Here is a 72,089-nt window from a genome sequence, read left to right as displayed (position 1 = left end):
CAACTTCTGGGCACCTGTCAGAGCCTAGCAGCTTTCAAGACCGGGAATACGTAAGTGGCAAAGCGGCTCCACACACCAGAGCATACGGCCGCGCGGACACATCCAGGGTGCCTGCCGGAACCGCCTCTGCCCTCAAAGATGAGCGGTACCGCCACTGCCGTCCACTCACCTGGGTCCGGTGGGTCGGCGCCGCCATGATGGGAGCTGTGGTCCAGGCCGCCTGGGAGAGGCGAGCCCGGGGCGGCCCGCTGACCCTCGTCTCCGCCCGCCTGGGCCGGGCGACCTCGGCTGACCGCCGGCCTCCGCGAACAAGCCGCCCCAGAGCCGGGCGCCGCCCTCGTGAACGCGGAGACCAGGGCTGCTCCTGAGGCCCGCAGAGGCCGCGGGCCGGCGGGCGACCAGGGCACGCCACCGTCTAGGGACTCACGACCCGTTCAAAGGCTCGAAAGGGATCCGCACCCCTCCGCTCGGGCCCCACGAAAGGCCAAGGGAGCCGCGCGAGCCCAGGACTCCGCCCGTCGAACCCCGCCGGGAGCGAACCCTGTAGGCAAATGGCGTCCGCAGAGAGAAACCGGAAGCCCCGCCCACGCCTCAGGAAACGCCCCTACGTCATTGGCCAGCGCCCACCTCAGGCGCATTGCCTCTGGGTAAGATAGTCTCCGCTAGATCCGCGAAGGCGGGGAGCCGGGTAACCAGCTGCGTATTTCTCCACACGAGAGGCTGAGGCCAGCCTAGACATGCTTCTTCATACTGGATTCAAGTCGGGTGGACGAGGGGCCGGGGCCGAGAGAGTCCGTGCAGTGACCCAGGGAAACTGAGGCTCGGAGTGCTGGGACATTCGCCCCCAGTGGGGCCAAGTGCAAAGGGTGTGGGGCTGTGACCTGGGCTTGCAGCTGGCCCAGTGGTTTTCCTTACCCCGCTGCTCCTTCCTGGATCCTCTCCCTCTCCCTCTCCCTCTCCCTCTCTCGTTTTTGTTACCCAGGGAGGCTTGTGGGCTCTTAGTTTCCCGACCAGGGATGGAACCCGCATCCCTGCAGTGGAAACTCGGGGTCCTAATTGAGGTAGAAGTTAGAGGGGCTAAAGCTTAGACGTTTACAACTAGCCTCCTGTTTGCATTTCCAGAGACAAGATGTAGGTGGACTCCAGTCAAGGCATCTAAAATCAGCCCCCTGTTTGTCCTTCAAAAATGGAAGCAACAGAAACAGGGTAAATAGCCAGTCTTTGTGTCTTGTACACTGTGTTTAGTTCTGTCCAACTGTGCGACCCCATGGACTGTAGCCCTGCAGGCTTGTCTGTCCATGGGATTTTCCCCAAACAAGAATACCGCGGTGGGTTGCAGGACTCAGCCCTTGTCTCTGGCGTCTCCAGCATTGCAGGCAGATTCTTTACCACCTGGGAAGCTCTTGTAAATGCCTTAAGATAATAGTCATGGCAAAGACAAAGGGGCAAAACCCTGTTTGGGTCAAGTGTCCTCTTTTGGGACAAAGGAGACACTGCACATGAGCAGAAAGGCTCCTTGGGGTCAAAAGTCAGGGGATAACACCAGGCCATAATGAGTCTCCTTCCAGAAGCCTTCACTTCAAGATCCATCTTGGCTGAGGTGTATGTGTGTGTGTGTGCACCCAGGGAAGGGTCCTGAGACAATTTAGCCAGGAGTGGGGTACAAAGCAAGATGATTGGCCAGAAGGAAGACAAAGACCCAGAAAGCTGCCCCCTTGTAAAGGATTTAAACTTCCCAAAGTCATGACTCTTAAGTTTTCCCATGCACCTTTCTGAATGTATTTTTCAATAAACTTTTACACTTTACTTTCTGCCTCCTTGTCTGAATTCATTCTTGACTAGGCAGGCAAGGACTAGGGACTCAAGCCCTAACTGCTGGCCCCCGTGGTCCAGTGGTTAGGACTCCTGGTCCAGAAAACTAAGACCTTGCTTCCAGCTACTATTCACTGCCACTTACTACTGTGTGCGTCCAAAATCATAACCACTGGACCACCAGCGAATTCCCAAGAGCCTCTTCTCAAAACCTAGAGGGACCATGTGGAGCCTCTTCCACCACCACACCTCTCTGTGTCCTTACTTCTTGTTTGTGGCAACAGCTTTAGTTGACTTGGCCTCCCTGATTTCCAAACGGTGGGCTCCAACAGTTAATCATTTTAAGAGGCAGCAACTGGAACAAAGAAGAGGCAGTCAAACAGAGAAGGAGAAAATAAGCAATACGTCAATCTGTAGGATGGGGTCATAAGAGCTTAGCTCTCCTCGAGGAAGACAGTTACTGTCTGAAGCACATTTTCAGTTGTGTTTTTTATAGAAAACCAAATTCCCACCAGGTGGAAACTGCTGACCTCAAACACATAGACCACAGACTGGACTCAGAAGATTGATGGTAAGATTCCGGAAACACCACCCTGCTACCTCAGCATCAATCAGTCAGAAACTTCTCCATGAGCTGATCCTGTATCCTAGGACCCTCTCCCCTAGCACTGTCTTTAAACCCTTGCCTGGGGGCTTGCCCTGGTGGCCCAGGGGTTAGGAATCTGCCTGCCAGAGCAGTGGACATGGGGTCGATCCCCTGGTCTGAGAAGTGAGATCCCACATGCTGCAGGGCAGCTAAGCCCACGCACCACAAGTACTGAAGCCCTCGTGCTCTAGAGCCTGTGGTCAGCAACAAGAGAAGCCACCACAACTCAAGAGTAGCCCGCAGTCTCTGCAACTAGAGAAAGCCTGAGTGTAGCCGTGAAGAGCCTGTGTGCCATAGAAAGACCCAGTGCAGCCATATACTAATTAACTAATTAGCAATAAATACGTGTTTTAATAAAAACCCTCGCCTGAAGTCATCAAGGTGTTCAGGTCTTTTGAGTGTGAGCTCCCCATTCTCCTTGGTTGGCACCCTGCGATAAACACTGTACTTTCACCACAAACCAGTGTCAGGTTGGCTTTGCTGTGCATGGAGTGAGTGGACCCGAGTTTGGCTTGGTAGCATTCTGAGGGAACAGCTATTTTTAAAGTAGCTTAAAAACTACCTTGACAAGGAAACCAGAAGTCCCATCTTGATGCACTGCACACATGCCTTACTGCACTCCCCTGAGTCATCTTCTACCCTGAGTCTCCTTCATATATAGTTGACCTAGATCGCCTGAAGAATGGATTTTCCATCCCCTGAAAGCCACAAGTTGAAGAGACCTGGGGGGAAAATGAAGACTCCATGTTTGGTTTCTTTGGCTGCCCTGGGTCTCTGCTGCTGTGCGGGGTTTTCCTCTAGTCGTGGCAAGTGGGGGCTCCTCTCTATCTGTAGTATGCGAGCTTCTCGTTGCAGTGGCTTCTCTTATTGTGGAGCAGAGCACACGGGCTTCGTCACCGCACGTAGACTCAATAGTTGCAGCTCCCAGCTCTAGAGCACAGGCTCAGTAGTTGTGGCTGACGGGCTTAGTTGCTCCTCAGCATATGGGATCTTCCCAGACCAGGGATTGAACCCATGTCTCCTGCATTGGCAGGTGGATTCTTTACCACTGAGCCACCAGGGAAGACAAACACTCCAGTTTTTAACATGATCAATTTGAAATGTTTATGAGATGACAAAGTATGTGTCACTTAGGCATTTCAACCTATGATTGAACATTAAGAGAGAGTTCAAGCCTGCATATATAAATTTCAAAGTTGTTACCTTACCCTATCATTTCAAGTCATGGTTAGATGAGACTGTCAAGGGAATGAGTGAAGACAGAAGAAAATGATCAGAGTGTGAACACGAGACCCAAGCAATCGATGACAGGAAACTAACAAGCTCGTCTTAGAGCTTCCAGTGTCCACCAAGAGGTGGACTAAGCAATCTGAGAAGTCAGCATTGCTGATTTTTCTTATGCCCAGCGTCCGAGTCCCCAAAACTGAGAGAATAAGATGTCCACAGCAATGCAAAAGCATAAAGGGGTTTACCGCTAGCTCGAGCCAGGGCTCCCGTCACATCCAACACAGTGAAGTAGAGCAAGAGCCCCGAGCCAGATTTACAGCAGGATTTATAAGTTTAGAACGAAGACAGGGAGTCGGCAAGGGCTGATTGGCTGCAGAGGTGTCCTGGTATTTACTGATTGGCCAGTCATCATCCCTCTGATTGGGCAGAGTTATCATCCCCGGAAGCCCCGGAAGCATGACTCAGGGATTATTTTTGGCCTAGTGCACCTCTCTGAGCCTGTCATGGCTCTGGTGAGGTTGTAACAATTTTCCCCGCATAAATGTGGAGCTGAAAGAATAAAGTACAGTTTTCATGATTTGAGGGTGCATAAGGCTATGGTTTTTCCAGTGGTCATGTATGGATGTGAGAGTTGGACTGTGAAGAAGGCTGAGCGCCAAAGAATTGATGCTTTTGAATTGTGGTGTTGGAAAAGACTCTTGAGAGTCCCCTGGACTGCAAGGAGATCCAACCAGTCCATTCTGAAGGAGATCAGCCCTGGGATTTCTTTGGAAGGAATGATGCTGAAGCTGAAGCCCCAGTACTTTGGCCACCTCATGCGAAGAGTTGACTCATTGGAAAAGTCTCTGATGCTGGGAGGGACTGGGGGCAGGAGGAGGAGGGGACGACAGAGGATGAGATGGCTGGATGGCATCACGGACTCGATGGACATGAGTCTGAGTGAACTCCGGGAAATGGTGATGGACAGGGAGGCCTGGTGTGCTGCAATTCATGGGGTCACAAAGAGTCGGACACGACTGAGCGACTGAACTGAACTGAACTGAACAGATGGAGAAATGGAATCAGAGAGTGCATGAAATGCCCCTAACGGATTTAATTTTTTTTTTTTTTAAGAAGAGAGAAGTGGAAGCAGTGACAGGTTTTATTTTCTTGGGCTCCAAAATCACTGTAGGTGGTGACTGCCACCATGAAACTAAACACACTTGCTCCTTGGGAGGAAAGCTATGGCAAACCCAGACAGTGCATTAAAAAACAGAGACAGCACTTTGCCAACAAAGGTCCAGATAGTCAAAGCTATGGTTTTTCCAGTAGTCATGAAGGGATATGAGAGTTGGACCACAAAGAAAGCTGAGTGTGAAATAGCTGATGCTCTTGAATTGTGGTGCTACAGAAGACTCTTGAGAGTCCCTTGAACAGCAAGGAGATCAAACCGGTCAATCCAAAAGGAAATCGACCTTGAATATTCATTGGAAGGACTGATGCTGAAGCTGCAGCTGCAATACTTTGGCCACCTGATACAAAGAGCTGACTCATTGGAAAAGATTGTGATTCTGGGAAAGATTGAGGGCACGAGGAGAAGTAGGTGGCAGAGAATGAAATAGTTAGGTAACATAACTGACTCAATGGACATGAGCTTGAACAAACTCTGGGAGATAGTGAAGGACAGGGAGGCGTGGCATGCTGCAGTCCATGGGACTGCAGAGAGTCAAACGCGACTTAGCAACTGAACAACATGAGATTTATTTCAAGGAACTGGGTTATGCAGTTGTGGGGCCTGGCAAGTCCAAAATCCACTGGGTAGAGAACAGATTGGAAACTGCAGTCGGAACTAATGCTGCAGGCTTGAAGCTGAATTTTTTCCTCAGGGAAACCTTACTTTTCCTCTCAAGCCCTTACAACTGATTAGATAAGGAAGACTCAATCAAAATAAAATCTTTAAAAGATTGGATAATCAGTTGACTGATTGCAGATGCTGAGCACATCAACAAAATACCTTCGCAGCAACACCCAGATTAGTATTGGGTCCAAAACTGAGTAGCATAACCCAGTCCAGTTTACACAGAAAACAAGCAATCATATCCCACCCCTTCTCAATTTGGCACTCATACATATTACCTAAGACCATACTTAAATCCCCAAAGGAAACAAACTTCTGCCTAACCAGATCAAATCTGGTACTGATCCATTGTTTGATAGATGATATTACATTTGAGAGATAGCATCACTGACTCAATGAACATGAATTTGAGAAAACTCTGGGAGGTAGTGGGGGACAGGGGAGCCCGGCGTGCTGCAGTCCATGGGGTCACAAAGAGTCAGACACAACTTAGCAACTGAACAGCAACAACAGCAACACTGCATATGATGGATTATATATGATGAATGTAACATGAGCCGTATGTATCTATTGATTTAATGTTCAATTCCCCGACACTGGAAACTTCCCTCTGGCTGTGTGAGATAATGCTTTGCTTCCCCCGCCTCAAAAAAACACAAACAAACATTTAAGAAGAAAGAGACAGTAAGTGTAATGTTCTCGAATGGTTTAGGCAAATACTAACTGATGGATAATGGGAAGGAAAGAGAGAATGAGAATGCTCCAGCAAATGTCACAAAATATTAGTGGATAAATCTACATTACGGCTCTATGGAGTTTCTCTGTGCTGTTCTTAAAAATGTCCTGGACTTCACTGATAGTTCAATGGTTAAGAATCTGCCTGCCAACTCGGGGACATGGGTTCAATCCCTGGTCCGGGAAGATCCCACATGCTGCGGGCCAACCAAGCCTGTGTGCCACGACTACTGAACCTGGAGCCTGTGCACCGCAAGAAGAGAAGCCCGTATACTGCAATGAAGGCTAGCCCCGCTCCCCGCAACAGGAGAGAACCACACGCAGCGGTGAAGACCCAGTGTGGTCAAAAATAAAAGAAAATAATTTTTTTTAATATCCTGTAATTTTTAAATCATTCAGTTCAGTTCAGTTCAGTTCAGTCGCTCAGTCGTGTCCGACTCTTTGCGACCCCATGAATCGCAGCACGCCAGGCCTCCCTGTCCAGCACCAACTCCCGGAGTTCACTCAGACTCACGTCCATCGAGTCCGTGATGCCATCCAGCCATCTCATCCTCGGTCGTCCCCTTTTCCTGCTGCCCCTAATCCCTCCCAGCATCAGAGTCTTTTCCAATGAGTCAACTCTTCCCATGAGATGGCCGAAGTACTGGAGTTTCAGCTTTAGCATCATTCCCTCCAAAGAAATCCCAGGGCTGATCTCCTTTAGAATGGACTGGTTGGATCTCCTTGCAGTCCATTTAAATCATTACATACACAAATATATCTATACCTATATAGATATCTATACAGATATATGTATGTATATAACGAGTGTGGGACTCAAAATCCTTGCCTCTTGATGTTCTAGCCTTTGTACGACCTCTCTCCTCAATTTGGGGCCACATCTGTAACTTGCTTCTAGACATACAGAGTACACCAAAGGTCGTGGGATATGTGTGATTATGTGTACAGGGTTAGACTTATCTTTCTGGATTCTGTCTCTCCTTCGCAGGCTTGAGGAAGCAAGTGACCATGTTGGCAGGCTCACAAGATAAGAAAGCGCAGGCAGCTTGTATGAGCTGAGGGTGACCTTCACCAACAGACAACAAGAAGCTAAAGCCTTCAGTCCTACAACCACAAGAAAATACATTCTAGCCATAACTCGAATGAGTTTTGAAGTGTCTTGTTTCTCAATCCAGTCTTCATTGAGACTTTGGTCCTCACTATGACTTGAGCACAATCTCGTAAGACCTTGAAGCAGACAACTCAGCTAAACCATGACCAAACTCCTGATCCACTAAAAGTGTGAAATAATTGGTGTGCATTGTTTTAAGCCACACATGTATGAAAACATTTACACAGCAACAGAAAAGTGATACACAATGGAAGTAATATACAACATAAGAGGATGCCTTCTCTACAAAAAAATCTGACTGCGTTGGCCCCATGGTCTCAAAAGTCCTCATGATCTTTTCCTGCTTTCTGCTTTATTCCACCGCAGTTTCCTGCTCCATGCACCGGCTGGACTCACACTTGCTTTAAATCCTATGCCAAGGGGACTTCCAATGCAGGGGAAGCAGGTTCCGTCCCTGCTGGGGGATCGAGGAGCCCACACACCACAGGGCAGCTAAGACCTCACGCCTCTGCTAGAGGAGCCTGCAAGGCAGCAAAGAGCCCACACAGCCAAAAAAAAAAAAAAAGGAAAGAAAGAAAAAAATCGGATTTTTCTTAGATCACATGAACCTGAAATTCATTTTAGCCAGCTTCTTTCACATTTAAAAAATATTTAATTTTAAGCATTGACCTTTTAAGTCAATTAAATAGAGCTCTTCTCTAAATTTAATTTTGATAAACCTTATCTAGAGGTAGAGACTTTTATCAGAGGTATAATGTGTACACACACAGACATAAACAGGCAAAACTAGAGATCTCATGGCTTTGACACTTGGGTGTGAATCAGGTATTACAATGTAAACTTACTAGTTTATAAAGAACTGTTGGAGTAAGTTAAATCTGCTTGCTCAGATGACTAAAGCTTTCTTATTTGTGGGAAAGACTTTAAAGATTTGTATTTATCCTTGACAAACCCTAGAAGAGGCTTAAAGAGATGATGAGGGCTTCTTTGGTGGCTCAGTGGTAAAGAATTCACCTGCCAATGCAGGAGACACAGGTTTGATCCCTGATCTGGGAAGGTCCCATATGCTGCGGAGCTTCTAAGCCTGTGAGCCACAGCTACTGAGACTGTGCCCTAGAGTCCACACGCCTCTGCACATGCTACTGAAGCCTGCCGGCCTGGAGCCTGTGCTCTGTGAGAAGAGACGCCTGCACACCACGGCTAGAGAGCAGCCCCCGCTCAGGGCAGCTGAGAAAAGCCCTCCCAGCAACGAAGACCCAGCACGGCCAAAAATAAATAAATAAATAGTTAGGTTTTTTTTTTTTTTTAATGAGGCAATGAATTAGATTTTGGGTTAGGGAGATTTTCCAGCAAGGCTTCCCAGTCTTTCAATTTACCATAACCCAGGTACCTCTTCTTAAAACTAAGTTTCAAGGATAATCTACTCTTCCAGAGAGAAGTTTAGCACCGCCCAACATAACTTAGGTTCATCGGCCAATAAGAGGAGATCTGAGAACCAGGGAAGAATGCCTGGCTATTGTAAACAGTGCTGCTATGAACATTGGGGTGCATGTAATTTTTGAATTATGACTCTCTGCGTATATGCCCAGGAATGGGATTTCTAGGTCATAAGGTAACTTAATTTCATGGTGACTGCAGCCATGAAATTAAAAGACTCTTACACCTTGGAAAAGAGGCGATGACAAACCTGGACAGGATATTCAAAAGCAAAGACATCTCTTTGCTGACACAGGCCTGTATAGTCAAAGCTACGGTTTTTCCAGTAATCATGCACGAATGTGAGACGTAGACTGTAGAGAAGGCTGAGCACCGAAGAATTGATGCTTTCGAACTGTGTTGCTGGCGGAGACTCTTGAGAATCCCTTAGACTGAAAGGAGATCAAACCAGTCAGTCCTGAAGGAAGTCAACTGAATATTCATTGGAAGTACTGACAATAAAGCTGAAGTTCCAATACCGTGGCCGCTCATTGGGAAAGACCCTGATGCTGGAAAGATTGAGAGCAGGAGGAGAAGGGGGGCGACAAAGGATGAGATAGTTGGATGGCATCATTGACTCAATGGATATGAGTCTGAGCAAACTCCAGGAGATAGTGATGGACAGGGAAGCCTGGTGTGCTACAGTCCATGGGGTCACCAAGAGTCACACACAGCTGAGTGACCGAGCAACAACAATGGTAACTCTATTTCTGGTTTTTTAAGGAACCTCCATGCTGTTTTCCACAGTGGCTGTGCCAACTTACAGTCCCACCAACAGCGTGGGAGGGCTCCCCAACGCGCTCCTTAGAGCAGCGGTCCTCCTCAGTGCTGTCACCTGACACTTTGACTCCTCCTGAATCACACAAACATATATGAGTAATAAAAGTTTCTCCATTTTGCATTACGGTGGATGAAAACTATGAAAAATTAAAAGGACTTGTCAGCTTCCCTCAAAACTGACCAATGACCTAGAGAAGAAATTGCCAAGGAGAGCTCCTTTCAGCCACAGCACATGTGCCCTCGGATGCACAACTCCTGACACTACTGGAGAGGATCCTGTTTTTATTGACAGTTTGTTTTTTTTGCCACACCCAGGGGCATGTGGGATCTTAGTTCGCTGATCAGGGCTGGAACCCATGCCCTCTGCACTGCAAGGTGAGGTCTTAACCACTGGACCTCCAGGGAAGTCCTTATCTACAATTCTTACATTTTGAAAACATGGACTTTTTACAATTACTTTTAATTTTTTAAGTACTGCATCCAAATATCATTTGTCTTGACCACAGAACAAATCTAGCATCCTCCCCTTAAATATTGCTCCCTAGAAATGAGAACCTCATTTGCCTCACCCTAATCCTGCTGCTTGACTTCCCTAGATGGTAAAGCGTCGCCTACAATGTGGGAGAGAGACCTGGGTTCAATCCCTGGGTCGGGAAGATCCCCTGGAGAAGGAAAGAGCGACCCACTCCAGTGAAGAGAGTCAGATACAACTTAGTGACTTTACCTCACTTCAATTCTGCTGCTAGTTATTAATTAAATTTAAAAAGGCTACCACTTCAAAAGATAAGTGAAGAATATGAGAAAGCAATTTCAAAGTGAATAATATGTACATAACAAACATTGGGGGAAAATGCGTACGTGCAATACTACTCAAAAATGCACTTGTTCAGGTATAGATGTTGGTATAAGTGGTCCAGTGGTTCAAACACCTTGCTCCAAATGCAGGGGGCATGGGTCTGACTCCCATTCGGGCAGCTAAGATCCCACATGTCAAGAGGCACAGTCAAAAAATAAAAATAAGTAAATAAATAATTCATTCAAAGGAAGAAAAGATCCTATCTAGTCCTTGCTGGATTAGATGGGTTTATACTTAAGTAAGTGGGTGGGGCCAAATAGACTGCTCATATAAAAGGCGACCTAGCCAGTGCCGCTTACCTGCCTTCTGCTGGAAACAGACTTTGGAGCTCTCTTGCAGATGGGTCAAGACAGTCCTTCAGACAGTAAGTTCCTCACACTTCAGACTGCTGTGCTCTTTTCCTTGGTTAGTGGGGAGGAGGAGGAGAATTGGACTGAAAACATACTGAGCTTATGAGAAGGTATGGGAGTCCCATTTTTCAAGCGTTTCAATAACTGTGCTAGGTAAGAGAAAATTGACCCCTCGTGTAATATGAAAGCATGCTGTTTTCTCTGCATCTGAGCATTGGGAATTTCAAAAAGATGGAGGCACGCAAGACCCAGGCAATACAGGAGGAGGGTGAAAACGACTGAACAATACGAAGTTGTTTTGAGAAGGGAGATGGAAGGGAAAAGTGATGGGAAGGAAGGGAAACTACCTGCTGTGCTGTGCTAAGTTGCTGCAGGCGTGTCTGACTATTTGCAACCACCTGGGCTGCAGCTCGCCAGGCTCCTCTGTCCGTGGGATTCTCCAGGCAAGAATACTGGAGCGGGTTGCCATTTCCTTCTCCAGAGGATCTTCCCTACCCAGGCACGGAACCCGCATCCCTTATTGGCAGTCAGGTTCTTTACCATTAGCGCCACCTGGGAAACCCAAGGAAATGATAGGGGTCATCACAAAGTCCTGAGACCAGTAAGTTTTTGGAATCGAAGTAGCTTTCAGATTTCTCTCTCCAGACTGAACTTGTCTCCTGAACTTCAGCTCTGTGCATCTAACTGCCTGCTTGTCTGTAATAGGTATCTCAAAACCAACATGTCCCAGAGAGAACTCCTTATGTTCAGACCCAAATTCTCCCTCCTCCTGTTCTCCTTGCTCACCAAATATCAAACATTTGTGCCCAAAACCTCGACATTCTTGTCTTTCTCTCATACAGCTTCCCCTGGCGGCTCAGATGGTAAGGAGTTTGCCTGCAAGGCAGGAGACCTGGGTTTGATCCCTGGGTAGGGAAGATCCCCTGGAGGAAGGAATGGCCACCCGCTCCAGTGTTCTTGCCGGGGAATTCATAAGCTACACCTAACCAGGCTGAGAATTCTGTTGGCTTTAACAAAACCCTTAAACATAAACCATCGTCGCTAGATTATGGCAAGAATCGATCTCTCTGCTCCCATCCTGGCCCTGATTCAATCTGTTTTCAACTCTGTAGCCTGTGTGATCTTGTCAAACTGTCTGATCAACTCTTCTAACTATTGGCCAGCCAAGATCGCTCAGTCGTGTCCCACTCTGTGACCCCACGACTGTAGCCTGCCAGCCTCCTCTGTGCATGGGATTTCCCAGGCAAGAATACTGGAGTGGGTCACCATTCCTTTCTCCATGGGATCTTCCCGACCCAGGGATTGCACCTGGGTCTACCTGGAAAGCCTCACCATACTAAGAGGCAAAGGCACATGGCCTCAAGAGGTCCCATATAATCTGCCCACTTGGAGGTCTAAGACCTCCTCTGCTTCTGGTTCATTTTCTCTCCTCCACCCCTCCTGCTCTACCTAGCTTATTTCTCCGTCATTTTTTCCCCTCATTACTTCGTCTTATGTGTAAAATTCCATTATCGGAATATACCAGGTTTTACTTATCCATTCTCCCAGCAATGGGTGTTCAGTTGCTTCAGCTTACTACAAAATAGCATTCTGGAAAATGTCATGGAGATGTACTGGGGGTTAGAATTACAAATTATTCTTTGTAATCCATTACAAGGAAATGGATTTGGGGTTAAACCTACCTACTGTTGTTGTTTAGCCACTCAATTGTGTCCGACTCTTTGCGACCCCATGGATTGTAGTGCACCAGGCTCCTCTGTGGAATTTTTCAGGCAAGAAATACTGGAGAGGGTTGCCATTTCCTTCTCCAGGGGATCTTGACCCTGGGGTGGAGCCCTTGCGTCTCCTGCGTTGGCAGGCGGGTTCTTTACCACTAGCGCCACCTAGGAGACCAGTGTGGAGGCTCCTTAAAAAAGAAAAATACAACTGCCATATGATCTAGCATGTTCTTTTCTGTGAGGTATCAACCAAAGCAACTCAGAATCTCTAGGTTTCCTCTTTGTATGAGTCCAGCTCCAAATGAACCCCTAGCATTCAGTAACTTTCTTTTTCATCTTATTTAGTTTACCAAGCCTAATTCATTCATGTTCCAAAACGAAAGCCCAGGTTTTCCAGATTTGGCTATTTGAATGAGCTGTGTCATATCTAAAATCATGCCGCATGGCATGTATTCCCTATCTGAAGGTTCTACTGAATGTATGAATTGTGTTCGCCCCATGGTGTTTAGAAAAGTATTTGTAGGGGGATTCCCCCGGTGGTCCAGCAGGGAAGAGTCGGTGCTTCCATTGCAGGGGGTACAGGCTCAAGCACTGGGCGGGGAACTGAGACCCTGCACGCTATGCGGTGAGGCCAAGAAAAAAAAAATTGAAAACTGACCCTATTTGTTGAGGGCAATGAACTTCAAAATGAGTCAGTTTGTACCTAGGAATTCTAACCAGAAAACCTGAAAGGAGCTCAGCAATACCTGTAACAGGCGCTCTTTGTGAGTTCAAGTGTCCATCACTGTCATGACGACACCAGCGTCTTCCTGACTCATATTGTTCTTGATCCATAGGATTGGGACACATCAGTTTTTTATGTTTTTTTTTTTTCTTTTTTTAAACAGAAGACGTTATGTCCCTAGTCATGGCCTCCAGGTCAACTAAGGAAGCTTCAAGAATCACCACCCTTGTGCACCCAAGGGCTTTATAATCGAGGGTTCTTTCCATCTGGGTTCTAGTGGATTCAAAATGAAAAGAGGAAATGAAAGACAAGCTCCAAGCTGAAGCATGAATACATACAATGGCCCATTTAATGCTTCTCTCCTCCAATTTATCGGTCTCTCTTTCCCCAGAGACCATGGCGACAAAGTGTAGGCGCAGCCGTACCTTGTTCACAGAAGAGCAGTTGGAGATCCTCGTCCAGGCATTCAGCCAAAACCCTTACCCTGGCTATACCGCCAAACAGAGGCTTGCTGTGGAAATCAACGCTGAGGAGTCTAGGATCCAGGTACATTCCAGGTTCCAGATCTCCAGGACGAGAAGCAGAAACTCAGGGTGGGAACGGGGGGCTGGGGACTTATCTGGTGGCCCAGTAGCTAAGACTCCCAGCTAGATGTAGCGAGACATAGATAGCTACAGGTGTTTGTGTCGACTTAAAAAAACAGTCAGAGCCTAAAAGTTGCGAGTTAGGTTTTTACTCAGTGGAAATTTTTAGGACTTCAAGCCCGGGAGGCAGCATCTCAAGCAACCCTGAGAGAACTGCTCCAAGGAGGCTGTAGGGGAAGAGGGAGGAGCCGGGTTATATTTGTGCGGTGTCACGTCCGACCCTTTGTGAGAATACTGGAGTGGGTTGCCATTTCCTTCTCCAGGGGATCTTCCTGACTCAGGAAACTCTTGTGTCTCCTGCGTGGGCCGGCGGATTCGTTACCAGTAGCACCACCTAGGAAGCCCCATGTTAAAAAGAAGTTGCAACAAACGGCGAGTAGTCCGAACATCCAAAGGACTTATGTGATTAAAAAAAAACACAGATATCTCAAGTGAAGGAATTTAGTGCTTTTCTATGTAAGAGAAAGCGCAAGAGTCTGGGCTCACTGAAATCGTTTCTTTCATACACACCTCAGCTGTGTGACCAATATCCTGTGTTTTTTCACACCCTGAGCTCCGTTGGGGCTGATCCTAAGGAGTGGCGGGATCTGATGGCTGTTAGATTCCAGGTATTTTCTCCTTTCTGAGTGCCCTGGAGGGCTGGAATCAGCGATGGCTGTGACATCCTTGTTTACTGATATGGCCGGAGATACTCCATTTGCATAATTTTTTGAGAATGCACACCTCAAAATTCAAGGAGAGTGAAAATCTTTTTCCCCCAAAATCTTAGTAATTGCAAAAGTTATTAACTGAAATTGGTGCAATGTTTCTGGAGGACAATCTGTTAATATGTATTAAACCTGAATGTTCATGACATTTGATAGCATATCATTTTAAGGATTTTTTTTTTGCCAAGAAGATAACTTAGGATGTTTGCAATAATGTAATTGTGAGAATATTCATAGCGTTTTGTGCTTCTTTTTTAATTAGGTTTTTGGCCATGCTGCCTGGCATGCGGGATCTTGGTCCCTCAACCAGGGATCAAACCTGGGCTCCCTGCAGTGGAAGTGCAGAGTCTTAACCGCAGGATCACCAGGGAAGTCTTAGCATTTCGTGCTTCTCACAGAGAGCTGTTGGAGAGAAACCTCTATTCAAGAATAAGAGGAGGGACTTTCCTGGTAGTCCAGTGAATAGGAATCCATGTTCCCAATGCAGGGGCCCTGGGTCTGATCCCCAGTCAGGGAACTAGATTCCACATGCCACAACTAAAGATCCCATGTGCCACAACTAAGACCTGGCACAGTCAAGTAAATAAAAAATAAAATATAAAAAAAGAAAGAGGGTGGGACCATTCACTGAACACGCATCATGAGCCTGTGTGATAAGGGCGTTGCGTGGAGTGCTTTGCTTGACCCTCAGAATGAACTCCCAAGAATGTTGCTCATAGCCTCCCGTCCAAATGTGGGCACTGAGAGTGAAGGAGTTTCCAGGAGTGGGCAGGAAACGTGCAGACACACCTCCAGAAAAGAGGGATGGCGTGGTGGCTGGAAGACACACTTATTCCAGGGTGTAAAAGCCAAGTGGGTCGTCTAGGTGATGTGGTCACAGACATCAGCAAGTGTCTGATGACGCGGTAGCTGCCCGAGGAATGCTGGATGGTGTGAGGGTGAACCTTCTCCTTCCAGTGGATTCTATAAGGCCAGGGAATAGCAGACTGGTGTGCGTGCGCTCCATTGTGTCCTGCTCTTTGCACCCCATGGACTGTAGCCCTCCAGGCTCCCCTCTCTATGGGATTTCTCAGGCAAGAATACTGGAGTCGGTTGTCATTCCCTTCTCTAGGGGATCTTCCCAACCTAGGGATGGAACCCATGTCTCGTGGATTGGCAGGTAGATTCTTTACCACTGTACCAGTTGGGAAGCCCAGGTGTAGAGTTGCAGATTCAGGCTTGACAGAGACCTTGCAAGCAGAATAATTACAGCATCCATTTACTAACTTGAAAAGAGTATTACAGGGGACTTCCCTGGTGGTGCAGTGGTTAAGACATTGCCTTCCAATGAAGGGGTGCAGGTTTAACTCCTCATTGCGGAGCTAGGGTCCCACGTGCCTCATGGCTAAAAACCAGAAGGTAAACAACAGATACAATATTGTAACACATTCAATAAAGACTTTAAACATGGTCCATGTGAAAAATCTTTTAAAAAAGAGATTATTATAGCAAATTGTGTTGGGACCAGGTCATGAAGATGCTGAATGCCAAGCCTTTATCTAAGGTTTAGTTGAATGTAACCAGATCAGTGATAATCCTGAGTTTAAGGTTCATAAGAATCACTGCCCACCCCTCTTTTGGGGGCCATGTCATGGCATGTGGAATTTTAGTTCCAGGTTCAAGCTGGTTTTAGAAAAGGCAGAGGAACCAGAGATCAAATTGCCAACATCCGCTGGATCATGGACAAAGCAAGAGAGTTCCAGAAAAACATCTATTTGTGCTTTATTGACTATGCCAAAGCCTTTGACTGTGTGGATCACAATAAACTGTGGAAAATTCTGAAAGAGATGGGAATATGAGGCCACCTGACCTGCCTCTTGAGAAATCTGTATGCAGGTCAGGAAGCAACAGTTAGAACTGGACATGGAACAACAGACTGGTTCCAAATAGGAAAAGGAGTACGACAAGGCTGTATATTGTCACCCTGCTTATTTCACTTCTATGCAGAGTACATCATGGGAAACGCTGGGCTGGAAGAAACACAAGCTGGAATCAAGATTGCTGGGAGAAATATCAATAACGTCAGATATGCAGATGACACTACCCTTATGGCAGAAAGTGAAGAGAAACTAAAAAGCCTCTTGATGAAAGTGAAAGAGGAGAGTGAAAAAGTTGGCTTAAAGCTCAACATTCAGAAAACGAAGATCATGGCATCTGGTCCTATCGCTTCATGGGAAATAGATGGGGAAACAGTGGAAACAGTGTCAGACTTTATTTTTTTGGGCTCCAAAATCACTGCAGATGGTGACTGCAGCCATGAAATTAAAAGACGCTTACTCCTTGGAAGAAAAGTTATGACCAACCTAGATAGTATATTCAAAAGCAGAGACATTACTTTGCCGACTGAGGTCCATCTAGTCAAGGCTATGGTTTTTCCTGTGGTCATGTATGGATGTGAGAGTTGGACTGTGAAGAAGGCTGAGCGCCGAAGAATTGATGCTCTTGAACTGTGGTGTTGGAGAAGACTCTTGAGAGTCCCTTGGACTGCAAGGAGATCAGCCCTGGGATTTCTTTGGAAGGAATGATGCTAAAGCTGAAGCTCCAGTACTTTGGCCACCTCATGTGAAGAGTTGACGCATTGGAAAAGACTCTGATGCTGGGAGGGATTGGGGGCAGGAGAAGGGGACGACTGAGTATGAGATGGCTGGATGGCATCACGGACTCAATGGACGTGAGTCTGAGTGAACTCCAGGAGTTGGTGATGGACAGCAAGGCCTGGCGTGCTGCAATTCCTGGGGTCGCAAAGAGTTGGACACGGCTGAGCGACTGTACTGAACTGGCTGAACTGACCAGGGACTGAACTCGCGCCGCCTGCGGTGGAAGCACACAGCCCTAACCACCGGCCCGCCAGGGCAGTCCCAGAATCACTCCCTTTGGAGAAGAGCAGCAGTGGAGCCGAGACGACATAAACATATTTAATTCTCTTGTTTTCTTTTCCTCTCTTAGATATGGTTTCAGAATCGAAGAGCGAGGCATGGATTCCTGAAGAGACCCAAGAAGAACTTGGACCCAAGCAAAGACCACGCCTCCCCCAAAGAGAAGATTCAAGGTAAACAGCCTGCTCCAGCCCTGCTCCCCTCCAGAGCCTCCTGGGACGCAAGTGCCTCTTGAGCGTGGCACCACTTACAAGAAAGCATCTCTTCCCCTCTCCAGCTTGTAAAAGGAGAGTGGGAGAGGGATGTTTCCTCCTTCAGGGTCTCCTGGTCAAGGCATCCCAGGAGCACAGGGTTCAGTAAGGCCCCTGGAAAGTCCCCCCACAAGGTCCAGATATTCTGAGTCTTAGCTTATTTGTGCTGGAGTCTAGCAATCCAGCCAAATGCTGCTGCTTCTCAAAGAGACGTGGGTTCGATCGCTGGGTCGGGATGATTCCCTGGAGGAGGAAATGGCAACCCACTCCAGTAGTCCTGCCTGGGAAATCCCACGGACAGAACAGCCTGGCGCCCTATAGTCCGTGGAGAGTAGGACACGACTGAGTACACACTCTTCTAGAACCCTCCACGTTGAATCACCTTCTCAAGGAGTGGTGACAGGTTCCAAGTTAGACGGTGAGAACATGTTTGGGTTCCTCATCTGAATATGTAAGCTGATCCCAAATGTTTCTCTACCTTCAATCCTACCCCTGCTCCAGATGGAAGAGACAGACGGTGTCGTACCAGCTACACTTCTTCTCAGTTACAAACTCTCAAGAACGCCTTCACAGAAAACCCTTATCCTGGGATTGACTCCAGAGAGCAACTTGCTGAAGAAATTGGGGTTCCAGAGTCAAGAGTCCAGGTAATCGAAAAGGGACTTGATATTGTGTGTACATAATGAGACATCTCTGAGTGATTTCTCCATCAGGGACTTGTTCTCATAGACATCGTAAGCAGGACAGTTGGGGACTTCCCTGGTGGTTCAGTGGCTAAGACTTCATACTCCCAATACCTGGGGTGCAGTTCAATCCTTGGTCAGGGAACTAGATCCCACATGCCACAGGCAAGAATTTGCATGCTGCGATGATAAAAACCCCAACCACGTGCTGCAACTAAGATCTGGTGCAGCCAAATAAATAAAATAAATATTAAGAAAAACAAACAGCATAGTATGTTGTAAATGAAAAGAAGATAAGCAGGACAGATGAAAAGTGGGATTTCTGGCTTGAATAGTTCTTCGCCAGTGGCTCAGTAGGTGAAGAATCTGCCTTCAGCGCAGGAGACACTGGAGACCGTGTTCAGTCCCTGGGTGGGGAGGATCCCCTGGAGGAGAAAATGGCAACCCACTGCAGCATTCTTGCCTGGAGAATCCCATGGACAGAGAAGCCTGGTGGGCTACAGTCCACGGGGGTTCCGAAGAGCTGGATACGACTGAGCATGCGTGCACCCGTGGGATAACAATGTCTTCCTAGAAGACATTACCCTCTTCTGGGTCGCAGAGTAAAATCGGGCATTTTTGAGAGGAAGGAGAGAAGTGGGAAGAGAATTCCAGGCAGAGGGAAAAGCTGAAATACAGGTATGGCCCTTTAGGAAAGACTAATACTTATAATGAGGGAATTGTGGGGACTTTCAGGATATGAAACCTATCAGTAAATCATTAAGGTATTTGTACAAGATTCAGAATTTTGAGGGGACATCTCTGGTGGTCCAGGAGTTAGGACTCCATGCTTCCACTGCAGGGACACGGGTTCGATCCCTGGGTGGGGAACTAAGATCCCCGTAAGCCACAGACACAACAACAACCCCCCACCCCCCCAAAAAAACTCAGAATTCTGAACTTTATCTTGAGATATGATAGACTTTCCCAGAGGTCATATGGAATGTCAGCGGCTTGAGAATTATGCCTAAAAGAAACCGTCTCTTCCTCTCCTTTGCCTTATAAGACGAGCCATGGTGAGACTAGCTGGCATCAATTTGTTTTTTCACTAAATCTCTTTGTTTTACCTACCTAGATTTGGTTCCAAAACCGAAGATCTAGACTCCGTATCCAGAGAAAAAGAGACCTTGAAGAAGCTTTAGACCGAAGACAAAACCAGGGACAGGATCTCTGATATGGGAGTGTTCAAGGTACTAGCCTGTTGATCCCAATGTGACTCACAATCAGAGTCTCCTGAGTGCCAGCTATTACACACGGTGGAGTCGGCTCCAGCTTCCTCTGGGGCAGTGGATGAGCTTTCCACTCACGTGTGCCTCCGCGGGGTCAAGGGGTGGTCACAGCCCCCAAGGCTCTTCCCAAGTCCGTGGTCCTCCCGAGGAATTCCACTGCCCACTTTTCAAGCTCTGAACTGGAACCCAGAAACCCTTTGTTTATTAATATTTTCCCTCATCCTGGCACATGGTAAACAATCAGATTTTGTGGAAGGTATGACTGAGTTACTGGCAGAATGAATCCTCAGGTGTGTTCTGCCAGGGGCTGGCTAATGCACGGCTTTCCCAAGGGGTAGGAGGTTCCATATTTGACTGGAACGTGGGAAAGAATTGACCTCCATTTTGGTATGTATAAACTGGTTTCTTCCATTTTTCTTTTCCCTTTCCGCTTTAGGTATACAGAACAGCACTCCATAGTGACGGTTTTCTCTGGAGCCAGAAGAACAAAGTGAACAGGGAGACGGATTCGGTGTATTTGATGTCATCAGCCTGGACTCCACATTAATTATCTTCCTTAACATATCCCTCTAAACATACCTTCAGCTTCAGCTTCTGGAGATGGTACAGATGACACAAACAACCACGCAGCCCTAGTGACCAAATCCAGATTCAGAGTTCAACAAATCTTGAGGACAATGAAATAATTATAAATAGGATCAGTTTTTTTCAGTCATAAGAATACTACTGGTTCAAGCAAAAATCATCAAAATGTGTGGTATCGTGATTTTAATCAAACTGCTGCTGCTAAGGTGCTTCAGTCGTGTCCGACTCTGTGCAACCCCATAGACAGCAGCCCACCAGGCTCCCCCATCCTGGGATTCTCCAGGCAAGAACACTGGAGTGGGGTGCCATTTCCTTCTCCAATGCAGGAAAGTGAAAATTGAAAGGGAAGCCGCTCAGTGGTGTCCGACTCTAGTGAACCCCTAAAAGGATGGGCTCAGAGCAAACATGGGGAGGAGGAGACTGATGCACTGAAGACATGGAAGCTCTGAGCCCCTTGTCACATACCTCACCAACCCTATGTGGCCAAGGCAACGGCACCCACTCCAGTGCTCTTGCCTGGAAACTCCCATGGACGGAGGAGCCTGGTGGGCTGCATTCCGTGGGGTCGCACAGAGTCGGACACGACTGAGCGACTTCACTTTCACTTTTCACTTTCATGCATTGGAGAAGGAAATGGCGACCCACTCCAGTGTTCTTGCCTGGAGAATCCCAGGGATGGGGGAGCCTGGTGGGCTGCAGTCCATGGCGTCGCACAGAGTCAGACACGACTGAAGCGACTTAGCAGCAGCAGCAGCAGCAGTTGACTTATATCCTTTAATAGCCTTTGTAATAAATCTGTCATCTAGTGACTTTCCTGAGTTCTGTGAGCCTCTGTGACCCAAGGAGAAGGGTTTCTGGGAACCTCTGATTTACAGCCTATCGGTCAGAAGTACATACAAGTAACCCTGTGAACTTGAGATTGGTTGGAGGCCTTTGTAGTCAAAGAATAGATTTAATCAGAGAAATGAGAAAAATGCAGCAACAAAGGAAAACAGTCAAACAAGATGAGATTTTGTTTGGGAAGGTCTTGTACACACTGCTGTATTTAAAACGGATAACAGCAAGACCTGCTGTAAGCACAGGACCCGCTTGCTCAGTGGTAGGTGGCAGCCTAGATGGGAGGGGATGTGGAGAAGAATGGATACACGTATATGTACGGCTAGGTCCCCTCACTGGTCCCCCGAAACTACCACTACATTGTTGATTGGCTATAGTGCAATACAAAATAAAAAGTTTAAGTTTTGAAAAAAAAGATGAAATACTTCAGCCATGAAAGTCAAGGGTCTTTAGTTCCTTCACAAGCGTTATCTCAGGCTTCCCAGGAGGCGCTAGTGGTAAAGGAGCTGCCTGTGAACGCAGGAGTCTTAAGAGATGAGGGTTTGATCCCCAGGGAAGGGCACGGCCACCCACTCCAATATTCTTGCCTGGAGGATCCCTCGGACCGAGGAACCTGGCAGGCTATAGTTCATGAGGTCAGAAAGAGTCCAACAAAAGAAGCGACTTAGCACGCAAGGGCTCTAGATCATTTTCTAAGCCATGTCCTTTAATGCCGGAGCCCCCGTCAGTTGGAAGAAGTTGATCACATCATGACCAGACTAGAGCCACAAGATAAGCTGCTCCATCTTATGCAATTCTGAGAGTTCATCTCAAGGAAATAGGAACAAATTGACCCTGGAACTGAAGATTAACTGTACTTAAAACAACCTAGATGACACTGGTCAGACCACCCATGAAAAATTTCAAGCTGACTGTCAGAGATGACTGTACTCTGCATGCAGCCACCCCTAACACCCACTGTGTATTCTTGAAATTCTTCTTTAAAATCTCTTGCCCTCTGATCAGCAATGGGGATTTGGTTTTTTGGAACATGAGTCCAGCTTCTTCCCAGGATTGTCAGCTTTGCCAATAAAGCTATCTTTGCTTTTACCCAACACGTGTCTCTAACTATTGGATTCCTGAGCAATAAGCAGCGGAACTTGAGTTTTGTAGCAGAGTCTTAGGACTGAGCCCCTAACGCTTGGAATACGGCACTATCTCCAAGTCAATAGAGTCAGAATTGGGTTGAATTGTAGGTGTCTCCAGCATTGGTTGGCTGGAACTGGGTCCAGAACCCAAATGTATGTCTGATATAGTACACAAAAAACAACATAGTCACACACACACACACAACACCCCGAAACAACATAGTAGTCACACACACACCCCGAAACAACATAGTAGTCACACACACACCCCCCGAAACAACATAGTGGTCACACACACACACACCCCCCGAAACAACATAGTAGTCACACACGCACCCCCCGAAACAACATAGTAGTCACACACACACACACACACCCCGAAACAACATAGTAGTCACACACACACACATACCCCGAAACAACATAGTACTCACACACACACACACACACACACCCCGAAACAACATAGTACTCACACACGCACACACAACACCCCGAAACAATATAGTAGTCACACACACACACACCCCAAAACAACATAGTAGTCACACACACAAAAAAACACCCCGAAACAATATAGTAGTCACACACACACACAACACCCCGAAACAACAGTAGTCACACACACACACCCCCCGAAACAACATAGTAGTCACACACACAAAAAAAACACCCCGAAACAATATAGTAGTCACACACACACACAACACCCCGAAACAACAGTAGTCACACACACACACACCCCGAAACAACATAGTAGTCACACACACAAAAAAAACACCCCGAAACAACATAGTAGTCACACACACACACCCCGAAACAATATAGTAGCCACAAGTCACAGTGGACCACTGGGTACTAGAAATGATGAGTGTGACAGAAAGTGAATAACTGCTTCATTCAACAGTGCATGAACAGGGAATCCCTGGTGCTCCAGCGGTTGAGTTATGTGCTTTCACTGCAGGGAGCAGAGGGTTTGATCCCTGATCAGGGAACAGGATCCTGCATGTCACGAAGTGTGACCAAAAAAAAGAAGTAACATTGTCTTTCTGATTTAATAAACGTGCACTTCAAACACTGACGCCTACTTATATGACGGCATTAATAAGCTTGAAAGCATAATTTAAATTTATATCGTAATCACAACAGAACTGAAACTATAAGGATATATTTCACGAGAATATATATCCATGGCGTAGAAGAAAAAACTTAAAACTAATTGCACTGAAGCACTTAACATGGGTCTTCCCTTCTGGCTCAGGGGTGAAGAATCTACCTGCCTGGATCAATCCCCGGTCCAGAAGGATCTCACACGCCAAGGAGAAACTAAGCCCGTAAGCCACAACTATTGAGACTCTGCTCTGGAGTCCAGGAGCTGCATCTCCTGAGCCTGTGTGCTGCAGTCACTGAAGCCGGCCCGCCCTAGAGCCCACGCTCTGCAACGAGAGAAGCCGCCCCAGTGAGAAGCCCACACGCTGCAGCAGAGTGGCCCGTGCGCGCCTCAACCAGAGAGAGCCCACGAGCAGCAATGAAGACCCAGTATAACAAAAATTAAAAAAAAATTATAAGCACTTAATATGAGTATTAATGAGTCCTCAGGTAGGAGAGAAACAAAATATCCATGTACCAGAAGAAAGATTGTCTGATCTGATGTTTAGGAGAAAGTTAATTCTAAGTAACGGGTGGCCAAAGAGGCAGCCCTTATAGGAATTCGAGATCTAACAGAAAGGGAAAACGTTGAGCTGTTCAAGGGTTTATAATCAGCGTTAGTTCCAGAAAAACATCTACTTCAGCTTTATTGACTATCCCAAAGCCTTTGACTGTGTGGATCACAAAACCTGTGGAAAATTCTTAAAGAGATAGGAATACCAGACCACCTGACGTGCCTCCTCAGAAATCTGTATGCAGGTCAAGAAGCAACAGTTAGAACTGGACATGGAACAACAGACTGGTTCCAAATAGGAAAAGGAGTCTGTCAAGGCTGTATACTGTCACCGTGCTTATTTAACTTACATGCAGAGTACATCATGAGAAATGCTGGACTGGATGAAGCAAAAGCTGGAATCAAGATTGGCGGGAGAAATATCAATAACCTCAGATATGCAGATGACACCACCCTTATGGCAGAAAGCAAAGAGGAACAAAAGAGCGTCTTGATGAAAGTGAAGACAGAAAAAGTTGGCTTAAAGCTCAACATTCAGAAAACTAACAGCATGGCATCTGGTCCTATCATTTCATAGCAAATAGATGGGGAAACAGTGGAAACAGGGACAGACTTTATTTTGGGGGGCTCCAAAATCACTGCAGATGGTGACTGCAGCCATGATATTAAAAGATGCTTGGCTCCTTGGAAGAAAAGTTATGACCAACCTAGACAGCATAGTATAAAGCAGAGACGTTACTTTGCCAACAAAGGTCCGTCTAGTCAAGGCTATGGTTTTTCCAATAGTCATGTATGGACGTGAGAGTTGGACTGTGAAGAAGGCTGAGCACCGAGAATTGATGCTTTTGAACTGTGGTGTTGGAGAAGACTCTTGAGAGTCCCTCGGACTGCAAGGAGCTCCAACCAGTCCATCCTAAAGGAGATCAGTCCTGGGTGTTCATTGGAAAGACTGATGCTGAAGCTGAAACTCCAATACTCTGGCCACCTCATGCGAAAAACTGACTCATTGGAAAAGATCTAGGAAAGATTGAAGGCGGGAGGAGGAGGGGACGACAGAAGATGAGATGGTTGGATGGCATCACCGACTCAATGGACATGACTTTGAGTAAACTCCGGGAGTTGTTGATGGACAGGGAAGCCTGGCATGCTGCGAATGAACTGAACTGAACTGAACTTATGCTTAAAAGGGCATCCATTGGGAGAATAAAGAGGGCAAGTAAGAGTTGAGAGCCAGTGGAAGAGAAGCCACAGCTGTGAGTTAGAGCGTAATATCAGACAGGGTTAAGATGAAAGTCAAATGTCCCGTCCACCTGGTTTGCTGGTCGTTGTTCAGTTGCTCAGTCATGTCTGACCCTTTGTGACCTCATGGTTTACTTCGAAACCCCTGAATCTGTCTGAGGAATGGCAACTCTCAAGGTAAAGATATTAGTAATAATGAACACAAACAATTAACTCTGTGCTGGGCATCCTTCTGAGTTCTTTACATGCATTACATCATCTAATGCTCACAGCCTCTCCACCCTCATCATGTTGTCACTGACGGGGCAACTGAGGTCTGGAGTCCGGACAGTGGCTATGGCAAAGCGGGGCCGGAGTGTGCCTTGTTTAACCACTAAATCCCCAGCCTCTCCCAGTGTGGGGAGATTGTCAGAGGACACGGCTTCAGTTCAGAGGAGGGTCAGTGCTGGAAGAATGTCCACTGGAGAGCCATAAGCTTCCACTGATGCTTTCGAACTGTGGTGCTGGAGAAGACTCTGGAGAGTCCCTTGGAATACAAGGAGATCAAACCAGTCAATCCTAAAGGAAATCAACCCTGAATATTCATCAGAAGGACTGATGCTGAAACTGAAACGTCGATACTTTGGCCACCTGATGCGAAGAGCTGACTCATTGGAAAAGACCCTGATGCTGGGAAAGATTGAGGGCAGGAGGAGAAGGGGCGACAGAGGATGAGCTGGTTGGATGGCATCACTGACTCAATGGATATGAATCTGAGCAAACTTGGGGAAATAGTGAAGGACAGGCAAGCCTGATGTGCTGCTGTCCACGGGGTCCAAAGACTCGGACATGACTTAGCAATTGAACAGCAACAAGCTTCCATGTGTTGCAAACTATAGCAGAATAGGGTAAGGTATTACAATAGAAGGAAGGTTCCTAGATCACATTTATAACATGTTAGGTTATAATTACTTATCAAAAACTTAAATTTTAATTAAAAAAATTTTTTTTGGCTGCACTGAGAGGCAGGTGAGGTCTCAGTTCCCCCACCAGGGATTGAACCCGTTTCCCCTACAGTGGAAGCATGGATCCTTAATCAGTGGACCACCAGGGAATTCCCCTTCAAATTATATTTATTTAAGAAACATGCTTTTGTCCCTGGACTCCAGTTCTGAGTCTGGGGACAGTGCCTACCATTGGAAACCTCATGTTCACTTAAAAAAAAAATCTCAGTCACATTGAGGCTTGTGGGCCCTCAGTTCCCCAAACAGGGGTTCTAACCACTAGACATCCAGGAAACTTCCCAGGGAATAGACTGGAGGTAGGGAAAGATTCAGGTGAATTTCCATAGAGACAGTAAACCAGCTTGTGATGTTCTCATGTGCTGGGGATAAACCCAATTCTATCAAATCTCTGACCATCTACACCACTCTGAAATTCTTGTTGTGACTCTGTGGAGATTAACAGTCATATTGTCAAATAAGACTTTGAGACTCCAGACTGGAATATCCCTATGGGCTCTCCCACCATTTATCTCTGAATCTGAGAGGCTGAGACCTGGGACCAGCCACTGGAGCACGTGCAACCAGACAGAGGCCTCCTCCAGCAGCAGATTCAAAAGATCTAACATCCATGTGCACTCAACTCGGTTATGCAGTAAGGTACAAAAAGGCCACAGACCAACTGCCGACTCTGGGATGCCTGGAGCAAAAGCTTCTGCTGCATAGGATCCCAACACACGGTACCACCAGAGAGTGTGCGGACCGCCCAGGCCACCACTCTGGTGACCCATGACCTCTGGGTCCTCGCCCGCCCTCCCCCCATTTAAGGAACCAGCCCGCTGTCCTCCAGAAGGAGCCAGGGCACCTGTCACTGGTCCTTGCTCCCTTGTGCTGCAGTCAGAGTCCCAGAAAAGCCTTGCCTGAATTTCTCATCTCACCTCTGATCAGTTTCTGTTCATCAAGGAATCTGAGGGCCTGGGTTGGGAAATAAATACGCTTTCTTTGGGAAAGGGATTAAATACATACATATATATATATGTATATATATATATAGCACCATTACAGTCAGCTTACAGGTCACTAAAAATTAAGTTGTCAAAAAACAATCAAGCAGCACTTGTAACAGTGACAGGACAGGACACGCGTGTGCTCAGGCCTCCTGGACTCTTTGCAACCTCGCGGATTGTGACCTACCAGGCTCCTTTGCCCGTGGGACTTCCCAGGCAAGAAATACTGGAGTGAGCTGCCATTTCCTTCTCCAAAAAAATCTTCAAAAACATTTTTTTAAGTTTGTACTGGAGTGGAGCCAATTAACAGTATTGCGATAGTTTCGAGTGAAAAGCAAAGAGACTCAGCCATACATACACATGTATCCATTCTCCCCCAAAGCCCCCTCCCACCCAGGCTGCCACATTAAGCCTGAGCAGAGTTCCCTGTCTCTACAGTAGGTCCTTGTTGGTTATCCTTTTTTTTTTTTTTTTTTGGTTATCCATTTTGAATATAGCAGTGTGTGTACGTCCATCCTAAACTCCCTATCTCTAGCTCCCATCTTTCCCCACCTAACCCACAACCATAAATGCATTCTCCAAGACTGTGAGTCAAAACCATCTGAAGAAACCCTCTCCATGAACACGAACAATAATTCTGAGTCCTAACACTTTTGAGGGATAATAAAGGAACTTTCTCATAGAAATTCTGGCCTTTGCCACCATTAGGGAAAGAAAAAAAAAAAAAGAGTGATGTAAAACATTCCTTTCGTTTTTTTCCCTGAATTTTGGGCTTCCCTGATGGTTCAGATGGTAAAGAAGTTGCCTGCAATGCAGGAGACCTGGGTTCGATTCCTGGGTTGGGAAGAGTCCCTGGAGAAGGGAACGGCAACACACTCCAGTATTCTTGCCTGGAGAATTCCATGGACAGAGGGCCCTGGCAGCCACAGTCCACCGGTTGCAAAGAGTTGGACACAGTGGAGCCACTATCACTTTTGGCCTTGCCAGGCAGCTTGCAGGATCTTGGTTCCACAACCAGGACTGAACTAGCCCCCACAGTGAAACGACTGAGTCTGAACCACTGGACCACCAGGGATTTCCCCCAAGTCCCTTTCATTTTACCACCCTCCCCTACCAGGGGCTGGCTGGTAGAATCAGGTCATTTTCCCAAAAAGACATTTTTTATAGAAAGATTTTAGGTTCACAACAGAATTGAGAGAAAGGTATCGAGTTCTCATATGCCCCCTGCCCCCCACCACGCACACCCTTCCCCTCTTATCCACATCCCCCAGCAGAGAAGCACATTTGCTGTTAATACGATTTACCAAAAATCCTTTGTGTTTTGCATTTTCATCTCTCCCCTTTCCAGTCAGGTCATTTAAAACATGGTTTCCCAGGTGGTGTTAGTGGTAAAGAGCCTGCCTGCCAACGTAGGAGACACAGGTTCTATCCAAGAACCAGGAAGATCTCCTGGAGGAGGGCATGGCAATCCTCTCCCGTATTCTTGCCTGGGAAATCCCAATGTCACAGGAGCCGGGCTGGCTACAATCCGTGGGGCCACAGAGAGTTGGACACGACGGAGCACACACGTATTTTTAAAGTATCCATCTTCAGATATGTTTGAGAGGAGACCACATCTCTTGCAGCCTACCTCATGGAGTCTGCGGTAATCTTTCAGAATTGATCAGGCCATTTCGTTTTGGAGTGTCGCTATGTCTAGGCAGGGGATCATGAAACAAGTATTTAAATTCAAGACCCAGATGAGGCTAGGACCTGCCTGGCACGTTGGTCTCATTTTGGCAGCATCAGAATGGCTGAAGCGCTCTTGCTGTTGGAGCGCAAGGGGCTTCCCAGATGGCTCAGTGAAGAATCCACCTGCCCAGTGCAGGAGAGGCAAGTTCGATCTTTAGCTGGGGAAGATCCCCTGGAGGAGGAAATGACAACCCACTCCAGTATTCTTGCCTGCGGAATCCCGTGGACAGAGGAGCCTGGTGGGCTGCACTCATGGGATCGCAAAAGATGAGAGCGAGCACGCAGGAAACGGAGCGCAGCCCCTTGAGGCAGAGGGGCTTCTTCCTCTGTGAGAACAATTCCATATCAGTGTAGTCAGCTGATTAAAGCAAGCCGTTTTCACTTTGCTAGCTGTTTGCAACCGGAAACAAATTTATGAAGATGAAAAGGCATTTTTAACTTTTATTTTTACATCGAAGTTTCTGATAGTTTAATCCAAAAATATTCAACCTTTTTAAAAAAAAAAAACATTGAAAACCATTGTCGGGGAGCTCAAAGAATAAACTAATAAGTAAAATGTTCTTGTTTATTTCATGGGGCTTTCATTCATTTGGATAAATATTCGTGTTTTTCTTTATTTTTTCAATTTAGGATGAAAGACTTCACTTGAATGGGATTTTTAAACTTTCCACTGGAAATACACTGGCCTGTTTTAATAGAAAATCTTGCTGTTTAGTTGCTAAGTCATGTTCGACTCTTTGTGACCCCACGGACTGCAGCACAGCAGCCTTCCCTGTCCTTCACTGTCTCCTAGAGCTTGCTCAAACCCAAGTCCACTGAGCGTGATGCCATCCAACCACCTCATCCTCTGTCATCCCCTTCTTCTCCTGCCTTTCACAACATTTATTCATGAGGTTTTATGGAAGTTGTAGCTGAAGATGTTTGATAGGATTAGAATAGGCGGGGCTTCCTGTTTCTGACCAGATAGTCTTTGTTTCCTGACTAGATTAGGATCTTAAGATGAGAGGGGTGGGGCTGATTACATTTATTTGCTGGTTCATTTAGCTTTTAAATACACACATTTTTTCATTTCCAGTCCACCCAAGGAGAAGAAACAACCACAGGCGCTGGGAATCAACTTAGAGAGTTCATACCAGACTTTGCTGGAGGTAGGCTGTTCTTTCCCCTTCCTTGAAAGTCAAACATATCACGTTTGTACGTAGGAGATCTGAATTTCCGTGTTAGAAAGTGGTGCTCCCAGGATGTCCGCAGTACTTTCAGTGGCCTTGAATCCTCAGCACCACGGCCTGTGGTTCGGTTCTGACTTCACTGTTTTCTCTGCTCAGCTTGCTTGTCTGTTCTCTGCTGGAGCCCGTCTGGGCCCCACGGTCCTGGCACGGGCTCATTGCAAAAGTGCAGCTGAATTTCTGCTCCTTTTTCCCTCCGTTTATCTGTTTTATATGGCAGTGTCGTACCCGTACCCGTTCCCTTCGTCTTGTTCCGTCGCTCAGTCGTATCTGACTCTGCGACCCCGTGGACTGGGGCCCGCCAGGCTCCTCTGTCCCTGGGATTCTGTAGGCAAGAATACTGCAGTGGGTTGTCATTTCCTCCTCCTCCGGGGGATTCTCCCAACCCAGGGATCGAACCTGTGTCTCCTGCATTGGCAGGCAGATTCTTCACCGCTCAGCCACCAGCGAAGCCCCCGGGATTGTTTTCGATAATTTTGTTTTTCAATTTCTGGGGGGTAGAGGGTCTTTTGTTTCCTTTTTTTTTTTTTTGGTCTGCACCATGAACACCACGTGGAATCTTAGCTCCCTGACCAGACTGAATCCTCACCCTCTGCACTGGGAGTATGGAGTCTTAACCCCTGAACTGTCAGAGACGTCCTTGATGTTTTTTTAAGATGATTTTTTTTTTTTTTGGCTAGGGGGCATGCGGGATCTTAGTCCTCCAAAGTGAAAGAAGGTGAAGTCGCTCAGTCGTGTCCAACTCTTTGTGACCCCATGGACTGTAGCCCACCAAGCTCCTCCATCCAAGGAATTTTCTAGGCAAGAGTACTGGAGTGGGCTGCCATTTCCTTCTCCAGGGGATCTTCCCGACCCAAGGATCGCATCTGGGTCTCCCACACTGCAGGCAGACGCTTTACCATCTGAGCCACCAGGGAAACAGTCCTCCAGCCAGGCATCAAACCTGCACTCCTGCAGTGGAAGCATGGAGCTCTAACCACTGAACAACCAGGGAATTCCCAATGATTTAGTTTTTTTAGAGCAGTTTTAGTTTTATAATACAATTAAGAAGAAAGTACAGAAATTCCCCATATGCTTCCTACCTTATCCACATATAATCCCTCCCCCATCAACATATATTAACCAATCATTACCAACGAAGTCCATGGTTTTCCTAAGGGTCCACTCTTTTCTTGTTCATTTGGGTTTTTTCCTCCCTTGTTACTTATTTTTAAGGGTTCACTCTTGTTATTGAACATTCTTCAGGTTCAAATACACATGTAATGACATAAAACCATTAACATAGTATCATACAGAGTATTTTTCACTGCCCTACAGACCCTTAGTGCTCTCCTGCTCTGCCTGTTTATCTCTCCCTTCCCCCACCCCCTGGCAACTAATCTTTATTTATTCGGCTGAGCCAGGTCTGAGTTGCCGCTGAATCTTTAATTAAGGCACAGGAGACCTCTTGGTTGCAGCATATGGGATCTTAGTTCTCTGACCAGGGACTGAACCCAGGTCCCCAACATTGGGAGTGCGAATCACTGGGACACCGGGGAGTCCTGAAACTAATCCCATTATTGTCCTCATAATTCCCCTTGTTCCAGAATGTCATGCAGTTGGAATCATGTAGTATGCAGCTTTTTCAGATTGGTTTCTTTCCTTAGTAATATGCATTTAATTTTCCTCCACATGTCTTTCTATGATGATAGCTTACTTCTTTTTTGCTCTGAATAATATGCCATTGTCTGGATATATCAGTTTATTTACCCACTTACCTATTGAAGGACATCTTGGTTGCTTCCAAGTTTTTCAATTATGAATAAAGCTGCTGTAAACATCTGGTCCAAATGACAATGGTGCTGAGGTTGAGAAATCCTTGTTTATATGAATAGGTAACATCTACTCTCTGTATCTCCAAATTATGAATTTGTCTCCTTTTTTGTTTCTGTTTAAAAAATGAATGAATGAGAATGTAGGGTTTTACTTCTTTATTCAGTTTAGAACAGATTTTTAGCAAAAAAAAAAGAATTTTTTTTTAATTATCTTGCATGACTTTTGCCCACTATTAAAGAATATTCTAAAACACGTACAATAGGGATTTTATACGTTTTTGTTTTAAAAAGAGGAACATGCCAATGTTTAATTTTGAAACTACAAATTGTATAGAAACTGTATTCTTAAAAAATATGTTTTCCCTCTTACTTGTTTCTCTAATCCTTATAACCGATATATTATTTCTACTAATTGTCCTTCAAGAGAGCAAAGTTACCTAAAAAGGGAGCAATAAGGAAACACAAGCGTTAGAAAAACTGAAAAAGAGACCAGAAGGCAATTATTACTTGTGATAAAAAAAATATCCATTGAGCAGAAGTTGTACAAATGACTCCAAAATCTGTGAAAGTAGGAAAATGTTCACTGGTAGCAACTCAGAAAAGATGGATAAATCAGTAACTTGGAAGAAAAAGTGAAGTTACAAAAAAGCCTTTGAACCATACTTTTGAGATATTAATTTTTTTTTTTTTAATAAATAAACTGGGAGGGAATTCCTTGGTGGTCCAGCGGTTAGGATGCTGCACTTTCACTGCCATGGACCCAAGTCCAATCCCTAGTTGGGAAATTCCCTGCCATGTAATACGTTCTTTTTAAAAGTCAGAGAAGAATGAAAGCTGAAACTAAGATGTCTTCACAAAGAAAGACAAATCCTGTACAGTATTGCTTATATGTGGAACCTAAAAAGTACAGCAAATTAGTGAATGTAGTGAAAAGAAGCAGATTCACAGATACAGAGAGCACACTAGGGATTAACAGTGGGGGGAGGGAGGCAAGGGGGGCGAGATGAAGAGGGAAAAACGAGTAGGTGCGGGATAAGCTACAAAGATATACTGTGCCACGTGGAGAATGCGGCCAGGGCTTTCTAACGACTATGATGGGTGCAGCCTGTAAAACTCGCGGCTCACGATGCGGCACACCAGTACGGCTTCCCAGGCAGCGCTAGCGCCAGTGCAGGAGGCAGAAGAGGCCTGGGTTCCATCTCTGGACGGGGAAGACCCCCTGGAGGAGGGCGCAGCTACCCACCCCAGAATTCCTGCCTGGAGAATCCCATGCACAGAGGAGCCTGGCGGGCTACAGTCCCTGGGGCTGCGAAGAGTCGTTCACCACTGAAGCACCTTAGCATGTACATATTATACACCTGTCGCTTATGTAATACTGTACAACTATAGTGCAATTTAAAAAAATGAAAATCTGGGACTTCCCTGGTGGTTCTGTGGTTAGGACTCCATGTTTCCACTGCAGGGGGCTCAGGTTGGGTCCTGGGTTGGGGAACTAAGATCCCACATGCCACCTGGGTCAGCAAAAAAAGAAAGAAAGAAAAGTAGCCATTTATTATTTTTAATTAATATGCATATTTTACTGAAGCACAGCTGACTTAGTGTTTCAGGTGCACAGCGAGGTACTTCAGGCATATACACACATGTATATTATTTTGTTATTATAAGATAATGACTATCGTTCCCTGTGGTATACAGTAAACCTCTGTCGCTTGCTGTGTATCTATGTTTTTAAAATTAGAAATCTAGCTTTCTATTCATACTAAGTCAAACAAGTAGAATCAAAATGTCTTAAATTTTTTAGCTAGGCAAATATATATATTATATTTTACTTACTATTTATATATATGTATATGAAAGCCTTTCTACTGCACTTGATAAAAGCTTGAGAAAGAACATCAAATAAAAGAGATGAAGAAAAAGTAGCTATTATTAGAAAGAGAAAAGAAGATGTCCTCAGAATTGAAACTATTAAGGCCAACCAGTCCATCCTAAAGGAAACCAGTCCTGAATGTTCATTGGAAGGACTGATGCTGAAGCTGAAACTCCAATACTTTGGCCACCTGATGCGAAGAGCTGACTCATTGGAAAAGACCCTGATGCTGGGAAAGACTGAAGGTGGGAGGAGAAGGGGACAACAGAGGATGAGATGGTTGGACGGAATCACCGACTCGATGGACATGAGTCTGAGTAAACTCTGGGAGTTGGTGATGGACAGGGAGGCCTGGCGTGCTGCGATTCATGGGGTCGCAAAGTGTCATACACGACTGAGTGACTGAGCTGCAGTGAACTGAACTGAGGGCAAAGGGCGTGTACTGCTCCGCCCAGGCTGCTCCTGCCTGGATTCCGCCCTCCTGGGAAAGGGACCTGCTTGCGGGTGACGGGGCCTGTTTCCTGCCTTGCTTCCCCGTGAGAGGGAAGACTGCGGTTTGGAAGACTTCAGAGCAGTTCGAGGAGATAGAGGGACCCTGCCTTCTCTGATGAGGCAGAAAATCCAGAAAGACGCCTCTCAGGACCTTTTCTTGTTTTGTTCTGGGTCTCAGGCTGGGTTCTGAGAAACGTGGCTGTCCTTCCTGCACCCGTTTGGCAAGTTTATGCGTGTGCACACCCGCTTAGTTGTGTCCTGTAGCCCGCCAGGCTCCCCTGTCCGTGGGATTTCCCAGGCAAGAAGACTGGAATGGGTTGCCATTTCCTCCTCCAGGGGATCTTCCCCACCCAGGGATCGAACCCAAGTCTTCTGTATTGGCAGGTGGGTTCTTTACCCCTGAGCCATCTGGCAAGTTTATGGACCACTGCAAATCAGGCTGAACTGACTCAGAGACGACCGTGCCTTTGAAAACTCTCACGGGTGAGAGGCATGAAGGCAGGTTCCTGGAGGGGTGTGCAGGTGGCTGACCTGACGACTCTGCTTGTACACAATAGAGCCTGCACCGTTGGGTCCTTAAGAAACCTTTGATTGTAGCACCTGGGCTTGCCTGATGCCTTAGTGGTAAAGAATCCGTCCGCCAAAGCGGGAGACATGGGTTCAATCCGTGGTGCGGGAAGATCCTCCATGCCCAGGAGCAGCTAAGCTCCACACCTCCCTCCCTCCAACTAAGCACAACTGCTGAGTCTGCTCGAGGGCCGGAAGCCACAGCTGCTGAAGTCCTCGAGCCGTAGAGCCCCAGCTCCACAAAATGAGAAGCCTCCACAGTGAGAAGCTTGCTCACGACTAGAGAGCAGCCCCCGCTCCCCGCAAGCAGAGAAGCAGCCTGCGCAGCATAGAAGACCCGGCACAGCCAAAAATAAAGAAGTCAATAAAAGCATTATTTTTTAATTATTAAAAAAAGAAAGAAAACTTTGATTACTGTACCTGCAAGGTGCTTCCACTCGTCTGATGAGGAAAATAAGCCGACGGTGAGATGTCTTGTCCTCGATCCTGTTTTTGCACTTTCATAGTTATTTGCGCCACCCTAAGTCTCCTCTGTGGTATCTGACTCTCGTGCACGTGAGGCTCCTTTGTTCAGGGGGTTATTCAGGCAAGAATATTGGAGTGGGTTGCCATGCCCTCCTCCAGGGGATCTTCTGACCCAGGGGTCAAAAATGCATCTCCTGCAAGACCTGCATTGTAGGCAGATTCTTTACCGCTGAGGGACCGGAAAAGGCCCCGTAGTTATTTACTTGAAGGCAGAGGATCACTAGTAGAATCACAGGATCGGGGAGATGTAAGTCGTGAGAGGTCAAGGCAATTCTATGGGTTGATGCCACCCGGAGGGGTCGCCCGACAGGGACCCTTGAGGACAAGTGAGGGCTTTTCTGAAGGGTCCGGGCAGTGCTGCCTGTACTGGAGGACTGGGCAGCTCCGGACATTCTGTTTGTCATGGCTTTTTTCTGTTTTCCCTCAGCTCTTCCTTCCCGAGACCGGCATGACTCAAAAGGAACAGGAAATGAAAAATATCCAGGTGAGTGTTTCTTTTTTAAATCCAATCATCTCAGACAAGCAAACATGCCATCTGTATTCCCATTCCTCAGAATTAACCTCTGCTAGCCTCTTTGGCAGTCTTTCCTCCGCTCCTCCATCCCCTCTCCCTCCCTCCTTCTTTGATAGGCTCCACACTCCTCTGGGGCAGCGTCCTGTGTTTTCACACCCTGAATTCCCTTGGGTCTCACCAGCTTCCCTTAATCACTGATGCCTGTGACATCCTTTGCTCACTGATCTGGGAGACACTATCTTATTTCTCGCATGTCTAAAGGAGGGGTGCCCTTTCCCCCTAGTAGCTCAGCTGGTAAAGAATCCGCCTGCAATGTGGGAGACCTGGGTTCGACCCTTGGGTTGGGAAGATGCCCTGCAGAAGGGAAAGGCTACCCACTCCAGCATTCTGGCCTGGAGAATTCCATGGACTGTATAGCCCATGGGGTCACAAAGAAACAGGCACGACTGAGCAACTTTCACTTTTCACCATTTCCCCAAACCAAGGAAAGCCGCTAAACGGGGGTGTGTCGCCATCCAATTTCCACGCCCTGTGAAAAACAGATTGGAAGGCGTCAGTTTAGGAGCAGTGAAAGAGTAAGAGTGTTGCTGTTTAGTCGTCAAGTCATGTCCAATCATTGGGACCCCGTGGACTACAGCACGCCAGGCTTCCCTGTTCTTCACTGTCTCCCGGAATTGGCTCAAACTCAATATCCGTTGACCCCGTTATGTCATCCAACCGTCTCATCCTCCGTCGTCCCCTTTTCCTCCTAGAGTTAGGATGCTAATGCCTTGTTCTAAATAAAGGAACAGAGTTATTTGACGCAGTTCTAGTGAGGTGGGTGAGCCTAGAACCTGTTGTACAGAGTGAAGTGAGTCAGAAGGAGAAGAAGAAATTTTGTATATAAATGCACATTAAAAACAATTAATAAACGCACATACATGGAATCTAGAAAGACGGTACTGATGAACCTGTTTGCAAAGCAGAAATAGAGACACAAACATAGAGGAGAGACTTGTGGACACAGCAGGGAGAAGCGAGGGTGGGATGAACTGAGAGAGTAGCATTGAAATATGTACCCATTTTACCATATGAAAAACAGATAGTTGGTGGGAATTTGCTCTGTGCTCTGTGACAACCTGAAGGGGTGGGAAGGGGGGCTTCTAGAGGGAGGGGACACCTGTGGCTGGTATATGTTGACGTTTGGCAGAAACTGACAAGATTGTAAAGCAATTGCCCTCTAATTTAAAAAAATTAAGAATGGGTAAAAAAAAAAAAAAAAGATCATAGGTACTTCTCTGGCGGCCCAGGGGTTAAGACTCTGAGCCTCCACTGCAGAGGGCACAGGTTCGATCTCTTATTGGTGAACTAAGATCCTATATGCCTTGTGGCACAGCCAAGAAAACTGCAAAGAGTTTAGCATGTAATAAATCATAATTATATTAAAAAAAAAAGATATTGTGGATCAGTGGGGGAAATGGAGACCACCAAATAGAGCTGAGAGAGGTTTAGAAAGTAAAATCGATGGAACTGGATAGGGTTTGTAGAAATGTAACCCTGAGGCTACGGCTCATTGGCAAGATATCTCAGGTACAATTAATTTTCTCCCAGACACAGCAATCATAGAGAGGCTTCCCAGGTGGCTCTGTGGTGAAGAACCCATCTATTAATATAGGAGCCATGGGTTCCACCCCTGGGTTCGGAAGATCCTGTGGAAAAAGAAATGGCAAGCCACTCCAGCAGTTTCTTTTTTAGTCTGTTTTTTTTATTGAGGGATAATTGCTTTACATCGCTCTCAGCATCCTTGCCTCGGAAGCCCTCTGGACAGAGGAGCCTGGCAGGCTACAGTCCATGGGGCCGTGGAGAGTTGGACACAACTTAGTAAGTGAGCACACGTAACACGTAACACTCGGTGAATAAGATGCGCAATTCCATCTTGGCTCAGTGGGAATAAATCCCTGTTCACCAGGCCTCTGGGGCTGGGGGTATTTTTCTGCAGGTCAGGAACTTGCTACAGGGAGGCGTGACCTTTGAGGATGTCTCCGTGGACTTCACACAGGAGGAGTGGCAGCAGCTGAGTCCTGAGCAGAGGGGCCTGTACCGGGATGTGACCTTGGAGAACTACAGGAACCTGGTCTCCATGGGTAAGCATGGCTCCTGGGGGAGTGTCACTCAAGACCTGAAGCCTGAACCTCGTGGCACTCACCCCGAGTAGCTTACCAGTTTTGGCTGTTAGATGCTATTTGCTTTGGATATGTTCATGGCAGGACAGAGATTAGGGCATGTGAGGTGCACGTGGGCTAAATTTAAGGAACCCTCCATCTCAGGTTGTGTGAGTACCCTGAGGATGAGGGCCTCTTTCAGTTTTGTGGGTGGGGGCCTCTCTCTCCACCCCAGTTCTGGACCTGATTTTGGGGGAAACATCATCCTCCAAAAAAAAAGCATTTTAAAATTGTATTTGGATTGACAGCCCCCAGGCACTCCTAGCTGTATCTCCCCATCTGTTCCCTCCACCAAAGGTTGACACACAACACTCACACCAACACATACACACACAGACACACATTCCAACACGTTTGAACACCCTCAGACACATAGCACTCACACAAACACAGAAACACACACCCAAGCACACAAACATTCCAACACAGATGAATGCCGTCAGGCATGGTACTCACACAAACACTCCGACACATAGGAACACCCTCAGACACACGGAACTCACACAAACACACTCATGGAAAGACACACAAACACACACCACGTTCCCACAAAAACTCAGACACCCAACTGCAAACTCTGTATTTCCCATGGACAGGAGGAGAGGACTCCGCCAAACCGGAAGTGATCTTGCGGTTGGAAAATGGTGAGGAGCCGTGGATGGTAGAAACGCAGGTGCTGAGGAGTTGCGGTCCAGCAGGTACATAACCAGGAAAGGGAGGGCTAAAGTCACGTGGATGGAAGTCATCCTTTTTATTTTGGCCGCACCGCGCCCCTTGTGGGATCTTAGTTCCCTGATCAGGAATTGAACCCGTTCTCTCTGCACTGATTCCTAACCATAGGAAGGCCAGGGAATTCCCCCCACCCCAGCTGACCTTTTAGAAAAATCACTAAGTCCTTTAGCCTGAGTGGACCAAAGTCACATGGAAGCTACTGACTTTTTTTTTGTAACGAGAGAATCTCCAGGCATTTTTCTCCACACAGCCATGTCCCTTAATTGTAACCTGAATTTTCCTTTTCGAGTAAACTCTGTTTCTCCTCTCTTCGGGCTCTTCTCTGCCCCCCTGCGCTCAAGTGTTTTCTTTAACACAAGGGCCTTCTCTTATAAGGCCATGATCACAGTACAGGGGTTGACACTGGGTACGCAGCACTGAAAGTAATGCTAGTATTTGTCTATAAACATCATTCAAATTTTATGAATTTTCCCAATAATTTGCTTCATAGCAAAAGAACTGAAAAAGTCGGATCCAAAATTCAGCTGCTTAACTTATATGGGAAAAGAATCTAGGTAAGAAATCTGTGTGTATATATATATACAGATGGACCTCCCTGGTGGCTCGGATGGTAAAGAATCTGCCTGCAATACAGAAGACCCAGGTTTGATCTCTGGGTTGGGAAGACCTGCTTGAGAAGGAAATGGCTACATTCTTGCCTGGAGAAGAGGAGCCTGGCGGGCTATAGTCCATGGGGTTGCAAAGAGTTGGACACAACTGAACAACTAACACTTTAACTTTCATATGTACAGATTGTGTACATATATACACATAGTGTATCTTCTTTTGTATATATATTCTGATATATTTTGAATATGTTCAGAATAGTCAGACATATTCAGAATCTGAAAAAGAATCACTTTGGTGTACCCCTGAAACTAACGCAACACTGAAAGCCAACTGTACTTCCACTTAAAAATTAATTAATGAAAGCAAGCCACAAAGAACAAGATCCAGGACTTGCCTGGGGGTCCAGTGGCTGAGACTCTGACTTCCAGTATAGGGCGAGCGGCTTTATACCTGGTCAGGGAACTAAGATCCCACATGTTGCAGGGCAGTGGAGCCCACATGCCTCCACTGGGAAAGCCCAGGCCCTGCAGGGAAGGCCAAATGCAGCTCAAAATGGGAGAGAGCATGACGCAGTTACATGCGCACAGCAATTCATAGATACGGGATTACCTAAGTCTATTTTAAAGCTTCCTGGTAGCTCAGCTGGTAAAGAATCTGCCAGTAATGCAGGAGACCCTGGTTTGATCCCTGGTGGGGAAGATCCTCTGGAGAAGGGAATGGGAACCCACTCCAGCATTCTTGCCTGGAGAATCCCCGTGGACAGAGGAGCCTGGCGGGCTGCAGTCCATGGGGTCGCAAAGAGTGAGACACGACTGAGTGACTAAGCACACACGTGTTTATTTAGGAAAAAACGAACCAGAACGCACACATTGCAGGCAACTTTGAGTATAAGTCTGTCCTGGATCTTAAGCTCTATTGATCTGAAACTGAAGACACAGTTGCTACACAGCACGTGACCTTCGGTAAGCGGTCGGCAGGTATTCGGCTCTGGTCAGCCGTCACAGGAAGTCCTGTTTTTGATCATTCTTGATCAATATCACCTGAGGTTATATCCACTCCTTTAGTGTTCCTCCATCAAGCTTCAATTAAGTTAGTTTCCCACAGACTTTACACCTGAAACCAGAGTGATCTCTTCAATAGAGAATTTACAGTATCTCATTTCAGTCATGTGAGTGGGGAGATTCACACGGAGCATTTCTTTGTCTTCTTAAATCTGTATATTTATTTGTTTGTTTGTTTTTGGCTGTGCTGGGTCTTCAGAGCTGCACAGGCTTTTCCGTAGTTGCAACCAGCGGGAGCTGCCCCTCGTTGCGGAGCTTGGGCTTCTCGTTGCGGTGGCTTCTCTTGTTGCGGGGCCCGGGCTCTAGGGCAGGCGGGTTTCGGCAGCTGTGCACCCACGGGCTTAGTTGCCCTGCTGCGTGTGCTATCTCCCCAGCCCGGGAGTCAAACACGAGTTCCCTGCATCGGCAGGAGGGTTCTTACCCACTGTACCCCCAGGGAAGTCCGTTTCTTTCTATTCTGTTTTAGAAAAAGACTGGGCCACTGAAGAGCAGAGTTGGAGGTTCCAGGACATAGAGCAGAACCTCAAGACAGAAGTTGCATCCGGCAACCAGGAGACACTGACTGAGCACAAAGACCTTGAATATGACAAACCTAAAGACATCTTCCTCCCAAGCACAGACAGTGTTCCTTCGAGGCTCAGACTCCTTGACGGTGACTCATGCGAAAAACATTTGAAACATAGTTTAGATAAGAAAAGCTATGTAAAAAATAATATGTGTAATATATACAAAAGAAGAATTGGCAATGATTCATCTAAACTTAAAGAAAACCAAGTTTTGTGGAATGCCCATCAAAAGTCACTCAGTTCAAAGTCATACCTTCAGAGTCCCCTAAGGACACAAGCCACTGAGGAATCCTTTGGACGTAATACACATAGGCGGGCATTCAGCAAGAAGAGTAGGGTTGCTGAACATCAGAACTCTGATACAGGAGAAAAATGCTATGAATGTGGCGAATGTGGGAAAGTCTACAAGCAAAAGCCCAACCTTGTCCAACACCAGAATACTCATGCTGAAAAGAAACCCTTTGAATGTCAAACATGTGGGAAAAGCTTTTCCTGGAAATCCTCCTGCATTAATCATGAGAAAATTCACAGTGACGAGAAAGCCTATGAATGTGATAAATGTGGGAAGTCATTTAAACAGGGCTCAACCCTCCTTCAACATAAAAAAATTCACACTGGACAAAAACCCTACAGCTGTAACCACTGTGCCAAAGCATTCATCTACAAGGCAGATCTTGTCAAACACCAGAGAACACACACAGGAGAGAGGCCTTATAAATGCAACGTATGTGGAAAGGCTTTTGCCCAGAAATCCAATGCCACTGACCATGAGAAAATCCACTCTAACGAGAGAGCCTACACCTGTGAGCTATGTGGCAATACCTTCATCCAGCAGAAAAATCTCATTCAACACAGAAAAATCCATACTGGAGAAAAATGCTACGAATGTGATAGGTGTGGGAAAGCTTTCTTTCAGAAGTCAAATCTTCACAGCCATCAGAGAATTCATAGCGGAGAGAAGACCTACCAATGTCAGGAATGCGGAAAATTCTTTACCTGGAAGTTAGGCCTCCGCCTGCATCAGAAAATCCATACTGGATAAAAACCTCATGCGTATTCTGAATGTGGAAAAGTCTTCCTTGACATGTCGTATCTTATCAAACACCAGAGAAGAATTCACAACAGATACCTCCTGCACATTAAAATAGAGGAATGCTCCCCTTAGAGGCTAGCCTAGAATAGTCCTCCAGGAGTTCCCACTGAATGATCGGTAAGAACACTCCATCGGAGGGCAGCCTGGGAGTGCTGCGTACCCTTTGAAGATTGATTTTGTTTATTGTTCAGCAAATATTAAGTACCTTTTGTATACCAGGGATACTTTTAAACATTGACAATGTGGCAATAAACCAAATTGACAAAAATGCTCATGGAGTTTTGTTCTAGTGACTACAATCTGTGGTATCCATTTTTAAATTTTCCTTATTTATTATTATTATTTTTAATACATCTCTTTATTATTTTTTTTAAGATTTTTTAAAAGATGTACTTATTTATGTTTGGCTGTGGGGGGTCTTCGCTGCTGCACTTGGGCTTTCTCCAGTCGCAGTAAGCAGGGGCTGCTGATTGCAGCTACTTCTCTGGTCTCGGAGCACAGGCTCTAGGTGTGCAGGCTCAGTACTGTGGTGCTCAGGCTTAGTTGCTCTGAGGCATGTAGGATCTTCCCAGACCTGGGATCAAACTGGTGTCCCTTGCATTGCAAGGTGGATTCTTAACCACTGGACTACCAGGGAAGCCCTAAAGATTTTTCAGCCTGGACCATTTTTTTAAATCTTTATTGAATTTGTTGTAATATTGTTTCTATTATATGTTTTGCTTTTTTGGCCAATAGGCATGGGGGAATCTTGGGTCCCCAACTGGGGATCGAACCCGCACACCCTGCATTGGAAGATGAAGTCTTTTTAAATTTTAATTTAATTTTTAATTTTATTTATTTTGGCTGCCCTATGGGGCACATGGGATCTTAGTTCCCCCACCTGGGATCAAACTCATGCCCCCTATATTGGGAGTATAAAGTCTTAATCACTGGACTTCCAGGGATGTCCCATGTATTTTTTTTTTAATATAAATACTATCACTAATTGGGGACAATAAACATAAAATGGAACAATATAGTTGCATCACTAAAATGCCCTGGATGGATTATATTAGTAGTAGTATTTATTTGTATTAGTATATACTGCTGCTGCTACTGCTAAGTCACCTCAGTCGTGTCCAACTCTGTGCGACCCCATAGACGGCAGCCCACCAGGCTCCTCCATCCCTGGGATTCTCCAGGCAAGAACACTGGAGTGGGTTGCCATTTCCTTCTCCAATGCATGAAAGTAAAAAGTGAAAGTGAAGTCCGTTCAGTCATATCTGACTCTTAGCGATCCCATGGACTGTAGCCTACCAGGCTCCTCCGTCCATAGGATTTTCCAGGCAAGAATACTGGAGTGCGGTGCCATTGCCTTCTCCGTTAGTATATACTAGTATTTATTTATTTTAGGCTTTTTATTTGGGAACACGATCTGTTAAGTCAATGAATTTAGCAACCCAGGAGAAATATACTGAAAGTACCTGGTAAGTCTTCAAAGTTGGGAAAGAAAGAGGGACAAATAGATGTTTCACACCACAAAAATCTCTGCCCTCCTCCCCACTTCACTTTGTTTTCCAAGAGAAAGGGGAGATAATTCATCTCTCTTGGTGAGCAGGAGGAAAAACCCCAGAATGGTTGACTCCACCCATTGTGAGCACCTAGTTTCCTGTGTCGACCACAAATTGGTTCTCGCTGAGGGCATCTGCCATCTGCCTCTGCAGAGACTGAATTCTATGCCTGAACGGAGTTCAGGGTAGAGAGAGGCACTTTGTGTGCCAGAGAAATTGATCGCACTGGTCTTTAGATAGTTGGATATTTTCGGGAACTGATTTCATGATCCCAGTCCTTGCATCTCCTGTATCTAGAAAATCACTAAATCCCTTCATGGTGACATCAGCTCCTCAAGAGTAGCAGAAAATGTTTTGTAAAGTAAGTGCTTGATTGCGTTGAACTCCCCCTTCACCAAAATCTCACGTATTGACCTTTGGCGCAGTCTCTCAGAGCTATCTGAGACCCTGTCTCCCAGGCCATAGTCCTCATTTTGCCTCCAATAAAACTTAACTCATAGCTCTTACCTTGTACACTTTTTTTAGTTGATACCTGGAACCAGTCTGTCCACGAGTTGCATGTATTTTTTTCAGCATTTATTTGTTTGGGGCTTGGTTGCAGCATCTGGGATCTAGTTCCTTGTCCAGGGGTCAACCCCTGGCCCCCTGCATTGGGAGTGTGGAGTCTTTGCCTCCAAACCATCGGGGAAGTCTGCGTGCATTTTTGCTGCTCACTGCCAGGCAGTATCTTACTCCAAGTCTCACACGTGCCTGCTTGGCAAAAGCAAGGGAGCCTGGAAAATAACATTTGTAGCTAATCAGACTTTGCAACACAGGAAGGTAAGCTAGAAGAGGATTAAAATGGGTGTTAGATTCACCCTCTGCCATGGACAGTCCACCCATGGAGATGGAGGTCTTCAGAAAGTTGAATTCCACACGACAGCAGAAACATCTTCCTGCTTCACATAATACAACCATCCCTCATTTAAATGGGAACACACTCACCCTCTCTCCCTCGGGGAAGTAAGTCTTCCGAGTCATTCCTTTGCTCCCTAAATGATTCCAGGTTCAACCACTAACTTGTCTTTATAGCTTGTAACCTGGAAAGTAAAAGAAAAATGAAAGTGAAGCCACTCAGTCGTGTCCGACTCTTTGCGACCCCGTGGACTGTAGCCTGCACCAGGCTCCTCCATGCATGGGATTGTCCAGGCAAGAGTACTGGAGTGGGTTGCCATTTCCTCCTCCAGGGGATCTTTCTGACCCAGGGATCGAACCCAGGTCTCCTGCACTGCAGACAGACGCTTTATCCTCTGAGTCACCAGGGAAGCTCTTGTAACCTGGAAATTAATTTAAACACTGACAGAACACAATAGATGTCACAGCAGGGGGAAGAGATAAGAATAAGGTGAAATCTTTTCACTTTTGGATTAGACAATAAATTGAGAAAATATTATATTAAGGATGGTGACTGGAGTGCTCTTGGGGCAGGAGATGGCCCCAGGCTACGCATTAACAACTGACCTCCTGCTCACACCTCCTGGGACCTTGCATTCATCAGCAGCCCCCTGTTTACATTTCCTGAGGCAAGAGACCAGGGGGCTCCGGGACTATACATTCATGACTGGACCCCGGTCTCTGTTTCAAGATCTACACCTTGGTATAAAAACCAGCAATGGGAATAGGGTAAATCACCAGACATTGGGCATTTTTACGGCAGGAACAGACTTGGACTAAACACTCTAAAAAGATTACGAGATCACTCACCTCCCATCCTTGGGGCAAGGGAGACAATGTTGTTCAGTTGCTGAGTTGTATCTGACTCTTTGCAACCCCGTGGGCTGCAGCGTACCGGGCTCCTCTGTCCTCCTGAGTTTGCTCAAATTCATGTCCATTGAGTCGGTGATGCTATCTAACCGTCTCATCCTCTGCACCCCCTTCTCCTTGCGCACTCGATCTTTCCCAGCATGAGGGTTTTTCCCAATGAGTTGGTTCATCAGGTGGCCAACCTATTGGAGCTTCAGCTTCAGCATCAGCCCTTCCAGTGATTTTCTTTAGGACTGAGTGGTTTGATCTCCATGTTGCCCAAGGGACTCTCAAGAGTCTTCTCCAGCACCACACACGCACAAAAGCCTTCATGGGGTCAAAAAATCAGGATAATTCCAGGCCATAATGAGCCTTTGGCCACCTGGGATGAAGCACCAACTCTGGAAAAGACCCTGATGCTGGGAAAGATTGAGGGCAGGAGGAGAAGGGGACGGCAGAGGATGAAGTAGGTAGATGGCATCACCGACTCCATGGACACGGGTTTGAGCAAACTCTGGGAGATGGGGATGGAGAGGGAGGCCTGGCGTGCTGCAGCCCATGAGGTTGCAAAGACTCAGGATGTAGTGACTGAACACACACAGTGTTGAATCATGGGTCGTGCTTCTCCCAGAAGCCTTCACTTGGAGATCCATCTCAGCTGAAGGGTGTGTGTGCACCCCGGGGGAGGGTCCTGGGGTAGGTCAACTGTGGAAAGAGTCAGATCGTCGGGTAAAGGTACACAAAGGCCCAGAAGACCTGTCCTACCTAAACGACTTGACTGCCTCTTGCTGCACTCCTCCTCTCGAGACCCCCACATCCTTTCTCTCAGGGTGTGCATCTCTGCCTTGGTTCTGCCTTAACTACACGAGACGCTTCTCTGTGTCCTCTCCCACTGGTTGCTGCGCTAGTCTCTAATAATAAACTGTGCACCTGCATTTACAGTTCTTGCCTTGGGGACTTCCCTGGTGGTCCAGCTTCCACAGCAGGGGGCACACGTTCGATCCCTGGTTGGGGAACTAATATCCCACCTGCCATGAGGTGTCTCCTAAAAAAAAAAAAAAACCAACCTACAAATAACAAGCACTGAAAAGAGTGTGGAGAAAAGGAAACCCTCCTACACTGTTTGTGGGAATGTAAATTGGTAGGGCCACTATACAAAACAGTATAGAGATTCCTCAAAAGATTAAACATAGAGCTGTCATATGACCCAGCAATCCCGCTCCTGGGCATATAGTCAGACAAAACCGTAATTTGAAAAGATCCATGTTCCCCTATGTTCACAACAGCACTGTTTACAACAGCCAGGACATGGAAGCAAACTAGATGTCCATCACCAGGTACATGGAGAAAGACGTGGTACATAAATACTATGGAATATCCAGTTCAGTCGCTCTGTCGCGTCCGACTCTCTGACCCCAGCAAAGGGTGGACTGCAGCACGCCAGGCTTCCCTGTCCCTCGCCAACTCCCGGAGTTTACTCAGCCACAAAGAGGGTGAAATAATGCCATTTGCAGAGATCCAGATAGACCTAGAGATTATCACACAAAGTGAAATGAGTCAGAGAAAGAAATGACCATGTGCCACTTACTTGTGTAACCTAAAACACGACACGTGTCTGTGAAACAAGAACAGACTCACAGACGTAGAGAACAGACTTGTGGTTGCCATGGGGGATGAGGGGTGGGAGAGGGTAGACTGGGAGTTTCAGATTAGCAGGTGCAAACGATTGGATACAGCATGGATAAACGACGTCCTACTGCAGAGCACAGGGGACTATGTTCAGTACCCGGGATAAACCATCAGGGAGAAGAACGGGAAAAAGGCTGCGTGTACGTGTAACTGAATCCCTTCGCTCTAGAGCAGAAATGAACCCAACATGGTCAATCAACTAATAAAATCAATGAAAGACGATTGCTCACCACGACTTTCTTTTTTGGATATTGAGCTTTCTTTACACTTGACAGTGCCCTGGGGGAGGAGAAAAGAAATGCACAAGAAGGCAAAGGTAACCGGAGGCCAAGGGACAGAGGACGCGGTGTGGAGGGAAGATCCGGGAGGGAAGCTCGGAGACCTTGTGAAGTCACAGGTGAGGACAGCAGAGGGGAAATTACGTTACACATAAGGGGGTTAAATGAAAGCCAAGCGTCCAGGGGATCGTCGGATGCTGCAGGTCTGTGGTACCCACGCAGCCCGGCAGTTTTCTCTAAACGCACTGCGCCAAGGCTGGCTCGTAAATCAGCCTGTGTGACTCCACGCTGGGTTCACCGGTCAGTGGTGCCGTCATGGCGTGAAGGAGACTTTGACCTTGGAATTGATGGCCTTCCTTCTCGTGGCACCTGTAAACGCAATGGGTTTTAGAGTTACTGCTTTTATGTTTTCATTTTAATTCATCTGACCTTGTTACGACTTTGAAAGCAGAATGTGACTTGAGCCCTACATTTCCATTCACAAAACTTGGCTGTTACTTTTTAAAGGGCTTTACACCACGCTGAAAGATTGTTGCTGAACGAAAAGGCACCGGGATTCTTGGCCTCCGGGGGAGAAGAATTCAATCCGGGGCCAGAGACGAGGCTTGATCGCTCAGAGCTTTTGTGTAATAAAGTTTTATTAAAGCATAAAGGAGATAGAGAAAGCTTCGGACATAGGCATCAGAAGGGGGCAGAAGGAGTGCCCCCCTGCCAGTCTTCAGCTGGATGTTATATAGTCACCAGCAGTCTGTTAATGAAAGAAAGCAATGTCTTAAAACTCAGAATGGCTCCAGGCCCCTCACCCATAAGATGCATTTTGGGATAATCTTGGCACCAGATGATTCATCCCGGGCCATAAAACGATTGACTTGAATCTTGTAGAAGGGCAGGTCACCATACAAATAGTTCCGTTTACATAGGTTAGGGGAACAATATCTGAGTATAACATACTGGTTTGTCAAGTAGGCTCTGAGCCATTAGGTGGAACCCACTTGAAGACAGAGTCAGGGGAAAATGCATAATACATTAACATAGCTTAAGACAAACATTTCCATAAGAAAAATGCATTGGTTACTCAAGGTTCGAGAATAGTTAACTTCAGGTGAAACCAGGTGTCATTATGGCGACACAGTATTTCAAGAGAAACCTCCTTTTAAATTTATATATAGAAAAAAATATACCGCTAGTTGTTTCCTCCTGCTGCTTAAGTGAGAGGAAAATGTCTGACACTTGCAGCCTGTTTCCTCTGTTTGGAGACCCCTGGCCTTCCTGCCTGTTACCCTCCCAATAGAGTTATTGCTCTGATTGCTTCCCTGCCCTCCAGTGACGCCCAAGAAGGTCAGGCACACATGTGAGAAGTCGAGAGAGCAAAGCAGGTGAGGAAACACGGACAAGCACATTATTGTGGACATTAAACTATGCGTAAGCAAATTTATATTTCATGGTTATGTATGTAGGATTGGAAGAGAACACAAAAATACTAACAGTGGAATTATTGACATGTTTGTTTCTTTTTTAAATTCCTTTATTTATTTTTAATTCTTTTTTTAATTAAAAAAATGTTTCTTTTTTATACAGTACTTTCTGTCGTTCCCCCTTAAATGCTAAAAATAATACTTTAAAAAACCTTGTGCATAGCTCTGTTTGCTTCCTCCCACCTCCTCTTTACTGCATCTAACTGTGTAAACGTGTCCTATATTTTATACATCACCAGGATTTTTTTTTTCCTTTTTTTTGGTCTTAGTTCCCCAGCTAGGGACTGAACCTGGGCCCCTGGCAGTTAAAGCCCCAGGTCCTACCCACTGGAACCCCAGGGAATTTCCCACCAGGATTAGTTATTTTTTTCCTCACCAGGACTTTATCTCTCTGTACTCAAAAATCCTCTCACCTTTCATACCCTTACTCCTATGACCTACTGACACTCAGTACTGAAAGACTGTTTAAGCCTTGGCTACTAGGTTATGTTATACATGTATGAATATTTATAGTCTTATTCATATTAATAACTTCAGCAACATTTTAAGATGCTTTTGAATTTTGAAAATCAACCTCATATAACTTTTTAACATACTCAATTTCCCATGTATTATTTCCCCACAATTCCTGGAAGAATGTAAAAATACAGTTGATTATATTGTAAAATAGCAAATTTTACCAGTAATCAGTCACAAAACTGTGTGAAGCCCAGTCGATGGTACATGTATTGGTTGGGGTTTTACTTTAACAGATGTACAATGGAAAGGTATGCATGCGTGTGAGGAACTTGAAAACACACAATTAAAATCCTTTACATAAAACAAAAAAAAATCCTTTACATAAAACAAACAACTCATATATACACTAGTGAAATGTACGAAGATACCCTTCACAAGAAATCAGCGGCTCTTATATTTTCTAGAACACCAGATCTCCGTCAATTACTGAGTCGCGCCCCCGGTTTCTGATTCAGTTGGTCTGAAACGGGATCCAGGTCGGTTCATTTCTAACCAGCCTCCGGCTACTGCTGCCACTTGGGACCAACATTTTGAAAACCACCCCATTAATGCGAAAAGTGATTTTCCAATCTTACAGGCTAGGACGACCCATCTCAGTTTGAGCTTCGGGGTCTGCTGCAGTTAGCATGGTTATTTCCCATAAGAAGAGTTTCTGTTTGAACTTCACTCTCAAGCTCCTTGTCTTCTCACCTCTGGGTAGAGTTCAGAACCTTCCTTCCACGGAGGAAGAGGGACTGGGTGAAGCAGGCAAGCAGATTTGTGCAGGAGTCATCTCTTTCTTTCCTTTTTTAAAAAGTGAAACCTCTTTCTTTTTGAAATCTTTGTTTATTTTTACTTTTTGGTCGCCCTGGGTCTTTGCCGTGGTGAGCAGGCTTTCTCTCCTTGCGGTAGGCAGGGGCTCCTCTCTGGCCGCAGTGAGCGGGCTTCTCCCTGCGGTGCCGTCTCTAGCTGTGGAGCGTGGCCACTGGATGCTTGAGCGTCAGCAGCTGCGGCTCCAGGCTCTAGAACAAGGGCTCAGTCGTTGTGGCCCCCGTAGTCGCTTTGCAGCATGTGGGATCTTCCGGACTAGGAATCACACTTGGGTCCCCTGCTTTGGCAGGCAGATTCTTATCCACTGAGCCGCCAGGGGAGTCCCGAGCCACCTTTTTCTTACGCCTCTTGAGGGAGCTCCCCTATCTGCACCCTAAGTGAGAATTCCTTGCCTTTCTTAACAGCACCTGAGAGATCTCATCGTGTACATAAAAGAAGATATACCCAGTGTGAAGCCCAGCCTCCTGCATCACGGACTCGGATTTCTGATACCAGTAGGCCATGGTACGTGAGCCTGCTTCCGAAAGTCGTAAACATCGCTGATGTGATGGCCTGAATCTGGGGGGCTCCCGAGATGGCTGATGACACAGAGGAGCCGGCAGGCATTTCCTTTTACCCTTTGGCTTCAGTTCCTGCGTCCCCCCGTCTAAAATTCCAGGGTTCCATCAGAACCCAAAGCACCGAGGGAGTCCCCAAGGTCTTTCTGGTGATCCTGGAAGTCCCTTCCTGCGCATTCCTGGGCACCCAGCTCCTGACGCCTGGAGGCGATTCCCTTCAGGGCAGTTCCTGGACGATTCTTTTCCTATTGCACTTCAGCAGTTTTTCAGCCACGCCTTGAGATCTTTCCGGAATCCTGTTTTCATGAGCCTTGTAAAAGTCTTCAGTGGACTCCGTGACACCGCCCACATCTGAAGTCTCTGCGACAGCTGAAATAGCATTTTTAATATTGACAAGTAGCTCTTTCTTGCCCTCCGGGTTACAAATATCTTTTAAAGCAAGTAGCTGGGTCAGGCACGTAATAAAAGCAACAAAGGGAATTTTCTCCTACGATATGCCCTTCATGAGTAAGTCATCAGCAAATGAGGGAATCATAAACAGTGACCGTAAAATTGCATTCATGTAACAGGTGTTCCCTAGGTTGGGGAACTCTTGCCAGAATTCTGGGTGAGTGTCAAGGTCATCCCATCTTAGGTCGTCATGGCTATATATTTGTTCTGATGGAAACTCCGAACCTATTTTGCAAGAGAGAGCCTGGATTAAAACAACAGTCTGAGCTAGACTGGCATTTTCAGTAGAGATGGTCTTCACACGTTGAATTTCCAAGTTTTTCTTGACCTTCTGAATGCAAGTTCATCCCTGTTACTTTCTGTATCCTCAAAGGAATTGGTCTTCAGTTTCTGTTTACTTCAGGGTTACTTTCTCTCAGGGACCCTTCATTCATCTCTCGACCAGGTGATAGCATTTTTTCCCTCTTTGTTCCTTGATTTTCTAAGAGTCCTGTTCTGGCAAGTGTTGGTGACTTGAACAAAGTCATCTTTGGAGGGGAGAGAGTTTCATTTGCTTTTTCTGTATTAAAGGGTGCATCACAGGGCTTGTCACGGACTTGGTGAGATGGAGTTTTGTCCGTTTCCTTCTGTGTGTTCCTCCCACCAAAAACACCCCAATCACGATTGTGTTTCATGGGTGGCTGGGATTTGTTTTGACAGACTGCGTCCAGGAAGGCCTTCAACTCTTCAGCATCCCTGTGGGATAATTTGTCAATGAACAAGCAGCTATTGTTTTGCAGAGTTAAATGCAGACAGCCTTGTCTCTTTCCACAGTGTGTAAGGACCACACTTGTAACATTGTTGCTGAGCTGAAAAACCCGGATAAATCCTTCCGAGTTGAAGATGCCTGCCAGGCTAATTTCCTTCTCTCCTTCCACAAGAGCTTCTCTCTCGTGCTCCAAATGTGAACAAAGCCGTGCATCCTCTTCTTTGCAAGGAAAATTTATGTGACCTGAAGAAAAAGAGTACACACATACACTTTAAGCTAGAATGCATCATCAGTAGTGGAAAACCCTATGTAATAATATTCACTCCGTGTTCTCCTTAGGCTTAGCTAAAAGACACTTTGGGGGACTATTTACATGCTAAAGCTATGCAGTTCTTCCCTGATGGCTCCGTGGTAAAGAACCTGCCTGCAATGCAGGAGCTGAAGGGGACGTGGGTTCCATCCCTGGGTCGGGAATATCCCCTGGAGGGCATGGCAACCCACGCCAGTATTCTTGCCTGGGAAATCCCAAGGACAGAGGTGCCACAACAAGTTGGACGTGACTGAGCGAGTTGGCATGGAAGCGTGGCAGTTCTCCAGAAGACACAGATTCAGAATACAGTTTTGGATTTTCCTGGTGGTGCAGCGGATAAGAAGGCACTTATTGGACACAGGTTTGATCCCCCATCTTGGAAGGTCTCACGTGCTGTGGAGCAGTTGAGTCCATGCTCTAGAAGCCACCACAATGAGAAGCCCGTACACTGCAATGAAGACCCAGGGTGGGTGAAAATAAACAAGTAAAACATTTAAAAAGAAAAAAGAACGTCAAAAAAAATATAAGCTCTGTCGGGGGGCTGTTAGGAGGGGCAGGTGATGAAGGATGGCTTAAAAGGTGGATAACTAATGTTACCCAGTCATGCTGCTGAAGTTAGGTAAGCCAAGGGGGATTTCTGTATCTGCTTCTGAGTTTTCTTTCCTGTGGCATTTAATTTTACTTATCAAATCATGATCATGCAGAATGAAGTCAACTAACCAATTAAACCTGAGTTTTATAGCCAGGGAGAAGAGGAGGCCTAGGATCGGGTCTCTAAACATGTCCTTAGAGCAGTTATTTGCAGATCTAGACAACTTACCATTTGTAAGAGGCAGTTCTGAACTTTTACTGGAACAAAAATCTAGCCTCTTCGTTCAATGACTTCACAGTCCTGTCCCTGACTTTTCTCTTTTACAGGCCAACATTTTCTTCTTACCTTAATGATCTCTTTGTTCCAAGCACCACGGATTATTGGGCAAATCGGCTTACCAGCATTCTCCCATCTCGGTTTTTTCCTATTCTTCATGTGAAGTGGAGGAGGACCCTATGGTTCTTGCCTCCCGTGTCCTCAGCCTGCCTTTAGGCTGTGGAAAAATTTTAGCCAAAGAATAAGTTTAATCAGAGAAGTGAGAAAATGCAGAAGCAAAGGAAAACACTCAAAGGAGATCAGATAGTAACAGTTTAGTCAATAAGCAGAGTCAAAGACCTTTAGTTCCTTCTCAGGGGCTATAGATAATATTCTGAGCCATATCCTGTGAGTTGTCATGTAGGTACTGAAACCCACCAGACGATGACCAAACTGTGGCCACGACATAGCTGCCACAGTTCTGAGAACTGGCCTCAAAGAGATGGGAGCAAACCACGGAACCGAAGATGAACTATACCTAAAGCAATGGAGACAACGCGGGTCAGACCACTGATGACCAATTTCAAGGTGACCGTCAGAGCTGACTGTGCTGTTTCGGCATGGTCTGACTGTTTCTGCTGTTTCTCCCTCTGTCTATAAATGCTCTTGGCCTCTGATTGTCAGTGGGTTGGGGCGGGCAGAGGGGGTTCAGCCCCCCGACCAGTTGCCAGCATCTAAAATAAAGCAAACTTTCCTTTCCATCAACCTGGCCTCTCTAGTGGCCTTTGAGTTTTGAGCAGCTGGAACCCACTTTCAGTTACAGATACAGTGATATGATATTTAACCGGTTCAATTCAGTTCAGTCACTCAGTCGTGTCCGACTCTTTGTGACCCCATGAATCACAGCACGCCAGGCCTCCCTGTTCATCACCAACTCCCGGAGTTCACCTAAACTCATGTCCATCGAGTCAGTGATGCCATCCAGCCATCTCATCCTCTGTTGTCCCCTTTTCCTCCTGCCCCCAATCCCTCCCAGCATCAGAATCTTTTCCAATGAGTCAACTGTTTGCATGAGGTGGCCAAAGTATTAGAGTTTCAGCTTCAGCATCAGTCCTTCCGGCGAACACCCAGGACTGATCTCCTTTAGGGTGGACTGGTTGGACATCCTTACAGTCCAAGGACTCTCAAGAGTCTTCTCCAAACCACAGTTCAAAAGCATCAATTATTTGGTGCTCAGCTTTCTTCACACTCCAACTCTCACGTCCATACATGACCACTGGAAAAACCATAGCCTTGACTAGGCGGACTTTTGTTGGCAAAGTAATGTCTCTGCTTTTGAATATGCTATCTAGGTTGGTCACAACTTTCCTTCCAAGGAGTAAGCGTCTTTTAATTTCATGGCTGCAGTCACCATCTGCAGTGATTTTGGAGCCCCAAAAATAAAGTCAGCTGCTGTTTCCACTGTTTCCCCATCTATTTCCCATGAAGTACTACTGATATTTCACTGTGTCAAGGGCTGGTCAATCTTAAAACAATTATCATTACCCTGCAACTGGGGATAAATCAGCATTCATTATAATAGGAGGGCCGGATTGCAGAAGGGTTGTTACAAGGAAAATTGGGACAATTTTATTAGGAAGAATGGCTTCCCTGATAGCTCAGTTGGTAAAGAATCCACCTACAATGCCGGAGACCCCGGTTCAATTCCTGGGTGGGGAGGATCCCCTGGAGAAGGGGTAGGCTACCCACTCCAGTGTTCTTGGGGTTCCCTTGTGGCTCAGCTTGTACAGAATCCGCCTGCAACGTGGGAGACTTGGGTTCAATCCCTGGGTTGGGAAGATGCCCTGGAGAAGGGAAAGGCTACCCACTCCAGTATTCTGGCCTGGAGAATTCCATGGACTGTATGGTCCATGGGGTCGCAAAGAGTCGACGTGGCTCAGTGATAAACGCCACATTAGGAAGAATTGGTTGGGAGAAGAATAATCGCTGGGTATGCAACCGCCCATGTCGAATATACACAGAGGAGGGGAATGCGGAAGGTGATGAGCTGGTGTACCAGATAATTAGCGAAATTCAGAGAGAGAGAGGGACAAAAGGGAGAGAGCCATACATCTCAAAACAGAAACACAGAAGGCTTCCCTGGTGGTTCAGTGCTAAAGAATCCACCTGGCAATACAGGGGACCCCAGTTCAATTCCCGGCCGGGGAAGAGGCCGTGTACTGTGGTGCAGTGGCGTCCGTGTGTCACGACTACCGAGCCCGAGCTCTAGGGCCTGCGTGTTGCAACTTCTGAGCCCACGTGCCCAGAGCTGGGCTCCGCACCAAGAGAAGCAGCTCGGTGAGAAGCCTCTGCGCTGCAGTGGAGAGCAGCCCCGCTCGCTGCAACTGGAGAAAGCCCAGGCAGCGACTAAGACCCCGCACAGGCCAAATAAATACATTAAAATGTATACACAGAGGAAAGGAATGGAGTGAGATGGTCAACTCTCATAGCAGATAATTATCAAAATTCAGAGAGAGAGAAAAAGAGAGAGACATGAAGAGACATACATCTCAAAACAGAGACAGAGAGCTTTCAGAAACTTAAAAAAAACCTCTTCGTTTCCCTTCTTTTCCCCACTCATTTGCTCATCTCTTTTCAGGCCGTCAGGAATGGCGACTCCCCTCTGATATTTCAATTTTAGAAAAGAAGCATCAGAACCCCAATGAAACCAACATAAAAATTGCCCTTTGCCCAGCCACGGTTCATCCCCAAAAGACATGAGTCAGTCTGGAAAGCTGTCCTCGGTCACATCTGGGCAATGATTACTTATGAGGAAAAGATAACACATTTTAAACTCATCTCCCTCCACAATCCTGTAAGTTTATCTACCCTCAAAAGCATTCCAAGCGCACCCCTCCCTAATCACCCGGATTATGTTAGTACTTCCACAAGCCTAACACTGACTAGCTGACTTGGAACTCTTTGCCACAACCAAGCCTAACAATTCATCTTGTTTCAGAAACCCTATGCTTCATGCCTCCAGTCTAACTTAAAGGGTTGTTCTGACGTCTCACAGCCTAGAACTTTAAGTGTCTGGGTTTTTGTTTGTTTGCTATGATGAGAAGGTTAGATAGCATCACCAATTCAATGGTTATGAGTTTGAGCAAACTCTGGGAGACAGAGGAGGACAGGAGCCTGGCGTGCTGTAGTCCATGGGGCCGTGAAGAGTCAGACACGACTTAGCAATAGCAAAACAGCAGTATAGACTATATTAAACTACCAGGGTGCCTCATCTGGGGAAACCTGGGGTTCTGTTCCTGCAGGAAGCAGAATTCTGTGACTTGTATTCAGGTTTCTTGCAGATCAGTCTATTTGGTTCAAATTCCTCAATACAGTTTAATTTTGCAAGTGAGCATGCAATATTCAGCTTTATCGATATTTAACCAGTAGGGGACCTCCCTGGTGAACCTGGTAATTAAGAATCCTCCTGGCGATGCAGGGGACACGGGTTCGATCCCTGATCCAGGAAGTTCCCACAAGTCGCAGAGCAGCTAAGCCCACACACCACAACTACTGAGTCTGTGCTCTGGGGCCCGCGCTCCACGCCGGAGAAGCCCCCACGGTGAGCGGCCTTTGGACCACGATTAGAGAGCAGCCTCCATGCGCCGCAGGAGAGGGAGAAACGCCTGCGCAGCAAGGAAGACCCGGCGCAGCCCAAAAATGGAAAAAATGACCGGGAGGGAGACTGAGCTCCCAAAACATTAGATTAAGGGGCTTTTCTGAGTCACCCAACTAAGGCAACAGGGATGCATCATTGGAAACGACCGCGGGCAGTGAGTGACCCCCTTCCTTCACGGTCCGCCACTAACAGTGCTGAGCCCAGCACGCCGCAGGGGAAAGGGAAGGTCTTCCATCACGGTAATGAACACGTCTTCAGTTCCCTGAGCGGTCCTAACACAAGGTCTGGAGGGTGGAGAGAGGGCACGGGCGGGTGCCCCTGCCGCCCTCCCGCCACATGCCATGCCCTTGGTCACTTTGCTGCCAGGCCATGACTTCAGTGCCCCCTTCAGAGGAACCTGCCTTCACTGGACCTTAAAGTCCCCGAAAGGAGGAGTCATCGGGATTCGAGTTCACTGGTTGTTCCCCGAGGAGACGTCAAGGGGCAGGCAGCTGTCATCATTCCAGCTTTGGATGAGCACTCCCTTCTGAAAATGCCAATATCCAAGGTCACAGAGAATGGAAAAGCCCTCCCGAATCAACACGTTGAATCGGGCTTTCTTCACCTCCAACTCGGCTTCCCTCCCGGCTCAGTGGCAGAGCCTGCCTGCCAGTTCAGGAGCCACAGGGGGTGCGGGTTCAATCCCTGGGTCGGGAAGGCTCTCTTGGAGAAGGAAATGGCAATCCACCCCGGTATTCTTGCCTGGAGAATTCTGTGAACAGAGGAGCCTGGTGGGCTACAGGCCACGGGGTCACAAAGAGTTGGACATGACTGAGCAACTTCACTTTCACCAATTTACATCACCTTGACAGTATTTGAGTATGTATCTAGGCCTCCTTCACAGCTCAGCTGGAAAATAACCCGCCTGCAATGCAGGAGACTCCTGTTCAATTCCTGGGTTGGGAAGATCCCCCGGAGAAGGGATGGGCTACCCACTCCAGTATTCTTGGGCTTCCCTTGTGGCTCAGCTGGTAAAGAATCGGCCTGCAATGTGGGAGACCTGGGTTGGGAAGATCCTGGATTGGGAGAAGGGAAAGGCTACCCACTCCAGTATTCTGGCCTGGAGAAGGCCCATGGGGTTGCAAAGAGTCGGACACAACTGGGCAACTTTCACTTTTTCCATCACTGATGTATTACAATCATCTCATTTTTGTCAGTAGCTTAGCAGAAATGTATCTTCTTTGTAGTGCAAAGTGTTTGTACTTCTTTATCTATTTTTTGATTATGTTTGTTTGCTCTTTGGCTGCTTACTAACGCTTTTGCTTATGTGTCTCTTAAGTTAAAGGTGAGTTAACTCTTCCCCCATTAATTTATAAAAATCCTTTACAAATGAAGGCTATCAGTTATTCTTACCGAAACAATGCAGTTTTCACCATTTGTGATTTAAGCTTATAATTTATAGATAGTTGAATAGAGTTTTCATTGATACTGTGAAGTAGTTTTACAAGATATTTTTAAACTGGCTTCTGTCAGTTTATAAGAAAGGTACTGATACACAAGATATATTTTTTGAGTGAAAACCAAAATAAGACATGCAAAGTCTACTTTCCATAAATTTCACACATACATATATATATATATTTTATTAACTTTTTATTTTTACTTTATTTTACTTTACAATACTGTATTGGTAGAAAGTAAGATGTAAGAATAGATGTCAATCTAATGCTAACGCCAACAATCACCAAATAGTGTGGCTAACATTTTTCTTCCGGCTTTAATGTAGTTTCTACTTTTTTCTCTAATTAGTATTCTCTAGTTGTGCATTCTTTGCGGAAACTCTGCTTTGCAATGATTTTCACTTTTAGATTGCGGCAGGTTCAGTTTTTGAGTTTTTATTTTAAAATAATCGTATTTGTCATCCTGTGAAAAAGTGGATTTACACATCCTTTCCCAGCGTCTCTCACACACACAGACACACCACGCACGCCCTTCCTGAAGCCCTTTCTGTGCTTCTTGTCTGCTTCCTTCTGCCTGTCCGTGTGCTCTGTTAAAGAGGCCGTCTTGCTCACAGCAGTACACGGTCAATAAGGATTTGATGAACGGGTGAATGCGGTCATGCTTACACACACACACAGATGCACACACACACACACACAGATGCACACTCCAGTTTTTAATACAGTTTGTGCATTTACACACACATGCATACACAGATAGAGCTCCTAGTTCTTCAGTGTAACTTGTATAATAAATGTGAATACGTCCCAAAAGACCATTTTACAGATCCTGTGTTCCAAGGTGTACTATTTTTGACCAATTTAATTTAATGTTTTTATATATCAATTTCCCACAATCACCAACCCATTATATGCTATCATAAGTAACACGATTTTTTAAAAAATAATTAATTATTTCTAAAACCAAAAATTGTTTTAAGTGAGAAAAGTTGCATTGTTTTACAGGTTTGCAGTCTATTTGTTGTCTGAGTTAACAGAAGACGGCTGAAACCTTGTACCTGCTTCTGCACTCAATCTGCTGTGATATCACCTACTTCGTAGCTGCTGGAAAATGCCATTGGACAATTATGAGAGAATGAGTGTTGAAAAGGCATAAAATGTCTTAGCGGTACTATTTAAATAACCTTGGCCTTACAGATGTGAATTCTGTCAGAGAAGGTAGTGGAGAGCAACTCTGGTTTAAATTCTTATTCTCTACATTTTTTTAATGCTTATTCTGACTAGAGATTTTTAAGTTGTATATGATAAATGGTATTTATAAAAATTAAACTTAAGGGACTTCCCTGGTGGTCCCTTCCCAGCTGCCAATGCAGGGGGTGCAAGTTCAATCCCTGGTCAGGGACAAAGATCCCAAACGCCCTAACCCTATAAAAATTAAAAAAAATACAATTAAGATGAATAGACATGTATATAAATACATTGCATATAACTCCATCACCTTTATAGTTTTAAAGTATAGCTGTACACCCTCCAAGTAAGTTTCCTATGAACTCTGGCTTTCACCCAACCTGTCTTCGCAGGAAACTTTCATTCGTCCACTAGACAACAGCTGTTGGGTGCTCGCCACACACCAGGCACTGTTCCAGGTGCAGAAGATGCCTCAGTGAAGAGACAGCAAATGCTTCTCCCTCAGCGAAAGTCGCTCAGTCATGTCTGACTCTGTGACCCCACGGACTCTAGTCCATGGAGTTCTCCAGGCCAGAATACTGGCCTGCGTACCTTTTCCCTTCTCCAGGGGATCTTCCCAACCCAGAGACTGAACCCAGGTCTCCACATTTCGGGAGGATTCTTTATCAGCTGAGCCACAGGGAAGCCCAAGAATGCTGGAGTGGGTAGACCATCCTTTCTCCAGAGGATCTCCCTGACCCAAGAATCGAACCAGGGAGGTCACATTTTGTGGAAGAGGCGCATCATAGCCTAGTAATCAGGAAACTAAGCATTTCACACAATTGCACATTCAGTAAGAAGTGTGTACAAGCTTTCGAAGGGTGCTAGAGAAGATTCCCGAGTCCCTTGAACAGCAAGGAGATCAAACCAGTCCATCCTAAAGAAAATCAGCTCTGAATATTCACTGGAAGGGCTGATGCTGACGCTGAAGCTCCAATACTGTGGCCACCTGATGCGAAGAGCTGAGTCACTGGCTGACTCCCTGATGCTGGGAATGACTGAAGGCAAGAAGAGAAGGGGAGGACAGAGGATGAGAGGGTGGATGGCATCACTGATTTGATGGGCATGAGTTTGGGCAATTTCTGGGAGTTAGTGATGGACAGGGAAGCCTGGAGTGTCATAGTCCATGGGGTTGCAAAGAGTCCTGACTTAGCAACTGAACAGCAGAAACTAACACGATGCCGTAAAGCAGCTATACGCCAATAAAGTTAATTTTAAAAGAGTTCTTCTCCTTAGATACCTCCTTTTCTTCTCCTTCCCTTCATCATCATATCTTGCAAATTCATTAATTCCTTTTCCTTCCTTAACCACTGACTTCAGTCTCATAGCTCCCTGCATCTACCAAAAAGTCCATTTGAAAGTCACGGTTTTCTTTCTCCTGGCTAAGTTCTTCTTGACTTTATCAAACCCAGGGCTCACTTTTTATAACAGGTATTTTACTTTATACGTCCCTGTGAACCACACTGAGATGAGACTCCTAGCTAATGCTGCCTTTCTGGGGAATCCCCCCTCAGGACTCGGCACTTTCCCTGCTGGGGCCCAAGCTCAATTCCTGGTCAGGAAACTAGTGTCATGGCCAAAAAAAAACCCCCAGACCAACCCCTCCCAACCCTGCCTTTCTAGAGGCATAATATTAAAACATCAACATAATGTTTTAACAATAATATGATGGAAAAACAAAAGGAAAGTCATTTATAATAAAAAATAATAACATGTATTTCTAAGTGTTCTGGCATGATTTTGCTTGAAGTCAAACACAAGCTCCAATACTTTGGCCACCTGATACAAAGAGCCAATTCATTGGGAAAGACCCTGATGCTCGGAAGGATTGAGGGCAGGAGGAAAAGGGGGCGACAGAGGATGAGGTGGTTGGACGGCATCACCGACTCAGTGGACGTGAATCTGAACAAACTAGGGAGATAGCGGAGAACAGAAGCCTGTCGTGCTGCAGCGCATGGGGTCGCAAAGGCTGGGACAGGACTTAGCGACTGAACAACAACAACAAGACACAAGCAGTCAGATTATCTGCACACCTGCTGATTCGCCTTAACACAACCACCGACTCGGTATATACTGACAGCTCAGATGGCCGGAATGGCATTGCTTGGGGCACTGTGATTTTTGAAATGATGTTCCCCACTTGGCAAAATCTCAACTAAAACAATATTCCCTTATATTCGGGCCGTCACATTGCTTAGGAGTTTCAGCATAAATTAAAACAGGCAACAAGGAACAGTGCCTAGTGTTCATATGCAAAACTAATGCTCAGGCTCAGTTAATTATCAACAAGACTTTCACCCGTCACGTTTACCTACATGAATGTCCAGCAGAACTTCCAGAGTTGAAGTGTTCTTCCTTTCTCTTCACCCGCACCTTTATCCCATCACTCCGCTCTCTCCACAGCTTTTTTTTTCCTCTCGTTTCCCTGTTTGGGTCGCGCTTTGCACTTTGTGGGACCTTAGTTCCCTGACCAGGGACTGCACTCAACCTTGTGCTGGGGGTCAGAGTGTTGACCACTGAACCGCTGGAGACTCCCCGCCTCTCCCTTCCGTAGTTCCTTTGAGGACTCTGTTCATGTTCACTGCCAAGTCTTCCGCTGGAGTATTTAGGGCTCTTTTCTGGGGAAAAAGAGAGAGAGAGAGGTCTTTAAGAAGTAATGACAAAAATCAATAGTCACATGAACTGAGAGCAAGATAGTTACTCAGAGACTGTTGCCCGCCAGGCTTCCCGGTCCAGGGGATTCTCCAGGCAGGAATACTGGAGTGGTTGTCCTTCCCTTCTCCAGGGGATCTATCCTGACCCAGGGATCAAACCTTGGTCTCCCGCATTGCAGGCAGATTCTGTACCGTCTGAGGCACCAGGGAAGAGTTGGGAGAGTAGCAGGAAACATACACGTTATCATGTGAGGGGCGGACGCGAGCGGGAAGTCGTTACGCAGCGCGGGGCGCTCACCCTGGTGCTCCCTGATGACCTAGAGGGGCGGGATAAGAGCAAGGGGGCGTGCATGCAGGTAACTGATTCCCCTCGTGGTACCGCAGAGACTAACGCAACACTGTAAAGCAATTACCCTCCAGTTAAAAATAAATGCTGTGGGCTCAGCTGTCATTGCCCACTCCTCCCAAATGCTGAGACTCCAGGGGCCAGCGCGACTGTGTTTGGAGCTGAGGCCTTGATGGAGGGAATTAAGCCTAAAGGAGATGACAAGGCTGGGGCTCTGATAGGATTAGTGTCCTGATTAGAGACTCCTCCCCTCCACTTTTCCCGCTCTCCGTTTTTCTCTCTCTTGCTATCATCTTGTATTTATCGCAGCTGCTGCAGTTTTCTGTTGAAATTGATGTACTTTTTAAAATTTGTTTTTAAGGCAACTAGGCATGGTCATAGCAAGTAAGTCAGAAAGAGATCACTTACATGTGGAATCTGAAATACGGCACAAACGAGCCTTTCTGCCAAGCGGAGTCACGGGCGTAGAAAGCAGACTTGCGGTCGCGAAGGGGGAAGGGGCTGGGGGAGAAATGAGAGCGAATTCGGGGTCAGCAGGTGTAAGCTTTCACATCTAGAATGGAGTAACAAGACCCTGCTGTAAAGCACAGATTTTGCTCAAAATCCTGTGATAAACCATAGTGGAAAATAATGTTTTAAGAAAGAATGTATATATCTGTTTATCTCAATCACTTTGCTAGCAGAAATTAACACAGCGTTGTAATAAATCAACTATAATTAAAATAAAATGAGAAAATGAATAAAGTGTGCCTATTTCAAGAAAAACTGTGAGAGTCGGATAATACGGAAAGCTGTGTTGGTGACGCTGAAGGGTCTCACTTGTGGGGCTTCTCAATTTAACCAGCTAACAACAGACACCTGTAAGGAGAGAGGAACGTACTTGCTGCAGACGGACCGAAAGGCTTTAGCTCTTATCTTCTGGCTCCACCTCGTGGTAAAATAGAGAGTAGCAGTCTTGCTGGAGACGCCGCAAAAGGCTTTATTTCTTGTCTTCGGGCACCATCTAGTGGTAATATATAGCAACTGCCACCGAAATTCGCGGACATAATCACACGTACAAAGACAAAATAAAATAATAAAATAAAACAAATAATCCAAGGAGCCATTTGTGTGCTCAGAAATACAGTCCGTTTTCTCTCACAAACTGCACGTCTATTCAAGGCTCGGCAATACGCAGACGTCCCATTCGTTTTCCCCCCCAATCGTCCCGCTCTTGACTAGCTACATGTTTTCATGATTTAAATACCTGCGTGGACAATGAAGCTTCCCTGGTGGCTCGGCTGGTAAAGAATCCGCCTGCGATGCAAGAGACTCCTGGTTCGATTCCTGGGTCAGGAAGCTCCCCTGGAGACGGGCTAAGCTACCCACGCCAGTATTCTTGAGCTTCCCTGGTGGCTTGGATGGTTAAAAATATATATATATATATATATCGCCTGCAATGTGGGAGACCTGGGTTCGATCCCTGGGCTTGGGAAGATCCTTTGGAGGCATGCATGGCAATCCATTCCAGTATTCTTGTCTGGAAAATCTCATGGACAGAGGAGGCATGGGGTCAGAAAGAGTCGGACAGGTCTGGGTGACTAAGCACGCGCACTGGACAATCAATAAAAGGGAATTTAGATGGTTTAGAGCACGAACTTCTCAAGGTAATGCTCCTAGACCTCCGAAACCAAGATCTGCTTCGGGGGCTCAGCCCTGTTTACAGCGGGCTCTGCTGAGAGCACTGTCCCTCAACCAGGGGCGGTCTGCCTCCTGGCGGACACTTGGGGGATGTCTGGAGACGTTTCGGGTTTTCACAAGGGGCAGGAGATGGGAGGTGGGGGGAGGCCAGGCCCCAGTTCTCCCGGGACTAAGAATGAGTCCCAGATTAGCATTAGACGCCAAAGGCCGGTAGTGCCAGGGTGAGAAGAAGCACCCAGGTACAGCGTTTCCTCCACGCCCCACCCGCCGCCTCAGCCTCCTCTCTGCCAACATCACACATCCGCCTGAGAGCCCTCGTGCTGACCCTGATGGGCAAGGAAGCCATGGCAAACGCCCGGCGCCTGGTCGAGCATTAACCCGCGCTCGTGGGCCCTGGCTAGCTGCTCGAGCCCCGGCTGCCCTGTGCTTTGCAGCCGCTCAGGAGTCCTGCCTGCGGGCATTTTCCTTTTCAACCTTTGCTTAATGGTAGGCATGTCTCAGATTTATAATTTAAGAGAACCATGGTCACACCGCAAGCGCAGCTGAGGCAACACAGGTAAATGATGGGGAGGAAGCCAAGACGAAGACAGGAGAAACGTTCACATATTGAGGGGTGGGGGAGCCGTTCTGGCTTATCCGGGATTCCATTTACCACCAGCCGGTGCTCAAAACGTTAGCTACGAACCGCTGCCAGCTGCAACCTCACGGGCTCAAGGTCTCCCCTCGTAACTAAGCAACCATTTCAGACCCCAGCCAATCCTCGCTCTACAAGCACATGTTCTGAACAGATTCAATGATAATTCTGGACAAACAATTTGTTACCTGTGGTTTTTGCCTTTATGACACTCTTCCATTTTGTAATCCAGCGGAAATAAAACTCTTTTCTATTCCTACCATAGATTTTTTTTTTTTTTTTGGGTCCACAGCATGCGGGCATGTGGGATCTTAGTTCCCTGATCAGGGATTGAACCCGTGTGCCTCTACAGTGGAAGCTTAGAGTCTTACCACTGGACCAGCAGGAAAGTGTTTTTTTTTTCCTTATAGATTGTTTACTGATGGTTTCCACTGACAATGGTAACATCTACACCTGTGCACACTCAGCATCCACCCTTACATTGACTCTGCATTGGGTGTTCATGGAGGGCTTCCTGGAGGAGGTGACATTTGAACTGTGGCTTGAGTGACGAAAGGGAGTTAGGGTATGCCCCTCTCCCCCAGCAGGGATTGGAGAAGATGCCTGTTTCCCTTACCTGTCGAATGCCAATAATGGTGGTATCTACCTGCTAGAAATGAAAAATGGGCAAGATAATTTACAATTGTGATAAATATCCTGACTTGTGGTCCCCAAGCTTTTGGCGCCAGGGACCGGTTTTGTGGAAGACGATTTTTCCATGGATGGGGAGGCGGGCAGATGGCTTCAGGATGATGCAAGCCCACCGCATCTATTGTGCGCTTTATTTCCAATCCAGATGCTGCCACTGATCTGACAGGAGGTACCGTTCTGAGGCCGGGAGGTTGGAGACTCCTGGGACAGACAATTTGGTGAGGGAGAGTGCACGCCTAGCAAGGCTACTCTGCATGGGGCGTTCAAGGAGGGCTTCTCGGAGGAGGTGACTTTTGAGCTGCGGCTTGAATGATGAAAGGGAGCAAGGGGAATTCCCTGGCAGTTCAGTGGTTAAGACTCGAGCTTCCACAGCAGGGGGCACGGGTTTGATCCCTGGTCTGGAAACTAAGATCTCACATGCCAGGTGGCATGGCCAATTAAAAAGGGAAAATGAAGGAAAAGGGGGGAGGTGGGGAGTCAGGTTTGTGAGAACCTGCGGCAAGAATCTGCGTCATGAAAGAGCGACCCCAGCCCTCGTGAAGGGAGTAAATCCTGATGGGTCTCGCTCTCTCTGGGAGGCCCCGATCTCCTCGCTCACGGTTGGACTGGGGGGCAACCCAGACCTGGCCGACGGGCCGGGAGACTGTGTCTGCCGAGACGTTTTGCGAGTGACCCTTACCCCTGAGATGGCTTCCTTCACCTTCGGGGGTTCCTGCAGCGGGGAGCGTTCCCGAGGCCGCAGCTGCCACCGCGCCGCCGGCCCGAGCCCGGGGTCTCAGGTCCCCGGGCGCCCGCGGTCCCCGGAAAGGCCCGCGCGTTCCTCTGGCCTCCGACCTCTGACCTCCGCTGCCTCCCGGAGGCGGAGAGGGAGGGGGACACAGACGGCGGGGCGGCAGCGGGCCGCGAGGAGGAAAGCCCTGCTCTCTCGTTGGTTCCGGTCCTGCTTCCCCCTCAAAACTGGGGGAGTGCGGAGAGAAGCGGATCAATTAGGGCAAGAGGCGGATCAATCGAAGAAAAGGAAAGGGCAGAGCAGGGCCAGGTGACCAGGAAGCGCTATGAAGGATTGAGTGCCCTCCCCACCACACACACACTCACACTCACACACACACACACTCAGTCACACACACACATACACTCACACGCACACACACACATACACACACTCACACACACACTCACACATACACTCACACACACACACAGTCACACACACACATACACTCACACGCATACACACACATACACACTCAGTCACACACACACACACTCACACACTCACACATACACTCACACGCATACACACACATACACACACATACTCAGTCACACACTCACTCACACACTCACACACACTCAGTCACACGCACACACACACACTCACACATACACTCACACTCAGTCACACACACAGATACACACACACACTCAGTCACACACACACTCACACATACACATACACTCACACGCATACACACACACACACTCAGTCACACACTCACACACTCAGTCACACGCGCACACACACACATACACACACGCACACACACGCACTCACACTCACACAGTCACACACACACATACACTCACACACACAGTCACACACACACATACACTCACACGCATACACACATACACACACATACACACTCAGTCACACTCACACACTCACACACTCAGTCACACGCACACACACACTCACACATACACTCACACACGCACACACACGCACTCACACACACTCACACACACACTCAGTCACACACGCATACACACACACATACACACTCACACATACACTCACACACGCACACACACGCACTCTCACACACGCACACACACACGCACTCACACACATACACTCACACGCATACACACACATACAGTCACACACACACATACACTCACACGCATACACACACATACACACACTCACACTCAGTCACACACACACTCACACACACACTCAGTCACACACACACACACTCACACACACAGTCACACATACACATACACTCACACGCATACACACACACACTCACACTCAGTCACACATAGTCACACATACACATACACTCACACGCATACACACATACACATACTCACATACACACACTCAGTCACACATACACATACACACACGCATACACACACACACTCATACACACTCAGTCACACACACTCACACACGCACACACACACTCACACACACAGTCACACACACTCACACGCATACACACACACTCACACTCAGTCACACACTCACACACGCATACACACACATACACACACTCATACACAGTCACACACACATGCACACACACTCGCATACACACACATACACTCACACACACACATACACTCACGCACACACACACACACGCATACACACACATACACACATGCACTCACACACATGCATGCACTCTTACACACGCACATACACACACACGCACTCTCACACACACATACACTCACACACGCATACACACACAGTCACACACACGCACACACACACGCACTCACACGCACACACACACACGCATACACACATACACTGCCACACACACACGCATACACACTGTCACACACACATACACACGCACTCACATACGCATGCACACTCACACTCACACTCACACGCATACTCACTGTCACACTCACGCACACACACACGCGCATACACACTCACACTCTGTCACAGACACACGCATACACACACTGTCACACACACGCATACACACACACACATACACGCATACACACACACGCATACACACACGCACGCACTCACACATACACAGTCACACATACACAGTCACACTGTCACACACACACACTCTGTCACACACACGCATACACACACTCACACGCATACACACAGTCACACACACATACACGCATACACACGCACGCACTCACACACATACATATTCTCACACACTCTCACATTGTCACACACATGCATATACACACACTGACACACACTGTCAGTGTCACACATTCACACATACACTCACTGTCACACACAGTCACACACACATATACTCACACTGTCACATACACGCATACACACACACTGTCACACATACACGCATAAACTCTCACACATTCTGTCTCACACACACATACACTCACACTGTCACACACACATACACACTCAGTCACACACACACGCGCATACACACCCACACACAGTCACACATACATGCATACACTCTCACAGTCTCACACTGTCACACTCACACACACACTCATACACACTCACACATGCATCCACAGTCTCACACACTGTCGCACACACACACACTCACACCCTGCACATGCGTTGAGGCATCTCGCCCCATTTCTGTCTCCCATACAGATGAACGCGCGTCTATCACGGCGCAGGGTTCACTTGGGCACGTGCGGGCCCACCACCAGCAATCCCACTGGAGAAACGAGAGGGCCCTTCCGCAGCCCGGCCCCTCAGGAATGCAGGGCCTCGGGCGCTTGCGTGCATTTACCCGTTTACTGCATATCTACCTTAAAAGTCGGTGTCCAGTTGCTTTTATCTGAGTGATTTTATGCGCCTCCGCTGCGAATGAAGGCTGAAGATCGGCTCTCTCAACGAATGTCCAGCATATGACAGTGTCAGCATCTACAGTTGCCACGCTGTACACTGGAGCTCGGAATTTGTCTTAAAACTGAAAGCCTGTACACTTCGACCAGCATCTCCTATTCGCCCACCCTCACCCCAGCCCCTGGAAGCCACTGTTCTACTCTATGAATCTGATTTTTTCTTCTTTGTTAAGTTTCCACGTATGTATAAGCGAGATCACAGTGTATTTGTCTTTTCTGCCTGGCTAATTTCACTTAGCATAACGCCCTGAGATTTAATCCATGTTGTCACAAATCACAGCTTTACTTTTAATTATCGAAATAACTATGCTTTGAGCTACTGACACTTGCAGCCACTGCTGCCTAGGATCTGGGATTCCTTCAGCGTCCGCAAAAGACGACAAAACCATTTAGCTTTTACCTGTATGGCTGTATGGCCAGCAGGATCCTAATTCCCTGAACATGGATTGAACCCGGGCCCTGGGCAGTGAAAGCACAGAACCCTAACCATTGGACCACCAGGGAATTTTCATTTTCTTTTTCATCCTTTTGTATAGAATGTAAATGTTCACTTTAATAGGGACAAAAGCAGGCGTGACACACGTCCTGGGCAGCAGGAGGTCTCAGGCTTTCTCAGCCCTTCCTTTTCCAGCCACGCGGGCCTGGAGTCCCCTCGGCCATGGACGGAATGCTTGCGTCGCACAAATTCGTCTGTCGGATCCTCACCACCGGTGTGTTGGTATCTGAAGGCGGGCCCTCCGGTGATTGATTAATATCCCCAGAAAAGAGGCCCCAAGAGCTCCCTCTGGTGGACATAGCCCTCCAGTGCCGGGGTTGCAGGTTCCATCCTGCCGGAGGTAGATAAGAGTCCACGTGCCACGTGCCAAGAAAAAAAAAAAAAAGCAGCAAATGTAGCCATTTGCGAACCAGTAAGGGCTTCCCTGGTGGCTCAGATGGTAAAAAAAAAAAAAAAAAAAAAAACCCGCCTGCCAATGCAGGAGACCTGGGTTCGTTCCCTGGTTGGGAAGGTCCGCTTGGGGAAGGGAAAGGCTACCCGCCCCAGTGTTCCTGCCTGGAGAATCCCACGGACAGAGGAGCCTGGCAGGCTACAGTCCGTGGGAGCTCAAACAGGCCGCCGCGGCTGAGCCGCTGATACTCGCACTTTCCACAAGTGGGGTCCTCACCAGGCGCTTCATCTGCTGGAGCCTGGGTCTTGGACTTCCCGCCCAGACGTGTAAGAGAGAAACGTCTGTCGTTCACAGCCCACCGGACCTGTGGGGGTTCTGCTAGAACAGCCCCAAGGGACGAAGACAACCCCTCTACCCTCTTCAGGTCATAGAAATTCCCTCCCACCTGGTGTGAAGATAGAGGCTGTTGGCTACTGCCATGGAAACCGAGGTGGGATGGGGGCCCAGAAGGAGAAGCTGGGCAAAGGACAGCAGGAGCCTCAGAGACTGAGAGGTCGTGGGCTTTGCAGACCACGTGGGACTCAAGTCCCTCCTGTCCACACAGGGAACGCACCCAAGGTATGAAGGCGCAGTGGAGGCCCTCAGGAACTGGGGCTTCCTTGCTGATCCAGTGGCTGAGAATCCGCCCGACAGTGAAGACAACATGGGTTCGAGCCCTGATCTGGGAAGATCCCATGTGCCACGGAGCAACTAAGCCCGGGAGCCACAACTCCTGAACCCACGTGCCCTAGGGCCGCTGCTCCACAACAGAGAGCAACCCCACACTCCCCACAACTAGAAGCAACGGAGACCCAGCAGAGCCCAAAAGAAAGAAGGAAACTCAGCAGGTGGGTTTGCCTCTCGAAGCCCCAGTTTCCTCTTCTAGAACACAAACTACAAGCATTCCATGATCACGAGGTCGCCGTGAGCGTAAAGCAGATGCACCTTACAAAGTTCTCAGCAGCAGATCTGACGCCATTTGCTGCAGAAACCAGTACTCGGGACACCAAGCACCGCACTCGCAGAGCTGGAGAACTCAGGGTTATCACGCCGGCGGGGTTAACCCTGCAAGCTCTGAGCTCCAAACAAAGGGGTTACTGAGGTTTTATACACAGACAGGCATGATTTGCAGGTTTGCAGCGGCTGGGTGGTTGCAAAGAGCAGGACAAGGGTGAGTGAGATAAACTCTGGTTCCTAGCTATTGTGAGTCCCCACTTTCTGAGACTGTGTGACCTAGACTTTGCAAGGAGCAAGCTGAGTTATAGAGGCGGAAAGAGCAGGAGGTTATGTGAAAATATTAACTTTTCCTTTTCACCTTTAGCCCAAGTTTCTCAAAGTGGAGCCGGAGACCACGTGCCTCGGGGCACTCGGGCAGAGGGGGGCGGCTGTTGCAAATGGAGAATCCTGGGGTCCCTAAAACTAAAGAAGGAGGCAAAAGCTCTCCTTGTTAGAGTCTCGCTCTGAAATCACACCCTGCTGGACTTCCTTGGCGGTCCAGTGGTTAGGACTCAGTGCCTCCAATGTAGGGGGGCTCGGGTTCGATCCCTGGTCGGGAACTAAGTCCTCCTTGCTGTGTGGTGCTGCAAAAAGTGAAGCAAATAGATGAGGGGGGCTTTGAGGAATAAGTAGAAGTTCAGTGGATGGAAAACTTGGGAGAAGGCAACAAAGTTGCTGAGACATGCGCACGCTGTAGAGACCCGACGGGCAGGCCAGTCGAAGCTGGGAAGGTAGACGGTGTCTTGTGGTCGCCTGGCTAGGAACTGGCAAAAAACGGCACTGAAGCCCACAGCTCTCGACTTCTAGTCAGATTTTCTCCAGTGTTGTCTTTCTCTCTGGCATTAAAAATTGAGCTCCCTTTGTGGCCCCTGGGAAAATAAATGAATGGGGGATTTCCTTGGTGCTCCAGTGGTGAAGAATCCTCCTGCCAATGCAGGGGACACGGGTTTGATCCCTGGTCTGGGAAGATCCCCCACGCCACTGGACAACTAAGTCTGTGCACCGCAACTACCGAGCCCGAGCTTCG

The 72,089-nt window shown here is 47.0% G+C and overlaps 3 protein-coding genes across 4 annotated transcripts in view; 2 read left to right on the top strand and 1 right to left on the bottom strand.

The window, feature by feature from the left end:
• LOC108638122 (zinc finger protein 264-like) overlaps positions 1-551 on the bottom strand; it is a 22,684-nt gene extending 22,133 nt beyond the window's left edge. For both annotated transcript variants that reach the window (XM_018063425.1, XM_018063426.1), the window contains exon 1: positions 170-551. Coding sequence is in view for 1 of the 2 variants with exons in the window: in XM_018063426.1 (XP_017918915.1) it covers positions 170-196 (27 nt within the window). In the remaining variant the exon portion in view is untranslated. The remainder of the gene's footprint in view (positions 1-169) is intronic.
• Positions 13,669-19,685, top strand: DUXA (double homeobox A). The gene is made up of 4 exons (XM_018063255.1): positions 13,669-13,818; positions 17,609-17,718; positions 18,298-18,436; positions 19,587-19,685. Exons 1-4 carry the CDS (start codon positions 13,669-13,671, stop codon positions 19,683-19,685), a joined length of 498 nt encoding a protein of 165 aa, XP_017918744.1.
• On the top strand, positions 35,852-42,251 carry ZIM3 (zinc finger imprinted 3). Its single transcript, XM_018063254.1, is given in 4 exon segments — positions 35,852-35,887; positions 37,896-38,040; positions 38,715-38,816; positions 40,987-42,251. Coding segments are annotated over 4 exon segments (1,548 nt in total).

Source organism: Capra hircus, chromosome 18 (assembly GCF_001704415.2).
Source record: "Capra hircus breed San Clemente chromosome 18, ASM170441v1, whole genome shotgun sequence".
Lineage (NCBI taxonomy): Eukaryota > Metazoa > Chordata > Mammalia > Artiodactyla > Bovidae > Capra > Capra hircus.
The sequence above is the reverse complement of the archived record's forward strand: the minus strand, read 5'-3'. Positions and strand labels throughout refer to the sequence as shown.

Bases quoted from the DNA above. Each gene is read 5' to 3' on its own strand.
- DUXA (XM_018063255.1), top strand. From the start codon at position 13,669: ATGGCGACAAAGTGTAGGCGCAGCCGTACCTTGTTCACAGAAGAGCAG. The intron at 17,719-18,297 runs GCCTGCTCCAGC...TCCAGATGGAAG, and splicing joins GAGAAGATTCAAGGTAAACA to AGACAGACGGTGTCGTACCA. The intron at 18,437-19,586 runs GTAATCGAAAAG...TTACCTACCTAG, and splicing joins TTCCAGAGTCAAGAGTCCAG to ATTTGGTTCCAAAACCGAAG.